The sequence below is a fragment of the Bidens hawaiensis genome, unplaced genomic scaffold (genome assembly GCF_021521415.1).
Source record: "Bidens hawaiensis isolate Kalapana, Puna unplaced genomic scaffold, B.hawaiensis_p1.1 tig00011438_1, whole genome shotgun sequence".
Classification (NCBI taxonomy): Eukaryota; Viridiplantae; Streptophyta; class Magnoliopsida; order Asterales; family Asteraceae; genus Bidens; species Bidens hawaiensis.
In genome coordinates this window covers 220,114-292,202 of record NW_027491891.1, presented here as the reverse complement: position 1 = coordinate 292,202, position 72,089 = coordinate 220,114, and the positions used below count along the sequence as shown (strand labels likewise).

The window sequence follows — 72,089 nt, the reverse complement described above, 5'->3', positions numbered from 1 at the left end:
CACTCACTTAACGAGTAACTAACCGATCTTAGTGGATGAATACCAACAATCCGTTTCCACAACATTGTCGATAATTCTCATTATAAAATGGTCGATCACTATTAATATTCCATTTGGTCCATGTCGATATTAAGATTCATGTTTTTCCCCCAACCAAGCCCTTACAAGAATGGCGATTTCTCGACTTATCATCAAGCTCAGAATCTTGGTGGCTCTTTAAAAGTTCCTTAAGTTATTCCCCAAACCATCATAAGAGTGGCAGTTCCCCGACTTATCATCAAGCTTGGTGTTTGGGGGTTGATCTTAAGGATTCTTAATTTATCAACCAAGTTCTCACAGAAATAGAGATTTTTTGACTCATCATCAAGTTCGGGGTCTTGGTTTCTATTTTAAGGTTCGCCAAAGCTTTGCAAGACAAACAATTTCTTGGCTTATTGTTTAGATTAGCACTTGGGGTATTTTTTAAGAATATTTTAACATACTCATCAAGTGATAACTGAAACACAACCATTTGTTATAAAAAACTGATCACATGTTTTACAAATATTATACTTTAATTAAGATTCATTATAAACCAAGATGATACTATGGAAGTTTAGCCACTAATAGATATAATGATGGTTATCAAAGTAATAGATACAAACATGATCAAATTGAAACAATCTAACCAATTTGGATGACTAATATTTGAAGCTAATGATTTGTGCCAAAAGTTTAATCTCCTTAATCTTAGTGTTGGACGAATAGGATTGATTCCCTTATTAATGATGGTGAAAGGAAGCGGTTGGAGAGCATTGAATGCTCCTCCAATGGGTGTTCAAGTCCATTAAACGAAGAAGAAGAACATTCAATTTATAGGCCTATCAGACTCTCAAGGCACAACAATGTTGCCATTTTTGTCATGCTGCGTTAATTACTCTTGTCAGATTTTACAGCTTAAGGGTAACATTGTAGGTCCCCCCGGGGACGTCACCGATCGATACGAGATCCGCACGAGGTCTAGGAGTGCGGAATCCTCCTAGACTCGTTTATTGGTGTAAAGACAAAGAACACAAACACGTACACGATCCAATACACAAACAAATACTAGAACGGGATAAACAAATCTGCAGATTCATATATAAAATAATCACGTTACATACCGTAACAAAAACAGAAAACACGACTGACCGGAGGTGAGCTCTACCTCGGGTCGTCTCACACGACACTAGTCTCTTACTCTCTCTCAATAAACAAGCTGCTCAAACACACACCGATTTCTTGATTCCTAAAACTAAACAAGACACAACTATATATAGACAAACATTCACGGGCCTGGGCTTCAGTAGGCGAAGTTGTGCTAACTTCGCCTATGGCGAAGTTGTGATAACTTCGCCTAAGGCAGAAGTTGTTACAACTTCGCCGTTGGCGAAGTTGCTCTAACTTCGCCTAAGGCGAAGTTGTGCTAACTTCGCCTGTGGCGTTCCGCTGGTCAGAATTGCATAGCGACGGTCACAAAATGCACCAACAGTCTCCCCTTTGACCGTTGCTCTCAATTCTAACAAACACGAAAGATCATCTGTTACAAAACATGCACCAACAGACTCCCTCTTAACTGATGATCTTCTGTTTGCAGTCAACCAGCCGTGTCAGAAACTGTCCTGTAGCTTCACAAATCTACCAATCACCCAGCGTCTTCCATATCAGATCTCCCCTTCAGTGTAAGCTTCTCCGACTATAACGATTGAGGTCTTTGTAATGCATGCATCCTCGTGCCAATAGATCATCTCAACCAATCACGTGAGTCCATCTGACTTCACCACCACATGAAGTTGGGCTTCCTCCACAACTTCACCAACTCGTCGGCATACGATAAGGTTTAATCTTCAACTACTCAACATCAAGTGATCAATTTCATCACAAAACCATCCTGACAGAATCTAACACACTACCATTAAAAAATCTGAAGCATCTTCAATCACCAGGGATAACGATCAGGAACATAAACACTTTAATTCCCGGTTAAATCCAACTTGTTCCAGAATCTTCACTCTAATAAATAAGCATCACGTTTCAGGATCCAATTCTCGAACGCCTTGAAAATAACATAAAAAATATGCTCTGACCGCAATCCAGTAATGACGAAAAACCTTCAGTTCAATTTGACTTTCTTCGGTTGGTCACCACGAACAACAACAATTTCCTTTCCCACAAACACCCGAATATGTGTCACTATCCAGTTTCAAACAATAACCCATTCACAACCTCAACTCCAAATCAGAGTTGACACGTATTTGTTCACACGTAAGATCAAGAGATAACAAGATCACTCGTTGACGGAACAACATCTTCGGTCTCACAATAATCGTGTACACCTGGCCATACAGACGAAAACTCCAAACAATTTTTTTTTTTTTTTTTTTTTTTTTTTTTTTTTTAACTTCACCTGGCTGCTAACTTCACCTGGCCATAACTTCGCCTGGCTGCTAACTTCGCCTGGCCATAACTTCGCCTGGCCTGTTCATAACTTCGCCTGTTCATAACTTCGCCTGGCCTGTTCATAACTTCGCCTGTTCATAACTTCGCCTGGCTATAACTTCGCCGAGAAGTCAACTTCGCCTAAAGTCAACTTCGCCTGTTCATAACTTCGCCAGACCTTATATCTTCGCTGAAACCCTACGAACAGTGACGGCAACTTCGCCTGATGAACAATAACTTCGCCTGAAGAACTGTTCGGCCAGAAACGCACAGAAACGTGCCAGAAACACCAAAACGCAGATCTCGAACCATAGCGTAAGAGCCTAAGGCTCTGATACCACATGTAGGTCCCCCCGGGGACGTCACCGATCGATACGAGATCCGCACGAGGTCTAGGAGTGCGGAATCCTCCTAGACTCGTTTATTGGTGTAAAGACAAAGAACACAAACACGTACACGATCCAATACACAAACAAATACTAGAACGGGATAAACAAATCTGCAGATTCATATATAAAATAATCACGTTACATACCGTAACAAAAACAGAAAACACGACTGACCCGAGGTGAGCTCTACCTCGGGTCGTCTCACACGACACTAGTCTCTTACTCTCTCTCAATAAACAAGCTGCTCAAACACACACCGATTTCTTGATTCCTAAAACTAAACAAGACACAACTATATATAGACAAACATTCACGGGCCTGGGCTTCAGTAGGCGAAGTTGTGCTAACTTCGCCTATGGCGAAGTTGTGATAACTTCGCCTAAGGCAGAAGTTGTTACAAAAAAAAAAAGTTGTGATAACTTCGCCTAAGGCAGAAGTTGCCAAGGCGAAGTTAAGCACAACTTCGCCGAATTCAACAACTTCGCCCGTAATTTTCAAAATCAGCCCTTTAAGTTTGAATAATCTTGAATTTAACCTTATAAGTTACCAAAAAGAGTTAAACAAATATGATCAAGACCCAGTAACCAACAATACAATAATATAACTACAAAAAAACAAAAAAACTTAGAAAAATTTTAATGAAATAAGGGATCAAATTTCAGTCTAGTCAGGGACCACTGCGTTTTAGAAAAGATCCTAACAGGAATCATACTAACGATGTGACTGTCACTTAGATCCGTGTTTAGCTGTATTATGACATAGAGACACAGGTTGTAAGCATGTAAATAACGTAAATGGTTTTCATCGTTTCTGTGATATGGATTAAGGTTCAGTTAAGCTCAAAAATTTAAGTTGGCAACATCTCAGAGATAATGATGTCTTCTATCTATTCTCAAAGCGTATTTGGCTATACCCAAGTCACCCCGAATTGACTTCGACCCATAATGTCTGATTATCTTGTAGATACACGATGTCTGCCTCCCGTTTTCTTCTAACTCCAGACGTGAGAAGTCTTGATTGTTACTATGTCTCATAAGTATTTAAAAATATACACATATATATATATATATATATATATATTTTAAATCAACCTTTTTATCGACTTCGGAGTACTAAACCACTGCAAGTCCCGAATTTGGATCACTGCAGTATCTTGAAATGCTTTCTTCACGGGAATCAGAACACTCACGGGCTCGTGTATGACTGGGTAGTCGCTTTTCTGCCTATCCTTCGAAAAGATATGTATGAAGACATACAAAAACTCTTAAGGAGTTTCCACGTAAATTCGAGTAAATTTAAGTTAGTATCACATACACTTTTACGCACCATAAAAATTACCATGACATACAATGACTGTCCTAAAGCCTTTTAAGCCTAATAACTTCACTAGTTAAGCACACACAATCAGTATATACATCATTTTCCAAGGTTGGATCAATTTACTGTTAAACACAGCATAGAACTTCTTACGACGTAACAGACTTGAAAAGTAATTTCATTTCCCTAAAAAAAACTTTAATTTCAATCGCCCCAGTCACATCAAAGTCGTCAGGTAAACGGCTATCCTGAAGATCCAATGGATCAACTGGACCGACCACATACAAGTATGTGTCCTTCTTACTAAGTATGACCGACTAATTTTCAGCAACTGAAAGAACACACGTCATAGCTGCCCCGGTTACTTTCAGTCTTCCGGTTAATGGCTATCCTTATTTTCTAAGTCGAAAAACGAGGACCAAAACATATCCGAGGATATGTCCATCAAACTGAGGTAACCGACTAATTTTAAGCAAAAATGACCCTTTTTTTTTTTTTTTTTTTTTTTTTTTTTTTTTTTTTTAAAACAAAGACATGGTTACTCGGGATTGATCATCCCGTTTAGCTCAATTAGGTTTTGAAATCTGGATTTATCAAACGCTTTTGTAAACAAGTCAGCAAAATTTTCAAGTGTATCAACTTTTTCGATCTTTATTAGTTTCTTCTCAGCACAATCCCGTATGAAGTGATGACGAATGTCAATATGCTTAGTTTTACTGTGCTTCACGGGATTGTTAATTACTGAGATGGCGGCAGTGTTATCAATTAAAATAGGAGTGAGTAAGAAATTCAGACCATAGTCGCGCAATTGTTGCTGAATCCACAAAACCTGAGAGCAGCAGTTGGATGCTGCCATGTATTCAGCTTCGCATGTTGAAATTGCAACTGATGTCTGTTTCTTGCACTGCCAGGAAACTAATCTTCCTCCAAGAAACTGACAGCCTCCTGTTGTTGACTTCCGACTCTGATTACATCCACCATAATCAGAATCTGTATACGCCACCAGTTCAACGTCTCCTCCCTTTGGGTACCACAACCCTAGTTTCGGCTTGCCCTTAAGATACCGCAAAATCCTCTTCACACCTTTCATGTGAGATTCCTTTGGGTTTGCCTGAAAACGAGCACAAAAACAAACAGAAAACATTATATCGGGCCTAGAAGCAGTTAAATACATTAATGAACCTATTATCGCCCGATACAGAGTAGGGTCCACATCTGCGTCACCATCTGATTCAGCGCCCAATTTGTGATTGACGCAGATTGGGGTGTCATATGGAGAACTGTCCTCCATCTTGAATCTCTTCAGCACATCATGAACATACTTTGTTTGATGAATGAACATCCCATCCTTCTTCTGATCAACCTGCAATCCTAGAAAGAAGGTTAGTTCACCCATAGCACTCATCTCGAATCGTTTCTTCATGACAGCTTCAAAATCCTGACACATGGATACTCTTGATGCAGCAAAAATGATATCATCCACGTAGACTTGAACCAGTAGGAAGTCACATCCTTCTCTCTTCACAAACAACGTACTGTCAATCAATCCTCTTTCAAAACCATTTTCCAGCAAGTAGTCTGATAACGTTGAATACCAGGCACGAGGTGCCTGATGTAACCCATATAACGCCTTGCTCAACCTGTATACATGATCCGGAAAGTCTGGGTCAGGAAAACCCGGAGGTTGCTCAACAAACACAACCTCATCAACTTTCCCGTTAAGAAACGCGCTCTTTACATCCAACTGAAACACCTTCATCTTTTTAGATGCAGCAAACGCCAAAAACAATCTAATCGCTTCTAACCGGGCAACAGGAGCGAAAACCTCATTGTAGTCAATACCCTCTTGCTGATTAAAACCTTTAACAACCAGCCTCGCCTTATTTCTCACGATAATCCCCTTTTCATCTCTCTTGCACTTGAACACCCATTTCGTGCCTATAGCATGCACATTCTTTGGTTTTTCAACCAAAGTCCAAACTTCCATTTTTTCGAACTGAGCCAACTCTTCTTGCATGGCTTCGACCCACGAGCTGTCCTTTAAAGCCATTTGATAATTCTTCGGTTCGACTTGGCTTATGAAGCAAGAGTACAAACATTCGTTCATGATACCTGTATCTTTAATGCTTGTATAAACACAGGTGTGCTCATTCAAGCTACTTCTGGTTTGTACACTAGAGGACACATCACCTATAACATTCTCCAATGGGTGATCTTTGTGAATTCTCGTGGTCGGAACAGCACCGACATGCAAATTGTCTTCCAAGTTTGAAGAGATCTCATCTATGGTAGTTTCAGGCTGAGAGTGAAAAGGATTAATAAACTCATCTTCAGTTGAGGCCGCAGGGGTATCGATAGGGTTTGATGTGGAAGGCTGAGATTTTTCTGTCATCTGATGTTGCACTACCTCCTCTTCCTCATCAAATATCATCTTCGTCACTGCTCTTTCGTCTTCTTCAGAAATTTCCAAAGTAGGTACGTTAAACGACTTAAAAAGTTTAACATAGTCAAACAGCTCAGCAGGTCCATTGCTTGGTTTTGGCGGTTGGTAACTAGTAATGTCGGTGTTACAAACCACCTCCACCTTGCAAGTTGTCGTATTGAAGACCCGTCTGTTGGGAGTCCCAACAACATAACCGACTAGGATTCCCTCATCAGCTACTTCACCAAATTTCGAATTAGTCTTCAAAATCGAACAAGGAGACCCAAAAGGTTCAAGACCGCACAGGTTGGGCTTCCTTCCGTGCATAAGCTCGTAACAAGTTTTTCCAAGTCTCTTAACGGTTAACACCCGATTCAGAACATAGCAGGCTGTAACAACTGCTTCAGCCCAGAACATCACAGGAAGCTTAGAGTCTGCCAGCATAGTTCTGGCTCCTTCAATCAACGTTCGGTTCTTCCTTTCAGCTACTCCGTTCTGTTGTGGAGTATACGGAGCGCTGTATTGGTGCTCAATACCCTTCTGAAGACAAAAGATTTCCATCTCAAAGTTCTTGAACTCTGTCCCATTGTCGCTTCTGATGAATTTAACTGATTTGCTCATGACGTTCTCGACTTTTGTAATTAGATTCTTCACCATCTGAGTCGTCTCGTCTTTCGTTTTCAGAAAATATACCCACGAGTATCGCGAGTAATCATCAGTTATCACCAAGCAGTAAGAAGTACCGCCTAGACTTTGTACATTCACCGGACCGAAGAGATCCATATGAAGTAGTTCTAGAGTACCAGCAATTGAGTTGATCGTCTTGGTGAGATGGCTTTTCTTGTGTTGTTTTCCCTTCTTGCACGCTATGCATTTATCTTCAAAGTTAAAACTCTTTAAGGGAACGCCCATCACAAGCCCATTCTTGACAATGAAGTTCATCTTACGAAGATGAATATGTCCCATTCTCCTGTGCCATAATTCTGATTCTGATTCGCTTGCCTTTGTCATTAAACAGGATTCTCCGGTGGCCATTTCAGTAGACCTCATATCTATCACGTATGTATTCGTTTCACGTGGAGCTTTCATTACTATCCATTCTTCTGGTATATGAAAACCAGGCTTCAATACAATCGCTTCATTCTTAGTGAAATGGACAGTGTATTCTTTATCACAAATCTGCGACACACTCAGCAGATTGTGCTTTAATTCCTCCACAAAGTTTACATTTTCAAGTGTCATTCTCCCGTTCGACACAGTTCCTCTACCAGTAATCCTTCCACCGCTTTCACCAGCAAAACTAACTCTAGCTCCCTGAACAGGTTTTAAGTCTTGCAACAAGTGTTTGTTGCCAGTCATGTGCCTGGAACAGCCGCTATCTACAATCCAAAGATTGTTTGCAGCCCTGTTCAACTGTTCCTGCACATAAAACAAAGAGTTAGAATCTTGGGACCCAAGACCAATTGGTCTTGGATCGATACGTCCCGTACCCTGGCTTTCTCAAGTTAGCGTCAGGATAATTTCTGTAAGTCCTGTTAGGGAATCTCCTTGCAGATTGAGTGTAATGCCTTCCAAACCTTTGAGAATTGAAAGTGTTATATCTTGTGGTTTGGTTGTAAAACTGAGGTTTGTTTTTATGAAAACTTGAATTCGATACATTTTGGCATTTTTTAAAGTTTTCATTTTTAGCAGGAACAAAATGACGCTTATTCTCATTTTTATTTGGCTTCACACCTCTGAATCTCGGCTCCAGAGGGCAATCTGCAACTAAATGCCCTAATTTGTTACATCTAAAGCAACACCGACTCTCCAATTTCTTGTCAAATGTTGGTTTGGATGTAGAGGCAGTGTTACCAGCCGTTCGTCTCACATAAGGTGGGACATACGGGTTGAGTGGAGTACACTTTTTAGAAGATTTATTTTTATCTCCACCGGTAGGTAACACTACATTCTCTTTCGTCTTCCCAGATTCGGACAACTTATCCGAATCCGATGAGACTGGACTCGTAACAGAAATATTTACACTAGAAACAGGCGAACTCGTTTCGCCACAGCTAACACTTGATTCTACCCTTGAAATCTTAATTGGAGTTGTCTGATTAACCTCGAAATCAACAGATTTCTGAACACTCGGATTATATGTATAATTGTGGTTAAAGGGTGGTGGAACTTCGTGATATCCGATTCCTCCCCTCTTTGCAGAGGTACCTGGATCACTCACGAGGTGATCAAGGATGGTTGAGGAATTCCTGAACTGCTCAAGTTTGCGGTTCAGTTCCACCACCTTTACCTGGTGGTCAGCAATCTGTTTATCCCGATCAGCAATCACTTTAGTTTTTTCCTCCAAAACTTCATAACTAAGATCAATTATTTCAATTTTCTCAGCAAGTTTAATTTTTAAGCTTTGAACATCTTTTTCACATGCTTTTATTTTAATTTTATAACTCGTTTCTCTTGCTTTCGTAAAATGGTGATCTTCTTTAATAGTTTTAAAGTCAGCATCTAAATGGATATACTGATCAGTTATCGTTTTAAGTTGCTCAGACAAATTCTCACAACTAGTACAAATAGTTTTAGGACTTACCTCGGAGCGATTATCTTTGTCATTTGCCATGAAAGCGGTTTCTTCTTCATTTGCTTTCTCAATTTCTTCAACCTTCTCACATTCTTCAGCTTCAGACTCAGCCATGTTTGCTTGCTCACCAGAACCACTTGAGCGTTGATTCCAGTTGTACTCTCCTGCCTCTCTGGTCAACATGGCATTTATCTCTCTGTTAACTCCTGAGTGTTGTGTAGGTCGACCTTGTCCTCGTTCAACCCTCTCATTTCTGCATTCCTTGGTAAAGTGCCCGTACTGTTGACAATTGTAGCACCTTACCTTGGACTTGTCGAACCCGGGCCTACCACCAACAAACTTTCTTCCAGTTTTGTGCATAAACCGTTTAACACGCCTCACAATCATTGCCATTTGCCATTGCAAATCCATCTCCTCCAGATCATCAGCATCGATCTGGTCGTAGTCCTCATCCAGAACAGCAGGGTCCACAATCTTCCCCTGGATGTAGTTTTCGTAGGAAGCAATAAATGATGCATAGACTGCAAACTGCTCTTCAGCAGATTTTACACTCATAGGCATCTTGGAATAACTATTGCTTGATGCATTTGCAGAAAAACTACTTGTGGATGCTTGAGGCTTTGAAGTACTAGATCCTCCAGCAACGAAACATACATCACCATTCGTGTTTACAGAAACGTTTCCTTCATGAGACGAGTCAGAACCTGACTCCCCTTTAGAGTAATAAGCAGCAGATTCAGGCCTCGAACTTGAGCCTGAGTTAACCTTTGCACCATACATACCAGGGTCTTGTATCTGATCTGTAGGTGTTTCTTTTCGAACCATATTAAGCTCATAAGTTCTGAGCTTGTTCACTGCCGTTTCAAGATCATAATTAGGAAAGTCTCTGTCTTCCCTCATAAGAACGGTGTACATTTCCCACTTCGGTGGGAGAGCATCGAGAAGTTTTTCAACGATCTCTTCTTCTCGGTAAGTAATCGAATAATTGCTAAGCTCTGTCATTAGATGATAGTATCTGGTGATAATATCATCCAGCGATTCGTTCTTCAAAAATTTGAAGACGGAGAACTGGGTCTTCAAAAGTTTTACCTTCGATGCACGGATACCCACATTCCCCTCGAATCTATTTTCAAGAGCATCCCAAAGCTCTCTTGCAGAAGTGTACTTTCGGAACGTATGGAGAACCTCTTGAGGAAGTGCCATTGTTATCGCAGCATGGGCCTTGCTTTCGGCCTCGTACATTTTCTTTTAATCGTCCTCCATTTTGCTGTACTTCTTAACTACGTCACGGCCTTCGTATTGCATAGTTGGAGGGATATATCCATCCTGGATGCACACCCACATTTTGGCATCCTGGTATTTGATGTATTGGATGAATCTATCCTTCCATGCCACGAAGTCAGTTCCTTTCATCAGCCTCGGGGCCTTAGTGGCAGACCCCGCTTCTACTTCCATCTTGACCAAATCGGAGATGTTGATCGACGACATCCTTGCAAAAACCTGAAAAACCTGGAAAAACAAAAAAATATTAAAACAGCTCAGTAGGCGAAGTTAAGAATAACTTCGCTTGAAGGTTAACTTCGCTGAAAGAGAACTTCGCTGAGATCTTAAATTCGCTTGAATTTGGCGAAGTTAAAAATAACTTCGCTTAGCTCTGGCGAACTTATGAGTTGAGCGAACTTGGGTATGAAGCGAAGTTGCGGATAACTTCGCTAAGGCGAACTTAAGAAGTGAGCGAAGTTGTAGTTAACTTCGCTAATCCTTATATCTTCGCCAAAAACCCTAATTCCAGCGACGGCAACTTCGCCTGAAGAATGGTAACTTCGCCCGATGAACGGTAACTTCGCCCGATGAACAGGGAAGTTTGTTCAGATCTGTTTTCGTCAATCCAGCAGCTCCCGATCAATGCAAACCCTAAAACGACCAACACTCAAACTGTTTCAGCGAAACAGTTTTATACACGACAACTTCGCCATTGGCGAAGTTGTCCATAACTTCGCTGATTCAACAAGTTCGCCATAGCGAACTTGTTGACAACTTCGCGTATTACAAAACAATCATAAACAAAACATAATTACATTACAGACTCGATTACAAATGCTAGACTATGAACTACTGACACACATGTACCAACAAACATGGATGTGCTAAGCAAGGCACGACCGTGTTGAGTTCCACAACAGTCCAAACTCTTTCTGTTTTGTCTATTTCTCTTGTTCTGAAGGCATAACCGTGTTTTGGGAAGGCATGACCGTGTTTTGCTTCAAAACCTTCTATTTTGTCTTTTCTTATTGCCTTTGATAACAAGGGGTGTGTCATGATTAACATGGCCATGTCTTGACTTCCTGATTTTTATCTATACTTCGTATGCTCAAGGCATGTCCATGTCTTGATTCACCATGGGATGTGTCTTGTTAGTTTTCACTGTTTATCTCCGTTTTTCTTTGTATTTCGGCTTGTTATATTCATTAGAACTATTTATTCTATAGATATGAATTATAAACATTAGTGGTTATTTATTCTAATATAGTTGCCGAAATTACGCTTGTTTGGAGATATTTTAGCACTGAAAGACTTATTTCTTATACATCAGAGGGTCTAAATAAACAGATCTTGAAACTAGTTAGAATTTTCTTTAAATTGATCTGTACAAGTTATAATCTGCAACTTGTGACCTGTAAGAACCCAGTTAAGAAACCGTAAGTCACGAGGGATTGGCAATTAAAGTTTCTTCTTGAAATCAGTTTGTTTATGTGTGTATATGGCATGACTTTCTAAGTTCGTGTGATTAACTTTAGCAGACTCTGATATATTAGCATGTGGCAGGCGTTTTATGAGGATACCTTTGGAGCAGTTTCTACATCCGAATTCTTATGAAATATTTCATTTTATTAAGAGTATTCGAATGTCTAATGGGTTAACTCCTAGTCACATGTTAACAAACTTTTCAAGTTTTGTCTTTTAAGTTTTCAATCACTTCTTTTATAAACAAAACAATTTTATATCGGTGAAATATTGATAGAGAGTCTAGTATTAAGAGTCATTGTGTTCATGGATGAGTATCTTACCACTACCCTACTATCTATATGTATGTACTATATATAATAGATGAGCCAGGAGCACCTTAAAATTCTAGATACGTCCATGTGGTTTTGGAGCGGTAACAACTTGTACCCCTTCAACAAAATTTGAATTGTTAGAGTCCCTATCGTTTTCAGGCGTTATCAGGTTGAGTCCCTTTGTCTGTTTTCCGTTTAAAAAATATAGTTGCTATTGATTTAATCTTGTTTGCATTTTGATGGGTAATTTTAAAGCCCCATATCTTAAATAGTTCGTTGAATTTGATTAATTATTTGACTTGCTTATTTTGAAAAATACATAATTTTACTTTGATCGTTTAATGTTTTAATATTCTTTCCAATACATTATAAGTGTACTATCTTTCCCTAGTTTTCACATTCTTATTAAACTGTAGTACAAATTGTTGTAAGTTAGTACATGATGGATTGATGGTGCACCAACCGACTCTACTGTAGTGACGTTTAAGTAATATGATACCAAACAAAAAACGAGCATAACATTTATTTAACATAATGCATATAGTTGATCCAAGAACTACTTGCAAATGGGCTTACTTAGGACTATATATATAAAAGATCCAATACAATAATCCCTAATCGTACATTACGTACGCGAGTCCTACACGTTGATTTCCAAAAACACGTGGTGACAATATTGTAAATTTCATCATCTCTGATCAGCTACTCCCATCGATTCCGTCCACTTTCACCATCACCGTTCAACAATTCATCACCGTCCAACGATTGCATTCACCGTAGTGACCATCGACGATACCATCGTGAACACCATCTTCCACCGTCACGAGTTGTTCACAGGTCAGTTGATCAAATTGACCAATTGAAATTGAAATTGTTGAACTAATTGATTAATTAAATTTGAAATTGATCCAATTAATTATCAATTTAAAGCTTATTTGATCAATTTTGAGTTTTGAATGATGGGTTTTAACTAAACGTTTAAAGTTTTAAGCCTGAAAGTTTAAAGGTTTAAGACTGAACGTTTAAAGATGGGAATTTGGCTTGAACGTTTAAAGTTTTTTCCTGAACTTTTAAGTTATTTTTTCTGAACGTTTAAAGGTTTAACCTTGAACGTTTAAAAGTGGGAATTTAGCTGAACTTCTAAATTTTTGGTGCTGAACTTCTAAAATTTCGGTTGTAACATCGTGAAAATATCGGATCAAAAATATCAAGTTTCTAAAGTAAAAGGACCTAAAATGTCAAATTCCAAACCTTAGGGTTTAAAATGAAAATTCTGTCTCTTTGTCCCATAGCGATACGCGACGGGACAAAGGACAAGCCCATCGCGTATCGCAAAGGGCTTGGTCAAACATCAAGAAATTACGGTCAACAACGATACGCGATCATCAAAGAACCTACGTTATCGCGTATCTCGATGACGTGGTCTGAAAGGAGTGACAAGTGTGGCCACGTGTCACACGGTGGCATGATGTGTCGCCACGTGGCACCGCGTCAGCCACGTGGCAGGCCTACATGGTGACTGCGCAAGGCTACGTCGCGATACGCGACGGGCTAGCCAAAAGCCATCGCGTATCGCGATGCCCTCTCTGGAATTGCCTATAAATAGCAACCACGGGTTCAACCTTTTCTCACACAAATTTTCACATACATCTCTCTCTCTAACATCTCTCTGGAACCTATAAAAGTATACCCTCGATTACCTTGAAGTACGTGCCCATTTACCTCAATTTCCGTGCCTGTTTCCTCGAAGTGCGTGCCATATACCATCAACATTTCAACAAAAAACGGTGTTACCATCCCGACATCCTGACGATCCATCTCGTAAAGCGTACTGACATGAGAAGAAGTGTTGGTGCCTTGTTTTACGTGACAAGGTGGAGTGTTGATCAAGAAAACATTGAAAAAGGTAAAAGACGTCGAAGTGCTTCTCGATCGTCTAAAGTTATTATAAGCCAACGAATGTAGGCGTAATGCCCGAATAAAATAATAATAAAATATTAAAAAGGCTTAAAACTTAAAGTCAAAGAAATACTCGATACCTCGATAAATAAAAGAAAATATAACAAAGGAAAGAAAAGAAAAGAGTATGAATATATATATATATATATATATATATATATATATATATATATATATATATATATGTATATATATCAATGTGATTATATATAATTCTTTGTTATAGATTATTATTTAAGTAATTATGAATATTCTTAAATAATAAAGAAAAGACAATAAAACGTTTCTTAGAGAAGAAGAAACGTAGGGTTTAAAGAAAATAAGATTAACTATAGGTTATCTTATTAAAGAAAGAAAGAAAGATATTTTAAACTAAAGGTTTAAAAAGAAAAGAGAATACTTTATAACTAAGATTTTAAAGTAAAGAAAAATATAATCGAGGTAAAGATTATAAAAGACTAAAGGTCTTAAGCCGGATTGTATATCCGACTAACAAAAGGTTATACTCGTACTATAGGTGCGAGATAGCAATGGGAAAGACTCTCGGACGGTGTATTGAAGCCGATCCAAATCAAAAAGGTGAATACGCCCCAAACTTTACAAAATTGTTTTAAAATGTGTCAATGTGCTAAATGAAAAGGTTTACATGAGACTACGTGTCTCTAAAACATTTATAAACAAAATTATAAGCGCTAGCCCTCAGGCTATCGTGTACGTTTGTCTGGATCCTTACATATGTGGTGGGCACACCACACCTGGTTATATTGATGCTTTCCTGCGGGGAGTTAATGACCATGTGTATACGAATAGGTACATCACTATGTCGAACGCTGCGGTGTTTGCTGGGGTATTTAGTGTAGAGACTTGAGTTTATAATTGTATTTGTTTTATAGCTTTATTATTCCTAAGCCACGGGCCAAGACCTATGTAGTCTCGAGGGGTAATAAAGTAAAAGAAAATATTTTTGCGTCAGCATATTCACCATCATTCGTTGTTGACGTATTTTCCAAACATTTTGCAGGTAATCAAGATTAGGACTTGGGAAGACGAAGTGTTCAAGATATCCGATGGCTCGGATCTTTTTGTTAAACTTAATATTAAAAGAATATGTGGTTTTGTAATTAAAACAAGTAACTTTAAAAACGGGAACTTTTAATCCCGTCTTTGTGTATGTAAATATTATATTTTAAATCCACATATTTTAAAGACTTACGGTTTTATTACGTAACTCTGATATATTTACAAATGTGGTACCAACTGTGTGACAGGTCTAAGATGGGGGTGTGACAGGTTGGTATCAGAGTCATCGATCTTAGCGAATTAGGTATTAAAAGATAATACCTAAGCTTCGATCCAAGTATAGGAAAATATTTTTATTACTTGATTTATTTGAAAAGGGATAATATAGGCTGGTAACCTTTTATTTCCCTCCTCACTCTAAACCACCCAACTTAGATGTCTTTCAAGAAGATGATGGATAGTTTTGTACGTGAAGCAAAGAAGGCAGGAATACCCGAACCCTTGCCGAAGGATAACATGAGCGAAGATTATTATGAGGCATTCTTTAACCAAGACGTAGAGATCGACCGAACCAGACCAATATACTTTCCCGGAACCGAGCAATGCCCAATCAACTTACCCGATGATACACCAAGGCAAGAATATCAAGCACCGAGACATTCAAGCTACCACTCATCGAGCATACCAATGTACCATCCATCTGATATACCAACGTACCAACCATCTGAAGTTCCAACATATCATCCATCCGAAGTCCCAACTTATTTACCGCCAAATCCTCATCCATCATATGCCTTCCTCGCCAATAAACAAATAAAGGAGGAACCAAGATCCCCCTCTTCAGATTGAATGCAATGCCATTCTGATCAACGAAGATGGCACACCGGAACCTCTGTTTTTGATTTTGTTGACTCTCGTCCCAACAACAATGAAGGACCATCCCACAAGCCCAAGATGAGAGTAATGATGCCGTATGAAAATTTTCGTATACCACCGATGGTGCATGAGACAGCGAAGTTGATGGAGGAAATGAACCCCTAGGAAGAAAGAGACCCAGAAGAAGAATCTGAAGAAGAAGAACCTGAAGAGGAATCTGAGGAAGAACACCCAGAAACCCTCAATGAAGTGACAACACCAATGGAGGAACCTTCCGACTGTGATTGCCCACCTGGACAAGGATGTGTGCAACCTTTCTTCCACAAGAACTTGAGTTATGCCTCTGTTGATCCTTATATGCAATATTTCGAAGAACTCAAGAACAAATCGTCATCAAGTTTTCCACCCTACCAAGGCACGATCCCGACGGAGGAAGAGCAGGCAAATGAAATCCGTGAACAAAATGAAGCGGCTGAAGCTTTCTTCCATTACTCATCTGATGTGACCGCATCTCCGTACCCAAACCCGGGGAACCTTTATGATGTAGTTATGATGGGATATCGCGATCCACCGCCAAAGTATGGGTACCCAAATGAGATCCCTCAATCACAAGAGGAGAATTTGGACCGAGCCTTGCATGAAATAGATGACCTAAAAAAGAAGATAGCAGTGGATGGAAAGAAAAAGAAGAAGATGGGAGAAAAACTTCTAAGCAAATGCAATAAGATGACAAAAATGGTAAAGAAGTTTATCAAGGATTGAAAAGATGAAGGGATGTGAGTATGGAGTTGTGAGAGTTGTTTGTGTTAAATGTAACTTTGGTGTTATGTGTACTATGTGTATAAATAAGGATAGGTGCATATATATATCGAGTAAACGATATATATATAGATATTGTAAGAAAATAAATATATATCATTTTATGATATATATATATATATATATATATATATATGTATTGTGAAATGAATAAATGTGTGTTTTAAGAAAAGAAATTTGTTAAATTTCAGTTAAAAATAAAGCGTTGAAAAAGAAAAGATAATTTCACATCAAAGTAATAACGTTAAAGCTTCTCGAAAAGAAATTGATAAAAGAAAAAGAAAACGGGAAAGAACATGAGAGAGAACAAGAAGAGAAAATTCCCGATAAATATATGAACCAAATTTAACAAATGATAAAAGAAACCATTAGGGCTGAAACTGAAGCTAGATCTCAGTCTAGACAATCTAAACATTCTCATTCCGTAGAACACTCCCGTAAATCTGTCAAATCCCGTCCTAAACCTTTTCAGGTAGAAGAGAGTGTACAAGAATCAAATGCCGATGATGAAGTTAAGCAAAAGTTTAAGAAAATGAAAATCAATAGCTGCTCGTTCAAAGACTTCAAGTATTTCGGACCCAAGGAATTTTATGGAGATAAATGCGCCATTGCTACTATCAGATGGATCGAGGAAATGGAATAGATAGTAATCATAAGCAAATGTTCGGATCAAGAGAAGATACAATATTCCGCCCAAATGTTCAAGGGCGAAGTCTTAGAATGGTGGAACACGCTGATATTGAGCAAGGGACGACAAGTGATTTACAATCTTTCATGAGAAGAGTTCAAGGAGTTGATAATGGCAAAATTTTGCCCTATGCATGAGACCGACCAGATCCAAACAAAATTTCTCAATCATAAGGTCATAGGAACTAACCTCCGTGAATATAATACTAAGTTCCACGAGTATTGTCACCTTGTTCCCAGCTGATTAACCCTGAGTCCAGCAGAGTCACTCGATACATTTGGGGACTACCGTGGGAAATCCGCGATATCGTACGATCTCATCTCCCTCAAACTGTCGACTCCGCGATGGAGTTGGTTATCTCATGGGCGGCCTTGTCCTCAACAAGGAGGAAGACAAGAAGGTTGTGTCAACCAACGACCAAAGGAAGACTGGAGGAAGTGCCCGATTCAAGGGCAAAAGTATAAACCAAAACCGAACTGGATTCAATACAAGTGCCCCGTTCTTCAAGACATGCAAAAAGCACCATAGGGGGCAATGTTGTTTTACTAAGTCTTCTACCACAATTGTCTGTGAACCATGTCATAGACCCGGCCACGCAACGGCCGATTGCTGGAAAAAGAAGATGACTTGCTACAACTGCAAGGAAATGGGGCATTTGAGCTTTGATTGCCCCAACAACAAACCCGCGATTAGTGGTGCGGGTGGAAGTGGTCAAGCCAAGAAAGGCAATGTAAGAGTCTTCGTCCTCGACATTAAAAAGGCAGCCGACATGCCGGAAACTATTACCGGTACGTTCCTAGTCAACGACACCTATGCTAGAGTTTTGTTTGATTCATGTGCCAATTTAAGTTTTATAGATTATAACTTTTGTAGTCTATTAAAAGAACCTTTGACAAAACTAAATAAAACTCTAAGCGTCGAGACCGCTAGTGGTGAAATAGTCAAAATCTCCGAAGCCTTTGAAAACGGAAAAATCTTTTTAGCCGATTATATTCTACCTATTCAATTGCTATCAATGACTCTTTTTGGTTTTGACATTGTACTTGGTATGGATTGGTTATCCGACAACCATGCTCGTATCATTTGCAATAGCAAAACTGTTGAACTCCGAGCCCCTGATAAACGAACTATTCGAATTGAAGGGGATAAAGACGTTGGCCAAGTTAGCATAATCTCAATGATTAGGGCTAACAAATGTTTAAATCAAGGATGCTTAGCATTCATGGCCTACGTCACCGAAGAATCCAAAACTAAAGAACTAAAACACGTACCAATTGTTTCTGATTATTCCGATGTCTTTCCTGACAAACTTCCTAGAATCCCTCCCAATCGTGAAGTAGAGTTTAGGATAGATCTTATTCACGGTACTGCTCCGATCGCCAAAGCCCCTTATCGTCTAGCTCCATCCGAAATGAAAGAATTGAAGATACAGCTCGACGAATTGCTTGATAAGGGTTTTATTTGACCGAGTTCATCACCGTGGGGAGCACCAATTCTATTCGTCAAGAAGAAAGATGAATCCATGAGGATGTGCATCGACTACCAAGCATTGAACAAAGTTACAATTAAGAATCGTTATCCACTTCCTCGAATAGATGATCTTTTTGACCAACTTCAAGGCGCAAGCTTTTTTTTCAAAATCGATCTTCGTTCTGCTTACCATCAACTCAAGGTTAAATATGAAGATATTCCGAAAACCGCATTCCGAACAAGATATGGACATTATGAGTTCACGGTCATGCCGTTTGGACTTACTAATGCGCCAGCTGAGTTTATGGATATGATGAATCGAATCTGCAAGCCTTACTTGGATAAATTTGTTATCGTATTTATTGACGACATACTTATTTATTCTAAGTAAAAGAAAATATTTTTGTGTCAGCATATGCATAATAACAAGCGTTTTTTTATCTTTAATATGAGTATGATTTTGTTATATAAGAATAAAACATAATTTACGTCATTGTGTCTTTTTTGCTTACCATTGTGTCTTTTTTCGTCAATGTGTCTTTCTGTTTGTTATTGTGTTTTTTCGCCATTGTGTCTTTCAACTGATCATTGTGTACTTTTTAAATACTAATAACACCGTTGTGTAATAATATGTAAATATAATGAAAAATATCAATAAGTTATCTAATACATAAAACACAATGATGAATACATATTCCACAATAACCTGACACGTAAAACACAATAATGAATACATATAACAATACAATGGCCTGAAACGTAAGACACAATGGTAAATACATATAACACAATGATTTGAAACGTAAAACACAATGGAATCTACATATTACACAATAACTTGAACGTATTACACAATAAACATAATACTATTTTTCTCAAATTAACTAGAATATTGAGCATAATGACTAAAATACAAAGATAAGTATAAATACCAATGTTGGGCACAAAAACACAATGACGAACGAAAGACACAATGATGTAATCTTTGTTTTAGTTTTTATCTTTAATATGAGTATCAACTGAAAAACACAATTACCAAAATCTATAACATAATGCATTATAACCCCAATTAAAAAACACAATGGACAACCAAATAACACAATATAGAAAAACCCACCATCTTTTTTTAAATTTTTATATAACAATATGATATTCATATTAAAGATAAAAACACTTGTTATTATGGTAAAAAAAATTATAAAAAAATATCTTGTGAAAAAGTTATAGACGTTTTAAAATGATAGGGGAATTGGCATGTGTCTTGCATGTGGAGAGAGAAAGTCATCATAAGTGGGTTATTAAATTCATGCCCTTTTCATCAATTTTTATTTTTAAATTAGCCTCCACCATCCAAATATAAGATCAATGAATTAGATTTCTTCTCACATTTCTCATATTTTTTGTACTTTGTATTTTAACTTTACCCATATATATAGGGTAAGTGTCACACCCCAACCTACGGCGGAAATGCCGGGGCGCGAACTGATTGTCACAGCTCTCAAGGTACTATCATTCAATATTTAAATGACAATATCTATTAATTTTATTTAATTTTCAAATAAATCAAATACAAAATACAACTAATTAAACAAACAATAAACACAAATTTAATTCTTGATTTTATCTTTTCTAACACAATTCTTCACTAAATCTTCACAAAGTCTTGCAACTAATTTAAGCGATAACCTACATATGCGTGTAAAATAGAATTTTGTCAACAACACATGTTGAGTGAGCAACACACCAGTTAACTTGTACATGCAGTATATATAACAAAATATGTAGCTGCAACAAGTCATATGAGAATAACAAAATAACCAAATGAGCAAGTATAACTGAGATGTCGAGAAGCACAAAGGCTAACGACTGGCGTATGATCATACTAGACTAAGATTATGTTGGACCTCTCCAAATGCGGAAGCATACAAAGCAAATAAGCACATAAACAAGTAAGTTATAAGTTGTTAACACATAAGACAAAGTTGCAGTTTTTGAGTATAAGTATATATAAGAAATATAATTTATGCATATGTCCCCAAAACGTGAAAAACGAGTAAAAATAGGGGAATGTGGTACTCACCTTAGCAGATGGACAAACGGAAATAAATACGGTACAGCGGTAAAGTAGCGTCAAGCTCGAGATGTATCAAAGAACGAACCCTAAGTAATAAAGATAACCGAAGAATACAATGAATCAATAGATGCATTAAAGAGATTAAGATTGATCGCTGTTCTTGACGAAAACATTTAAAGCTTTAATTTAACATTAAATTTATTATTTTAAATAACATTTTTATTTATTAATAAAGATAGATATTGTAATTATTATAATCTTCTTATTTATAATTAATATAATATTTTATTTTACATAAAGATATTATATGAAAAATTATTAGTTGTTAAACTACAAATAAAGTATATGATAACACTTTATTATATAACAATATCGTATAAGTAAAATACATCTCAAAAATATTTATTAATTTTATAAATTCGTTTAAAAGTATATAATATTTAATATAATAAAATATTGGGTATATGAATAAAATACATCTTCAAAAATTATTAGTTCGTTAAAGTATATAAGTATATAAAGTTTGCTTTAATATTTGATTTACGTGATAATAATTATACATATCTATACATATACATATACACATAACGATTCTTTAATGCGGGGAAAACATAAAAATCGTAATATTTGATTTAAGTATATAAATATTGCCTTAATATTTGGTTTACGTGATAATAATTATACATATATATACATATACATATACACATGAACGATTCTTTAATGCGGGGAAAGCATAAAAATCATAATCGGGTTTATAAGAGATTTGTTTAGTTACTAGTTATTATTATAATTATTGTTTTATAAAAAAAAAGTTTTAAGAATAAAAGATACCAAAAAGATTAACATAAACAGGGTGGTAGGGACTAGAACACGAGACCTGCCACTCCGTTACGCATGTATATACCAGCTGGACTAACCAGCAGACGCAACAAATCTTGGAACCAAATAACTATAACCAGCAGCGGCCAAACAAAAATCAAACACAAACCCTAACAACATCAATCTGTTAATCCGATTGATGTTGTAATTGATGATTATCAAAGGGGACACAAAGACGATCGTAATCATATAATTAATTACCTGATAAGTTGATTAAACCAGGGTCAGCGGCGTACGAACAGGGCCGGTTTTACGAGTTCCAGATGACAAACCAAATCAATACGATAATACAATTGAATATCGGGGTTAGGAAGACGATGAGTGGTAGGGTAAAACTGGATGTTTAATTGAATTAATAACAACGATTATATGTATAACTAATTCAAGTCAAAGTCGGCCTAGTTAATTTGGTAAAACGAATTAGAATTGGTCAACATACTTAATTGGAACGTCGGTGATAACGTATATGGTAAGAATTACACGTATATTGATTTGGTTTCCAAGTTTGCTACGAGATTTGAGGTTCAAGTAATGTAAACGGGTCAACGGTTGAAGAAATGCGTTGGGTTAAACGGTTTGGATCTGGGTAAACGAATCTGAGTAACAGGTTAGCTGGGCTAGTTATATTAAATTTGCACTTTAGCCCTTCTAATATGGGAATGGAATCACATTTGGATAAAATCTTAGTTTAGGGTAAACTTTGGATATATACCAAAGTTAATTATTATATATATTAAAAAATATTAATAAACTAATGAATACTCGAAAGACGTGATATTTTATCGTTTAAATTTCCCAAATGTGAAAACGGATCGGGTAACGGATAAGAATATTAATTAGAAGAACCGAGTTGTTACAGTCTCCCCTACTTTAGTAAATTTCTTCCCGAAATTAAAGAATATTATAATAAAACCATTAAAGTTTGAGGAAAAGAAAAATTTTAAATATAAATTTTAAAATTAATCATAATACAAAACTTTATATAGTTAAAACAACGCTCCAAATGAAAATCCGATAAGGGCACTTATATATAGGATGTACCAGCGGCGTATCCACCATGTCCTTATCATTTCTACATTTGTACCGTTATCCCAACTAATTTCATTCTATATTATGACACACAACTTTACGCTTCATGATTTCCATGCAAGGACTTCGATAATTATGTTCCGGACCATAATTATCGTTATCGTCGGATGGTCCACATGATTCGTCCCATCGTGTGGATTTTCAAAACGTTTGATTAAAACATGACTTTGAGGAAACAAAAGTTTTAAAGAGTTTTAATTTAGAACACTAGAATTAAAATAATTTTAAAAGTTGCAGTGAATTTTAATAGAGCAAGAAATTTTATTACAGGCTTTTAAACGTAAGGATTTTCAAAGTTTAAGAAGGGTAGCTTATAAATAGTTAAGGTTAATGATGATAAAAAAAAAGTAAGATAAAAGTAGGCTTCAATAAACAATATATTTAATCAAAGGAAACTTTATTTATTAGATATAAGGTAAATAATTTAAATTGGAAATAATCCAAGGCCACAAAGAGGCGTTACAATACGTAATTAAGAAAAGACAAAAGAAATTAAGAGTGATAAAGAAAACGGCAAAAGTCTTCGGGGTCCTTGGGTGGCTTAATTGACGTGATTTGAAGCACCATGAGGAGTTGCATTAGTAGGAGCAATTGAGGTAGATTGATTCGGCATTGCTAGAAAAACTGAAGCTTGAACAATTTGCAAGAGAGTTGCTTGGTAGAAATATGTTGGGTAAACTTGAGCTAGTGGTGGCGGGGTTTGGTAGTTTCGGGTTAAGTAAGGTTGACCTCGATTGATGGAAGGAGCTTGAGGGTCATGAGGTTGATAGGTTTGAGCTTGGTAAGCATGGGTCAAGTAGTAGGGTATAGTCGTGGATTGGGCTTGATGAGCTTGGGTAAGTTGAGGGCACGCATTTCGGAGGTGATTTGGGTTTCCACAATGGTAGCAAGCATGGGTATTAGGAACACCGGGTTGAGCAAGAGGGGTAGGTTGTTGCTGAACAGCTTGTGCATTAGGCGGGACACAACAGGTGTTAACAAGATGGCCATAACGATTACATTGGGTTCATCGACGACATAGGGATTCAACCGAGTGATGATAGTTACAAATGGGGCATGACGGAAAAGGACCAAGATAAGGTTTCTTGTTTGAGGAGGCTTGCGGGTGGGTAGGATTTGTTGCAGCAAGGTTCTTACGTTTCTTGTTGTGAGGATGAGTGGAGGTGGATGGTTTGTAGTCACTAGCAGAGGAATTTGTGGGAAAAGTTGAATCGGTTGCATTGATGTATTGAATTTGCGTCACTATCCTAGGGATCGCAGCAGCTATCTCTTTGGCTATACAAGCAGCTATACGGTGGTCGTGAGAATCAAACGATTGATGTCGAGGATAACGTTGGTTTCTTGGATGAGACATTCTATAGGGACCAAAAATGAGGATTTATAAGATGAAGGATAAATTGAGGAAATCATAAGAATAGTAAAATGTTTATCTATAGAGATAACTTATAATAATTTTGCGTTAAGAAATAAGGGGAATTGCGTCATGAGGATTAAAAGTAAAAGTTTATAAGATGAGGGGGGTACATTGCCTAAATAGTTGTTAAGTGATGTAGTCAATTAAATTAATGTGTGATGACTACATGAGGAGCTAAGTCAGTTTGAAATTTATTATTATGTTTACAATAAACTAACGAATATAAATTGTGGATGTTGGCCTCCCATGAGCTTTCCATGGCAATTTGAATGGCCCAACGAACTAACGAAAAACAACTGAGTTGGACAGCCCATGAGCGTTACATGGCAATTCGATTGTCCCAACTAATTAACGAATTAATAATGCAATGAAGTTTATCGGCCCAATGAGCGTTACACGTCGTTTTAACCGACCAAACTAAATAACAAACTATCGAAATAAATTTGGGTAGTCGGAGTATCTTGTGAACCACCACGTTTGATTACTCCAACAAAAATACAAACAAGTTGAGAAATGGATAGTACGAGTGCCCATGGGTTCCATGGATTTTTCACCCAACTAACCATTTAAATAACGGAACACAATAGTCGGGAAAACCGAGTTTAGCCACGAATCACCGTGAATTCAGTTAAAATCAACCTAAGGTGTCGGTCATATGGCATTTATGGGTCTCGATCGGGTCCATAGGGTTGAGTATTGTGGTCAGGTTATCACCCAGGTAAGGAATAGCGTCTTACATTTGGTTCTTGGAACCGTTTTGCCAGTGCCCAACTCTCAGTTTCTCTTCCATTTTCATTTATCGTAGGGACATGCCATATAACTTAGCCTTAGGGTGGACGAGTGAAAACAACCGGTGGGAAATCTTAAGGAATTTCCCTAAAATAAAAGCAATCTAATTTTCGAAAAAAGTTTTCTTTGAATGTTGAGGCATAGCCTCGGAGTTTGTGCGTGTGTGTATAACAATACAATAGATAATAAATAGATAATTATTTAAAAAAGCTGTAAACAATTTAATTTGAACACATGCATAAAGGTAAACAGATAGGCACGTATAGGGCTCCTAAACATGTGTCTAAGGCAATTTCTAATGACTTATCTAAAACCTTCGGCTCTGATACCAATTTGTCACACTCCAACCTACGGCGGAAATGCCGGGGCGCGAACTGATTGTCACAGCTCTCAAGGTCAATTATGCAATATTTAAATGACAATATCTATTAATTTTATTCAATTTTCAAATAAATCAAATATAAAATACAACTCATTAAACAAACAATAAACACAAATTTAATTATTGAATTTATCTTTTCTAACACAATTCTTCACTAAATCTTCACAAAGTCTTGCAACTAATTCAAGCGATAACCTACATATGCGTGTAAAATAGAATTTTGTCAACAACACATGTTGAGTGAGCAACACACCAGTTAACTTGTACATATAGTATATATAACAAAATATGTAGCTGCAACAAGTCATATGAGAATAATAAAATAACCAAATGAGCAAGTATAACTGAGATGTCGAGAAGCACAAAGGCTAACGACTGGCGTATGATCATACTAGACTGAGATTATGTTGGACCTCTCCAAATGCGGAAGCATACAAAGCAAATAAGCACATAAACAAGTAAGTTATAAGTTGTTAACACATAAGACAACGTTGCAGTTTTTGAGTATAAGTATATATAAGAAATATAATTTACGCATATGTCCCCGAAACGTGAAAAACGAGTAAAAATAGGGGAATGTGGTACTCACCTTAGCAGATGAACAAACGGAAATAAATATGGTACAGCGGTAAAGTAGCGTCAAGCTCGAGATGTATCAAAGAACGAACCCTAAGTAACAAAGATAACCGAAGAATACAATGAATCAATAGATGCATTAAAGAGATTAAGATTGATCGCTGTTCTTGTCGAAAACATTTAAAGCTTTAATTTAACATTAAATTTATTGTTTTAAATAACATTTTTATTTATTAATAAAGATAGATATTGTAATTATTATAATCTTCTTATTTATAATTAATATAATATTTTATTTTACATAAAGATATTATATGAAAAATTATTAGTTGTTAAACTACAAATAAAGTATATGATAACACTTTATTATATAACAATATTGTATAAGTAAAATACATCTCAGAAATATTTATTAATTTTATAAATTCGTTTAAAAGTATATAATATTTAATATAATAAAATATTGGGTATATGAATAAAATACATCTTCAAAAATTATTGTAAGTCCCCCCGGGGCGTCGCCGATCGATACGAGATCCGCACGAGGTCTAGGAGTGCGGAATCCTCCCAGACTCGTTTATTGGTGTAGAAGACGAAGAACACGATTACACAAACACATACACGAACAAACACACGAATGGGATAAACACATCTGCAGATCTTTTATATGATAATCATAACTCGTTACATACCAAACACGAAAACAAAAACACGGCCGACCCGAGGTGAGCTCTACCTCGGGCCGTCCCACACGACTCTCCCTCTCGGTTTCTCTCTAGACAATTGAACTACACAAAACACACTCTAACTTTTCTGGATACTCAAACCTAAACAAGACACACACACACACACACACACACACACATATATATATATATATATATATATATATATATATATATATAAACTTCACGGGCTTGGGCCTGTAGGCGAAGTTGTTATAACTTCGCCTAAGGCGAAGTTGTTACAACTTCGCCTATGGCAGAAGTTGTTACAACTTCGCCTATGGCGAAGTTGTTCTAACTTCGTACTTCGTTTCCGCTGATCAGAATTGCATAGCGACGGTCACAAAATGCACCAACAGACTCCCCTTTGACCGTTGCTCTCAATTCTAACAAACACAAAAGATCATCTGTTACAAAACATGCACCAACAGACTCCCTCTTAACTGATGATCTTCTGTTTGCTCTTCAACCAGCCGTGTCTGAAACTGTCTTGTAGCTTCACAAATCTACCAATCACCCAGCGTCTTCCAGATCAGATCTCCCCTTCAGTGTAAGCTTCTCCGACTATATAGATTGAGGTCTTTGAAATGCATGCATCCCCGTGCCTAATTGATCATCTCAACCAATCACGTTAGTCCTTCTGACTTCACCAACACGTGAAGTTGGGCTCCCTCCACAACTTCACCAACACGTCGGCATACGATAAGGTTTAATCTTCAACTACTCAACATCAAGTGATCAATTTCATCACAAAACCACCTTGACAGAATCTAACACACATGACCATTAATTAATCCGAAACATCTTCAATCACCATGGATAACGATCAAGAACATAAACACTTTAATTCCCGATTAAATCCAACTTGTTCCAGAATTTTCACTTTAATAAATAAGCATCACGTTTCAGGATCCAATTCTCGAACGCCTTGAAAATAACATAAATAATATGCTCTGACCGCAATCCAGTAATGACGAAAACCTTCAGTTCAATTTGACTTTCTTCAGTTGGTCAACCTCGAACAACAACTATTTCATTGCCCACAAACACCCAAATATGTGTCAATATCCAGTTTCAATCAATATCCCATTCACAACCTCAACTCCATATCCAGAGTTGACACGTATTTGTTCACACATAAGACCAAGAGATAACAAGTTTCACTCGTTGACGGAACAACGTCTTCGGTCTCACAATAATCGCGTACACCTGGCCATACAGACGAAAACCCTTTTTTTTTTAAACATGCCACATAGATGATTCATCATATTAAACTCTTGACATGAAAACTGCCACCAAACTACTGTCTTAATGAAAACATCCCAAAATTAAACCAAAAAAAAGAAAAAGTAAAAACGTTTCAAAATCAAGCACACCACCAACTCCATGACTAAAATTAAAAAACTTAGTCGACTTCCTCCATCTTGCTCTCAGCATCGTCTCCAGCTTCCTCAAGAGCAGGCACATCAGCATCCTCATCAGCGTCCTCATCAATGTTCAATCCAAGCTTCAACATTCTGTGAATCCTGTTGCCAAAGGTATTCGGCTCATCAAGGCTAAACCCAGATGTCAACGAAGCAGTCTCGAACAGCAACAACACCAAGTCCTTAACAGACTTGTCATTCTTGTCAGCATCCGCCCTCTTCCTCAACTCCTCCATGATCGCATTCTCAGGGTTGATCTCCATAGTCTTCTTGCTTGACATGTAACCAGCCATGCTTGAATCCCTCAAAGCCTGTGCCTTCATAATCCTTTCCATGTTAGCGGTCCACCCATACTCACCAGTAACCAAACAGCAAGGGAAATCCACCACACGGTCTGAAACAACCACCTTCTCAACCTTGTCACCCAACACATCCTTTATCACCTTGCATAGACCCTCAAACTTCTCCTTCAAAGCTTCCTGCTTTTGCTTCTCGTCTTCGGTTTCCTCAAGCTTCAAACCCTCCTTGGTTGCAGAAACCAACTTCTTACCCTCAAATTCCTTCAACTGACCAACTGCATACTCATCAATGGCATCAACCATGTACAACACCTCATAACCCTTCTTCTTTAACTTCTCCAAGAACGGAGAGTTCTCAACAGCCTTCTTGCTTTCACCAGTGATGTAGTAGATATCACTTTGACCCTCTTTCATTCTGGTCACATAGTCCTTCAAGCTGGTCTGCTCATCACCACTCTTGGTAGAATGGTATCTTAGCAATTCAGCTAGTTTGGTTTTGTTTTGAGAATCCTCATGGATACCCAACTTGAGATTCTTGGAGAAAGCTTCATAAAACTTAGCATAATCTTCCTTGTTCTCAGCAATCTCCTGGAACAGTTCAATGCACTTCTTCACCAAATTCTTGCGGATCACCTTCAAAATCTTGTGTTGCTGCAACATCTCACGAGAGATGTTAAGCGGAAGATCTTCAGAATCCACAATACCCTTCAACTGAGAAGTGCTTCACGTTCAAGTGCTCTTCCCAGTCATTGGTGAGACTCTTGTAGAAAGCAGCATATTCTTCTTTGGTGATTTCTTCAGGTTTCCTCATCCAAATGGGCTTTTGTTTGTTTACCAAGTCCCATTCGTGTGACACTTCCTTAATCTTCTTCTTTTTCTTCTCTTCCTTCTCCTTATCTTCATCAACTTCCTCAACTTCTCCATCCTCTTCTTTCTTCTTCTCTTCATCATCTTCATCATCAGAAATTTCTTTTTCTGTGGTTTTCTCAACCCAGAGAGAGATCGGGTAGCTGATGAACTCAGAGTGTTTCTTGATCAAATCTTTAAGCCTGCGCTCTTCAAGGTACTCAAGCTGATCCTCCTTGAGATGAAGAGTCATTTTGGTACCTCTGCCAAGGGATTCACTAGATGTATCTCTGGTAACTGTGAAAGACCCACCGGCTTGTGACTCCCAGACATACTGTTCATCATCATTGTGCTTGGTTGTCACCACAACCTTATCAGCAACCAAATAAGCAGAGTAGAAACCAACACCAAATTGCCCAATCATGCTGACATCAGCACCAGCAGTAATGGCTTCCATGAACTCTTTGGTGCCAGATCGGGCAATGGTACCCAAATTGTTCACCAAATCAGCTTTGGTCATTCCAACTCCGCTATCAATGATGGTCAAGGTGTTGCTAGCTTTATCAGGGATAATATGAATGAAAAGTTCAGGCTGTCCATCTAGCTTACTCTTGTCAGTCAAGCTCTCAAAACGGATCTTGTCCAAAGCATCAGACGAGTTACTGATGAGCTCACGGAGAAAGATCTCCTTGTTGCTGTAGAAGGTGTTGATGATGAGACTCAGCAGCTGGTTGATCTCCGCTTGGAAAGCAAACGTCTCACTGTCCGCCATTGTTAATGAAAGCTTGCTTGACGAAGAAGAATTAACGGAGAAGAATTAGTGTTTGGATTTGAAGAAGAATTACGAGACACGTGCTTGAAGATAAAGATATGAAGCTACTGCCAAGGGGGAGTCTGTTGGTACATGATGTCAGTAGTTCAGTGTCTAGTGTCTGTAATCGAGTCGTTTGGATTTGTGTTTGTATGTAAGCGAAGTTAGCTCACAAGTTCGCTGATACAGGCGAACTTGTGAACTAAGCGAAGTTAGTGACAACTTCGCCTGAACATGCCAGGCGAAGTTGTCGTGATATATATGTCCTAGGTTACGGCTTAGAGAAGAAGGGATTCAATCAGTGTATTCAGTTTACGTGTAACGAGTCCAGTATTAGTGATAGATATCACGTGTTTTCCGGTTGCAATATAACGTGTTTGTGTTTATTGTAACGTGTGTTTAATCGTATCGTCTTCCACGCTCGTAACGTCTTACGTAGGGATTCCGCACCTACGTAGAACGAGATATCTCGTGTAGATCCGGCTGGGAATCTACAATTATTAGTTCGTTAAAGTATATAAGTATATAAAGTTTGCCTTAATATTTGATTTACGTGATAATAATTATACATATCTATACATATACATATACATATGAACGATTCTTTAATGCGGGGAAAACATAAAAATCATAATATTTGATTTAAGTATATAAAATTTGCCTTAATATTTGGTTTACGTGATAATAATTATACATATCTATACATATACATATACACATGAACGATTCTTTAATGCGGGGAAACCATAAAAATCATAATCGGGTTTATAAGAGATTTGTTTAGTTACTAGTTATTATTATATAATTATTGTTTTATAAAAAAAAGTTTTAAGAATAAAAGATACCTAAAAGATTAACATAAACAGGGTGGCAGGGACTCGAACACGAGACCTGCCACTCCGTTACGCATATATACCAGCTGGACTAACCAGCAGACGTAACAAATCCTGGAACGAAATAACTATAACCAGCAGCGGCCAAACAAAAATCAAACACAAACCCTAAAAACATCAATCGGTTAATCCGATTGGTGTTGTTGTAATTGATGATAGGGCTTTCAAAGGGGAAACGAAAACGATCGTAATCATATAATTAATTACCTGATAAGTTGATTAAACCAGGGTCAGCGACGTACGAACAGGGCCGGTTTTACGAGTTCCAGATCACAAACCAAATCAATACGATAATGCAATTGATTATCGGGGTTAGGACTACGATGAGTGGTAGGGTAAAACTGGATGTGTAATTGAATTAATAACAACGATTATATGTATAACTAATTCAAGTCAAAGTCGGCCTAGTTAATTTGGTAAAACGAATTAGAATTGGTCAACATACTTAATTGGAACGTCAGTGATAACGTATATGGTAAGAATTACGCGTATATTGATTTGGTTTCCAAGTTTGCTACGAGATTTGAGGTTCAAGTAATGTAAACGGGTCAACGGTTGAAGAAATGGGTCGGGTTAAACGGTTTGGATCTGGGTAAACGAATCTGAGTAACAGGTTAGCTGGGCTAGTTATATAAAATTTGCACTTTAGCCCTTCTAATATGGGAATGGAATCACATTTGGATAAAATCTTAGTTTAGGGTAAACTTTGGATATATACCAAAGTTAATTATTATATATATTAAACAATATTAATAAACTAATGGAAACTCGAAAGACGTGATATTTTATCGTTTAAATTTCCCAAATGTGAAAACGGATCGTGTAACGGATAAGAATATTAATTAGAAGAACCGAGTTGTTACAGTACGATCCTAAGACCATCCGCAATGCTGGGGCACTTCGAAGCCCCTCCACCGTGCCATGTCAGCGCCACGTAAGCATCGAGGGCATCAAAGCCTCACCCCAAAAATGCCTTGCTATGGTTTAATGCCCCAAGGCTCCCCTATTATACATATATATATGCATATGTATGTATGAGTGTGAGAGAGAGATGGAGAGAGCTGCCAAGAGGGGCCCACCAAACTCTTTCATCCGCGTCGGCCAACACAACAATAGGATTGTTTGCGCCCATCCTCCAACAGCGCCCCACTACGGCGTTTGCCGCCCTCGGCGCCCAAAAGATCGCCCCCACCAAGCCCCATAGCGGATGGTTTAAGAGAACCTTTTGAAAATTGAGAACTTTGAAAACTATTTGAGGCACAAAAAAACCTCTAAAAATATTGAAAAAAATCATACAAAGAAAAAAAAAATTTAAAAAGTAAAAAAACCAAAATTCTTATATTTCATTCCAGATTCATAAAAAAAACTTCGTATTATACACATGTGTATAATTTCATTTAATTTATAGTTACGTAATGTATACATATGTACATTATCATTTACATATGTGTATAATTTTGTTAAACCGATATTTTTTTTAACTTTTTTTTATTTTTTTATAAAACTAGGATGACAAATTTTTTTTTTTTGGTTTTTTAATTTTTTTATATTCGAGTTTTTTTTATTATAATTTTTATATTTTTTTGTTAAGAAGAGTGTTTTTTGTGGTTTAAAATAGTTCTCAAAGTTCTAAATTTCAAAATAGTTCTCACATGATCTTAATCATATATATATATATATATCTTAATCATCTTAATCCAATACAATAATGCCTTAACGTACAATATGTACCCGAATCCCTTTTTTTCACGAATCGATCCATGAAATCTTATCCAATTAATCCTTGGTTCATCGAAAAAACAGTTTTGGATCGTTAATCGATCAATTTTATACTTTTTTTTTCACAAAAAACCATTTTTGAGCGTTTTACGTTTTTGGCTAAGCGTTTTAGTTTTTGGTTGAGCGTATTTGAGCGTTTTAGTATTTTTGCCTTTGAGAGTCTCGTGTACCTATCGTACGTTAAGGCATTATCGTACAGTATCCCGACCCTATATATATATAGGGGATCTAAAGAGAACTACTTTTAAAGAGAAAATTAGAGAACTAGTAAATAACTATTTTTAACTATTTTTAAATAAATATTTTGTGATTTTTTTCTTTCCTCATTCTAATAAGATGATATTGATACTAAAAAAAACTTGTCGGTGTAGTGCATATGTGCACTAATGTCTATTGCATATATACAATAGTGTTTTATTGCATTTAATACAGCACAATTGCATTATAAAAGACACACTATTGAATATATGCAAACACACCACTTATAATTGTATGCAATACACACTATCGCATATATGTAATACAACACTCATGCACATATGCACTATATCGATTTTTTTTTATTTTTTTTATAAAATATAACACTATTGCACATATACAATACGAACAATTGCATATATGCTAATCAACACTATTGCACATATAAAAATACACACTAGGGCACATATGCATTAAGAAAAAGTCAACGTATTGCATATATGCATTACAATGAGTTTTTTTTTAATTTTTTTGTGATGAAGAATAACAACATATAAGAAGAATGAAAGAAAAAAAATGTAAAAATATTTTTTTAATTAAATTAAAAATACTTTATTATTAGTTCTCTAGTTCTCTCTTTAAGGAGGAGTGTTCTCTTGATCCTTTCCCTATATATATACTAGGTGAGTGCCCGCGCGATGCTGCGGGTTACGTACGCAAACATAACATCGAACATGTAACAGGTGTCAACACGTGCATAATCTTGCAATGGAACGATGGTAACCCAATGATGGCATGCGCACAACGCAACATCGGACTTGTAACAAGTGTCGGTAAGTGCCTCACACAATGTCATCCGCGTAACAGTTGCCTGAACGCGTGTAACAAGTGGCGAAAATCATGAAGCAAAGCTTAAATATGTAGTAATTTTAAATAAATCATTTTTTAAACCAACCTGTTTTGACTCAAATCATGTTCCGACCCGTCACTGTTCTAAATCAAAACGTTCTTACCTAAACCCTTTCGATCTGAACCCTATCGACCTGACCCGGACCAAATTAACTGTTTTTGTATCAACCCGTTCCGACCCTAATACGGTCTTATACAGGACCATATCTGCCCTATTTGGAACCATTGCCGGCTCTAACGCATAATTAACATGCTAGTTTTTTAAAATGAAAAAGTATAGCAATACCATACTCAAATTAAATAGAATAAAATGTCTGTTTTTATGGTGTATTTTTTTGTTAAAAATATTAACGTGTGAAAAATTTATGGCCGTTACATAGTCGTGGGGGTAGTTAATATAGAATAAGGGGTAAATGTGTAACTATATTATAAATTAACAAAAAATAGTTAAAGTTGAATGATCAATATTGTTATTATTTTTTAAACCAAAAATGTAACCATTTAACCAACCGTACATCATATGACCAAATTCCATACTACCTCTTGATTTTCAAATTTTAATTCATTGTTAATTGTATATTAGACATTAAATATTGGACCTCTTAAAAATTATAAGGTCCTTACCATTCTCTTTATATTGATTTGTGTTGGTACATGATGTCGGTAGTTCAGTATATAGTGTCTGTAATCGTGTTATTTGGATTTGTATTGATGTTTAAGCGAACTTGTCTCACAAGTTCGCCTGATATAGGCGAACTTGTGGAACAAGCGAAGTTAGTGACAACTTCGCTTAAACATGTTAGGCGAAGTTGTCGTATGATATATAGGTTAGCCTACGGGTTATTTGAAAATCAAGTTTTCAGTACGTGTAATCGGTGATTGTATATCAGGTGTTATTAGTTGCAATACAACGTGTTTTTTGAGTATTGTAACGTGTGTTTGCTTGTGTTTAACGTATATCGATTCGACGCTCGTATCGTCTTACGTAGGGATTCCGCACCTACGTAGAACGAGATATTTCCGTGTAGATTCGGCTGGGAACCTACAATTGGTATCAGAGCTTTTGCTCGTGATTGTGTGGTTCGGGATTATCACACAGGTGTAGAAATCATTCCGTTCGACTATTCGCGGGACGAGTTTACGTTGGAATACCGAGTTTTTGTGTACTACTCACCTCACTCCACCAAAAACAACCCATTACACCTTCGCATACCTCGCAAAACGTCAAAATCGAACCTGCAAAAACGTTGTGTTAATCAGGCGAAGTTGTCGCCACTGTTTGTAGGGTTTAGGCGAAGATATAAGTTTAAGCGAAGTTATTAACAACTTCGCCTACCTCACAAGTTCGCTTAACTTAAGCGAAGTTATCTGCAACTTCGCCTAATCAGGCGAAGTTGAGAAGAAGCGAAGTTAAGAATTCAAGCGAAGTTAAGACTTAAGCGAAGTTAAGTTTAACTTCGCCTATTGGTACTGTTCTGAATAATTTAACATTTTTTGTTTGTTTCTTTGAGTTTTCGTTCGTATTTCCTCCAAAGATGACTTCTATAAATATTACGGAACTGGTGAAAATGGAGGTGGAAGCACGTTCAGCTACTAAGGCACCGAAAATGCTTAAGGGTACCGATTTCGTGGCTTGGAAAGATCGGTTTGAGCAGTATGTTAAATATCAAGATGCTAAGATGTGGGTGTGCATTCAAGATGGATACATTCCACCAACGGCTTTGTATGAGGGTCGTGAACAAATTAAGAAATACAATAAGATGGAAGAGGAAGAAAAGAAGATGTATGAGGCTGAAAGCAAAGCTCATGCTGCGATAACAATGGCTCTTCCACAAGAGATTCTTCACACCTTCAGGAAATATAAAACCGCCAGAGAGCTATGGGAAGCGCTTGAAAACCGATATGAAGATAATGTGGGGATACGTGCATCCAAAATTAAATTACTCAAAACCCAATTCTCGGTGTTCAAGCATTTGAAGAATGAGTCACTTGATGATATCATCACAAGGTATTACCACTTAATGACCAAACTCAGGAACTATTCAATTGACTATAAAGAAGAAGAGATCGTGGAAAAACTTCTTGATGCTCTCCCACCGAAATGGGAGATGTACACTGTCTTGATGAGAGAAGATAAAGGGTTTGCCAACATTGACTTGGAAACAGCAGTCAATAAACTACGAACTTTTGAACTTAACATGGTTCGAAAAGAGACATCAACTGATCAGGTTCAGGATCCGGGAATGTATGGTGCGAAAGTTAATTCAAGTTCAAGTTCGAAGTCAGATCATCTGCTTACTACTCAAAGGGAGACTCGAGCTCTAACTCAACTCATGATGGTCATGTAACTCTCAACATGGATGGTGATGTGTGTTTCGTAGCTGGTGGAACAAATGCTTCTAAACCTCAAGCAACAAAGGGTAGTTTTTCCTCAAGTGTTCCGAACAACAACTACTCTCAGATGCCCATGAGTGTTAAATCTGCTGAACAGCAGTTTGCTCTCTATGCATCTTTCATTGCTTCTTACGAAAATTACATTAAAGGTAAAATCGTTGACCCTGCAACTTTAGACGAAGACTATGATCAGATCGATGCTGATGATCTGGAGGAGATGGATCTGCAGTGGCAGATGGCGATGATAGTAAGAAGAGTCAAAAGGTTTATGAAGAAAACTGGTAGAAAGTTTGTTGGCGAAAGACCAGGGTTTGATAAGTCAAAGGTTCGGTGTTATAACTGTCAACAGAATGGACACTTTGCTAAAGAATGCACAAATGAACGAATAGAACGTAGTCAGAACAGGCCAACACAACCGAATGGGGGAAGTAACGAGAATAGGGCGATGATATCCAGACAGAACGGGGAATACAATTGGAATCTGCAAGTTGAGAAAGTGTTCGAACAGGCCAACTTGGTTAACATCGAAACTGAAGGAAAAAACAGAGAGACAAGAGAATTATATGGCAGAGGTGAATGATCAGCTCTCTGAGGTAAGTTCTAAACTCCCTTGTACGAACTGTGAAAATCTGTCTGAACAATTGAAAACAACAACTGATCAGTTTGTTAGTTTGGATGCTCAATTTAAAACAGTAAAAGAAGATCATTATTACACTAAAACTAGAGAAAACAGTTACACGGTAAAAATAAAAGCTAGTGAGAAAGATATCAGAAGTCTTAAAGCCAGTCTAGCTGAAAAAATACAAGTAATTGATCTTAGCTATGAAGTGTTAAAAGAGAAAACCAAACTAATTGCTGAAAGGGACAAACAGATAGCTGATTACCAGGTGAAAGTGGTGGAACTAAACAGAAAGCTTGAGCAATTTAGAAATTCCTCCGCAATACTTGATCACCTCGTAAGTGATCAACGTTCCCCAGTCAAAAGGGGAGGAATTGGATATTCTGAAGTTCCACCACCTTATAATCATAACTATACTTATGATCCTAGTAATCAGAAATCTGTTGATGTTGAAATTGGTCAGACAGTTCCTGTTAAAGTTACGATTAAAGATCCAGAAGTTAGTAAAAGCGAAACGAGTAAGCCTGTTTCGAATGTTAAGATTTCTGTTCCTAATTCTGTCTCATCAAATTCGGACAAGACATCCGAGTCTAGTGAGACAAAAGAAGAGGCAGTGTTACTAAAACATGGAGAGGAACATAAACCAACTGAAAAGAATTCTCCACTAAACCCGTATGTCCCACCATATGTTAGACAAACGGGCAGTAATGCAACCTCAACATCTAAAACAACTGTTGAGACGAAAGTTGAACACAGGAGTTGTTTCAGATGCAATCAAATAGGACACCTGATTGCTGATTGCCCTCTGAATCAGAGATTCAGAGGTATGAGGCCTTCGAAAACTGAGAATAGAGCTAACAGTAATTACTATAATGGTAAGAACGCAAACTCATCAAAGTTCAGATATTGGACTAATCCAGGTTTTCAAAGAAATCGATCTCAGTTTTTCCCTGTTAACAACCAAATCATTAGTTATAATTCATTTAATTCACGAAGGTTTGGATGGCCTCATAGTCAATCTACAAGAAGGTATCCTTTTAGGACTTACAGAAATCATTCTAATACTAACTTTGGACAGCCAAAGTACGGGATGCCTTTTAACAGATTTAATCGACCCAAGACCAATAGGTCTTGGGTCCCCAGATTTTAATCCTTTACTTTAATCATGCAGGAACAGTTGAACAGGGCTGCAAACAATCTATGGGTTGTGGATAGCGGCTGTTCCCGGCACATGACGGGTAACAAGAATTTGTTACACGAATGGGAACCTGTTTAGGGAGGTAGAGTAAGTTTTGCTGGAGAGAGTGGTGGTAGAATTACTGGAATGGGGACGGTGACAAATGGTAAAATGAAGCTAGAAAAGGTGAATTTCGTTGAAGAGCTGAAGCATAATTTGCTGAGTGTGTCTCAGATCTGTGACAAAGATTACACTGTGCACTTTACCAAAAATGAAGCGATTGTACTATATCCTGGTTTCAAGATACCAGAGGCATGGATACTAATGAAGGCTCCAAGGGAAACGAATACATATGTTATGGACATGAGGTCGACTGAGATGGAAACAGAAGAATCATGTCTTCTGTCAAAAGCAACTGAATCGGAGTCCGAGTTATGGCATCGAAGAATGGGGCATATACATCTTCGAAAAATGAACTACATTGTCAAGAATGGGCTGGTGCTGGGTGTTCCCTTGAAAAATTTCAACTTTGAAGACCAATGTCTATCGTGCAAGAAGGGAAAGCAACACAAGAAATCTCATCACACTAAGAAGGTTAATTCAATAGTCAGTACCCTAGACCTACTTCACATGGATCTCTTCGGTCCCGTGAATGTAAAAAGCCTAGGTGGAACATCATACTGCTTGGTGATAACTGATGATTTCTCTCGATATTCTTGGGTATATTTCCTGAAGACAAAGGATGAAACGGTTTAGTTGGTAATTAACTTGATTACCAAGGTTGAGAATATTATGGGGAGAAAGGTTAAAAACATCAGGAGTGACAATGTGACAGAGTTCAAAAACTATCAGATGGAGATATTCTGCTTACAGAAAGGGATAGACCACCAGTACAGCGCTCCGTATACTCCGCAACAAAATGGGGTGGCTGAGAGGAAGAACAGAACGCTAATTGAAGGAGCCAGAACCATGCTGGCTGATTCTAAACTTCTTGTGGTGTTCTGGGCTGAAGCTGTTGCAACAGCCTGTTATATCCTTAATCGAGTTTTAACTGTTAAAAGATTGAATAAAACATGTTATGAACTTATGCATGGTAGAAAGCCTAACTTGAATGGTCTCGAACCATTCGGGTCCCCGTGTTCGATATTAAAGAAGAACTCAAAATTTGGTGAGATAGCCGACGAAGGTATTTTAGTCGGATATGTTGTTGGGACACCCAACAGACGAGTCTTAAATCTATCGACCAGCAAGGTTGAGGTGGTGTGTAACACTGACATCACAAGTTACAAATCACCAAAACCAAGCACGGGACCCGCTGGGGCTTTCGACTATGATAAGCTTTTTAAATATTTTAATTTGCCTTACTTGGATTGTGCAGAAGTTGATGAGAGAATAGCTACGAAGATTCTTTATGATTAGGAAGAAAGTGTTGTGCAACGACCGCAGTACGATGAATGTCAACCTTCCTCGTCAAATGTTGTTGATACCCCTGCTGCCTCTACAGAAGAGGAATTCTTCAATCATTTTCACTCTCAACAACAATCACCCATTGATGAACTATCTTCGAACCTGGAAGACAATCTGCAAGTCAGTTCGGTTGCGACTACGAGTGTTCACAAAAATCACCCTTTGGAGAATAGGTGATCTGTCCGACGGTGTACAAACAAGACGAAGCTTGAATGAGCACACTTGTGTTTACATAAGCATTAAAGATACAAGCATCATTAACGAATGCTTGTACACCTGCTTCATCAGCCAGATTGAACCAAAGAACTATCAAATGGCTCTCAAGGACAGCTCGTGGGTCGAAGCCATGCAAGAAGAGTTAGCCCAGTTCAAGAAGATGGAGGTATGGAATTTGGTTGCAAAACCCAAGAATGTGCATGCGATTGGCACCAAATGGGTTTTCAAATGTAAGAGAGATGAGAAAGGAATAATCATAAGGAACAAGGCAAGGCTGGTTGTAAAAGGTTTTAATCAGCAAGAGGGGATCGACTACAATGAAGTGTTTGCGCCCGTGGCAAGATTGGAAGCGATTCGACTGTTTTTGGCATTTGCTGCACACAAGGAGATGAAGGTGTTCCAATTAGACGTGAATAGTGCATTTCTTAACGGTAAAGTCGATGAGGTTGTGTACGTTGAGCAGCCTCCGGGTTTTCCTGACCCAGACTTTCCTGATCACGTGTACAAGCTAAGTAAAGCGCTATATGGGCTACATCAGGCCCCTCGTGCCTGGTATGCAACTCTATCCGATTACTTGCTTGAGAATGAGTTTGAAAGGGGAAAGATCGATAGCACACTGTTCGTGAAGAGAAAAGGAAGAGACCTTCTTCTGGTTCAAGTCTACGTGGACGACATCATCTTTGCTGCGTCAAAAGTCGCCATGTGTCAGGAGTTTGAAGCCGTCATGAAAAAGAGGTTTGAAATGAGTGCTATGGGTGAACTAACTTTATTTTTAGGATTGCAGGTTGATCAGAAGAAAGATGGGATGTTCATTCATCAGACTAAATATGTCCAAGACGTTCTCAAACGCTTCAAGATGGAGGACAGCACTCCATTTGATACTCCAGTTTGCGTCAACCATAAATTGGGTGCTGATTCAGACAGTGATGCAGACGTGGACCCCACCCAATATCGGGCAATAATAGGTTCTTTAATGTATTTAACTGCATCTAGACCTGATATTATGTTTGCAGTTTGTCTTTGTGCTCGTTTTCAGGCAAACCCAAAGGAATCTCACATGAAAGGTGTGAAGAGGATATTGCGTTATCTCAAAGGCAAGCCTAAGCTAGGGTTGTGGTACACGAAAGGGGGAGACTTGGAGTTAGTCGCCTACACGGATTCTGATTATGGAGGATGCAATCAGAATCGGAAGTCAACAACAGGTGGATGTCAGTTTCTTGGAGGCAGATTAGTGTCATGGCAGTGCAAGAAGCAGACCTCAGTCGCCATTTCTACCTGTGAAGCAGAATACATGGCAGCATCGAACTGCTGCTCCCAGGTTCTTTGGATACAACAGCAATTGCACGATTACGGTCTGAATTTCACTCATACTCCTATTTGCATAGATAACACTGCTGCTATCTCAGTAACTAACAATCCCGTAAAGCATAGCAAAACTAAACACATTGACATCCGTCATCATTTTATACGGGATTGTGCTAAGAAGAAATTGATAGTGCTCGAAAAGGTTGATTCGTTAGCTAATTTCGCTGATTTGTTTACTAAAGCGTTTGACAAAACTCGTTTTCAAAACCTTGTTGAGCTAAATGGGATGATCAATCCCGAGTAACCGTGTTTTTCGTTTTTACTTACAAAAAAAAAAAAAAACGTCACTATCGCTTAGAATTATGTCGGTTGCTTCAGTTTGAATGACATATCTTCGGATATGTTTGGTCCTCATTTCTACCTGTAGAGTATGAGGATAGTCATTAACCAGATGACTGAAAGTGACCGGGGCGGTTTATGATGTGTTTTTATTCTTTCGCTGAAAATTAGTCGTTCATACTTAGTTAGATTGACACATACTCGTATGTGGTCGGTCCAGCTGATCCATTGGATCTTCAGGATAGCCGTTTACCTGAAGACTTCGACTTGATCGGGGCGATAGAAGTTAAATTTTTTTTTAATTGAGAGATGAAATAATTTTTCAAGTCTACTACTTCGTAAGAAGTGAATATACAATGTTTAAAAGAAAATTGATCCAACCTTGGAAAGTGATGGACAAACTTATTCTGTGTGCTTAACTAGTGAAGTTATTAGGCCTAAAAGACTTTAGAACAGTCATTGTATGTCATGGTAGCTTTTTATGGTGCGTAAAAGTAGAAGTGATACTAACTAAATCTCCTCGATCTTACGTGGAAACTCCTTAAGAGTTGTGCATGTCTCCATATATATCTTTCCGAATGATAGGCAGAAAAGCGATTACCCAGTCATACACGAGCCCGTGAGTGTTCTGATTCCCGAGAAGATGGTGTGTCAAGAAACTGCAGTGATCCAGATTCGGGACTTGCAGTAGTTTACTTGAAGCTGTGTAAATCTTATTATTTAAAAAAAAAATTATTTAAGCCTTCTAAAGCTTATAATGTAATACTTATCAATCATGAGGCAAGAAAGAGAACGGGAAGAAGAGTCTAAAGATCGAAGAGTACTTACTATTTAATCAAACACTACGGGTCGAGGTCAACTCGGGGTGACTTGGGGAAAGCCAAATAAGCTTTGAGAATAGATAGGAGGCATCACAATCTCTGATGTGTTGCCCATTTAAGTTTTGAGCTTAATTGAACCTAACCCGTATCACAGAAGCGATGAAAACCATACTAAGTTATTTACCTACTTACAACCTGTCTCTTTATGTCATAATACAGCTGAACATGGATCTATGTGACAGTCACTTAATTAGTATGATTCCTGTTCGGATTTTTTCTAAAACATGTTGGTCCCCCGTCAAGACTGAAATTTGATCACGTGTACTTTATTTCTAAAATTTATTCTACTTATGTCGTTTTATGATTTTATACCTGGTTACTTGGTAGTTGATCGTAACATTTTACTCTTTAAAGGAAGTTTTAAAAGTTAATTGCAAAATGTTCAAAGTATGAGGGTTTGTTTTGTAAAGTTTAATATAGGCGAAGTTGTTTAAACAGACGAACTTATAGGATAGGCGAAGTTGTTTAAACAGGCGAAGTTATGGGATAGGCGAAGTTAACCCTAACTTCGCCTGCATAACTTTGACCCTATATAAAGATATTTTTGGTCAAACTCTTCATTATTTTCATAAACCAGCGAAGTTAGCTTTTTAACCATCAAGCGAAGTTAACTGTGAATCAATCTTTGTTATTTTCTCTCAATTTCAATCCACGTTAAAGGTGTGTAGAGTCGGGGTAACGTATAATTCGCGTTGATCATTTATTTAGAGGTCGTTTTGGTCCGTCTTAGGACCCCGTTCATTCAAACCCGCAACACCCGATTTTCAAACTAGTTTTTACGTGGTCGTAATCATCTTGATCGTTTTGATATCCATAAAATCATGTGTTTATGAGTCCACAATCATCAAATTCTCCAAATCTCACCTTGATTTTTCTCTAAATTGTTGCCGCTTCAGATAGCGAAGTTGCAGTTTAGGCGAAGTTATCCTTAACTTCGCCTAACGCTTAACTTCGCCTCTTGATTTAATTGTTTAACAGAATAAGAGGCGAAGTTGTGGTTAGGCGAAGTTATCATCAACTTCGCCTAGACCTTAACTTATTTCTAATTAACTGTTATCAGGCAAAGTTAAAGTTAAGGCGAAGTTGTTTCCAACTTCGCCCCACCCCTAACTTCGCCTATACAGTATAAATCATAACTTCGCTCATGGTAATAGGCGAAGTTGTGATTTGCTTCGACGTTTTTCTAACTTAGACCGTTTATGTTGCAGATATGGCAGCTGTAGCGGGAGCCGGTGGTGCTGGTGGTGACGAAGGAGGAGATAACAATCGGCAGTTTTTCCCGGGGCATAACATGTACATAACTTTGGACCCGGATGCAAGCGGTGTTGATGATTTCCGCGAAATCATCATGTTTCTTATCCGCTCGCGTATCTTCCACGCTATTACTACAACACTGCCTATCTCTTTGCCAAACATCGAAGATTTCTGGCAGACAGTTGAATATGATTGTCGAGTCGAGCCCCCAGTTATGCGTGCAACGGTTAACAATCAGGTAGTGCAGTTCTCGTCTGAGCAGATCAGGGTGGCTTTGCAGTTTGGGGATGAAACGAGAAATGACTCTACCGACTTCGTGGCTCCATTCAGAGATGATGATTTTCTGAGAATGGGCTATTCTGGTCCTTTGGGGGATACTCAGAGACGCAAGGGGTTCTTGCTGGACCAATGGCGCTTTCTCATGCACGTGATGATCGTGTGTATGTCGGGGAGAAAGGCTGGTACAGATGGAATGGGTGCAACGATGCAGTCGGCGATGACAGCACTGACTTACAATAAGCGTTATAGCTTTAGTCAGATGGTGTTCTACGAGATAGACCGTCAAAGACGAGCGGTGGCGCGTGAGAGGTTCTTGATGTATCCAAGATTCCTTCAAATGATCTTGAATCACGTTGCTCCCACGTTACCTCAGCGCCGCCCGATTAGATATGTGGAGAGTGTAAGCAAGAGAATCTTCGCTTAGTGTAGATCATCAAGTGCAAGAAGTAAGCCTGAGCTACGTCCTCGACATACTCCATTGTTTGGGTACTTGATCAATCCTGCGTATGTTGCAGCTCGTGGGGACGAGTTTCGGGATCCGGCACCACAACAGGCTGGAGCACCTCAACCACCACCTGAGGTACAACAAACTTTACCTGCTGCTCCTGTTGTGGCACCGGAGGAAAATGTAGACCTTGAAGCTGCGTTTGGCGGTCAAGGATTTTTTGATATGGAGCGTGTTGATCCTGAGGAAGATGTACAAGTCTCGGTTGCACGGGTTACTAGTGTGGATGTGGCTATGGCAGCTACGACGGAGGCTGATTCTGATTCTTCGAATGATGATGTGGCTGAAGCTAGACAGATTTTGATCTCTCAAGAAAGAATTTATTGAAGAGAAAGAGAGACACCAATGAAAGTGATTCGGATTTTGAAGAAGATTTACATCGGTTGGTTCGAAGATCGAGAAGGGAAAGGGCAGGTGCAGGTTCGGGAGCTGGTGAGAGCTCAAGGGTGGTTCGTTTTACTCCACCCGCACTGTCTGGTATGACTATGGTCCCTTCATCACTGCCAGTTACAGGGTTAAGCGCCGCGGATGTTCCCGTGGTGACTACCTCATCTTCCTTCGGCATCCCACCCACTACATTCCAGCTCTCGGCTCCGGAGATTGTGCCCTTGCCACCTCCATCTCTTACTCCATCGGAGGTCGTAACAAGGTTTGTTGAGTCGACAGTTGTTGCCACTGCAGGGTTGTCGGTTACGATACCACCTGCGGTTACGTTTCCACCTGTTTCTGAGGTGCCGGTTACATTGGGAATCCCTCCTCCGTACGCTCAATACATATCACATATGAGGTTTGATTTCGATGCAACCTTATCCGACTTGGAAAGAATAGCAGCGCTTGAAAGGGTCGTGGCAGAACAATCAAGAGTAAATCTTATCCAGACTCATGCTATTCAGCGCCTCGTTGCGGAGAATCAAATTCAGTCGTCCCTCCTGATCGAGCATGGTAAAATATTTGATGCCTTGAAACAGTTCTTGGCATCTCAGGGGGAGACGAGCTGTAAGGGTGACGAGCTGAGGACAAAAAGAGCAACGATCGAGACGATGATCCCAATGCATCGAAAGGTGCAGGTGGTGAGTTGCCAAGAGTAAATCAAGAGTAAATCTTGAAAGGGTCGTGGCAGAACAATCAAGAGTAAATCTTATCCAGACTCATGCTATTCAGCGCCTCGTTGCGGAGAATCAAATTCAGTCGTCCCTCCTGATCGAGCATGGTAAAATATTTGATGCCTTGAAACAGTTCTTGGCATCTCAGGGGGAGACGAGCTGTAAGGGTGACGAGCTGAGGACAAAAAGAGCAACGATCGAGACGATGATCCCAATGCATCGAAAGGTGCAGGTGGTGAGTTGCCAAGAACTGAACAAGCTCTTGGGACTTCCACATCTCAGGGGGAGTCAACGAGTGCAGCTGGAGGTTCAGGGGGTGATGATGTGGTGGTTGTGGATGCTGAGGAGGTGTTAGATGATGACGTTATGTGTGATGATGATGTGTTACCAATGGAAGAGATTGAGAAGATAGGGGCTGAGATCGTGATTGACGATGAAGCTGAAGAAGGAGAGATTGTGGAGGAGAATGTTGAACATGAAATTCCAGCAGTTGAAAAGTCAGATCTGGGTCAAGATACGGGATGTGATGAGACAGAATGGGAGGAGCAGCCAAGATGGAAAGAAGGCTACGCTCAGTGGTTCGTAAAGACTAAGAAACCGGCGGTCCCTACTATGTTCAAGAAAAGTTACAACATCAAGGGTTATGCTGAATCGAAAAAGGGGATTATATGCTGGTTATATGATGAGCAGTTGAGGCTTTTTGTGATTAAACGGTATGATGGGGTTCAGTATTTCAAGAGGTTGTTGAGATCGTTGAATACGTTGCCTGAATGTGAAGTGAAGGACTTAGCCAGGTTGGGGTTGATAAACAGGAGTGACGATAATATGGCTAGGATTATTGGGAAGATAGTTTGGAAAGAAAGCTTATAATGAAGTATAAGCCGATCCGGTGTCTAAAAGAAGTGCCGATGAAACAAATGCCCAAGGATGTGCTCAAAGATCTGAAATGGTGGTACGTTGATAGTGAAACAGCTGAAGCAGTGATGGAGGATGAAGATGAACAAGAGCTGATGAGAGTGTATGATCCAATGCACTTAGTGAATTTGTCTCAAGCTGATCTGCAGGTGCTGAACGAGAAAAGGATATTTTACATTCCTGCTTGGAAAGAAGAAGCAAAGAAATATCAAAGAGTAGTTTCAGTTTGTGTACGAGAAGGCGTTCATGCTTGAAGATGGAAGATACAAGATTTTTGAGATTACAAGACACGTGATTGAAGATAGAGATATGAAGCTACTGCCAATGGGGAGTCTGTTGGTACATGATGTCAGTAGTTCAGTATCTAGTGTCTGTAATCGTGTTATTTGGATTTGTATTGATGTTTAAGCGAACTTGTCTCACAAGTTCGCCTGATATAGGCGAACTTGTGGAACAAGCGAAGTTAGTGACAACTTCGCTAAACATGTTAGGCGAAGTTGTCGTATGATATATAGGTTAGCCTACGGGTTATTTGAAAATCAAGTTTTCAGTACGTGTAATCGGTGATTGTATATCACGTGTTATTAGTTGCAATAAAACGTGTTTTTTGAGTATTGTAACGTGTGTTTGCTTGTGTTTAACGTATATCGATTCGACGCTCGTATCGTCTTACGTAGGGATTCCGCACCTACGTAGAACGAGATATTTCCGTGTAGATTCGGCTGGGAACCTACAATTTGATTGATTTAATGTTTGAAATTGAATATTACACGGAAAATTATGCACGCATTTAAATCATGATATATTTAACATTTTTTATGAAATACAATGATTTAGTGTTTGAAATTGTAATTAAACGGAAAAACATGTACTCCTTTAAATCAGGAATATGTGTTTCATATACCAATTGAAGGAAAATACAATAAATATGCATTGAAAAGTGTAGTTTACATATTATACACCTTTAAATCAAGATACATTTAACTTATCATTTTTATTAAAGGATCCAATGAGAAAGACTCGTATAGATTTATCGAAATGTAACTAACCCGAACATGTTATGTTTCGATAGTTTGTTTATACTTTTGATGCTAACCGGTGGCTCAATCCATGTTCAAGTTGATCACATCATGATTACTCTCTAATCCATGTTCTTTTTGTTTTCTTAGTTTCCTATCCCACCTAATTATTAATCACTTTAAAAACATTTAGTTCATTAAGTCAACAAAAGAACGCCTTTTAAGTCATACTAAACTACCTTGGGTAGTACTCATATATAAACTACCTTTTAATACACCACAATTAAAAAATAAAATTAATTTCATAAGTACTTTTTATTAAATATTGAAAAAAGAATATTTAAACTATTATAGGAGGGAAACCAAAATCAGTTTTTAACATAAATAAGTATATATATATAATGAGTATTATTACAGAACTGTTAAATTATTTTAGAACTTAAAGAAACCATTGAAAACAAACTTTTTTTATAAAATTTTTTGTATGTTAATGTTATTTGAATGTAGTATTATCATTTTTATATCTATATTTACGATTACAATTTTAAAAATTAGTTTTTTTTACATATCTATGTTTTGTTTTACACTTATGTATATTTGTGGTATGTAAATTTTACACATATGTAAACTTGTGATTAATATATATAATCAAATTTTTTTATATAAAATATGATAAAATTACTATAAAATAATGTTAATGTATAAAAAATTTAAAAATGTTTGGTTGTGTAGAGTTTTTAAGAGTTCTTAACTTTTTTAGAATTCTTAAATGATACCAACCCTATATATATATATATATATATTTTATATAAAATATTTAAATGATAAAAGATTTTCATACAATCATACATATTAATCCTTTCCATCTATATATATCCAATCTTTCCATCACCACCACCACCACCACCACCACCACCCTATATGTTCATCATCCTACAACTCTAAACCCCCACCACCACCACCACCACCACCACCACCCTATATGTTCATCATCCTACAACTCTAAACCCCCACCCTTTTAATCCTTTCTCTCTCTCTCTATATGTATATCTATATAGAGTGAAAAACATACTAAAACATTGAATACTACCATCATCCATGGATCTTGGAACCTCTTGTAATATTTCAACAAACACTCTCATTTCTTTTCACTTCAACTTCTACAATCACTCATCTTTGATATCTTGTAATCTGATGTCTGCATCATCTTCTTCTTCATCTAACCCTTCTTGCTGTACCCATTTTTCTGCTGAAGAATACAACTGAACTGATAGTTTTTTGTCATCTTTTCTTTGTGTTTCATCAGCTGCTTCTTGTGAAATTTAATCTTTTTGTCACTCTCTTGAAGAAATTATGGTGCTTGCATCATTATCTGGGGCTTGTTGTCATCAACAGATGACATGTACTCTGTTTCATTGGCCTGTTTTGAGGTACTTTTGTTCACTTCTTTTAATTGGGTGTTGTTATTTCAAGATTTTGGCAAATGGGTTCCAATCTTTTTGGTTAAATTTGCAAAATTTAGATGTGGGTTTTGGTTATTTCAAGATTTTAGCAAATGGGTTCCAATCTTTTTGGTTAAATTTGCAAAATTTAGATGTGGGTTTTGGTTATTTCAAGATTTTAGCAAATGGGTTCCAATCTTTTTGGTTAAATTTGCAAACTTTAGATGTGGGTTTGTGTTATTTCAAGGTTTTTGCAAATGGGGTTTAATCTTTTTGGTTAAATATGCAAAATTCTCTGTGGGGTTTTGTTATTTTAGTTAATTTTGGGGTAATTTGTGATTATCAGGTATGGGTTTAGCCGGAATTTGACAGATGTCACCACTTCTACCGCCGTGATGAAGCACAAGAAGAGGCGGTTGAACTTAATATCACCCATGGCTGCAGCTGCTCCGGTTAAAACTGGTGGTTTTTCATCTCCCAAATTCTACCAAGAGGTCTGAAAATCATGTCTTTTTTTTGGTCTTATTTTAAAACCATTTTTATGAATTTCAGCAATCTTTAATTTTCTTGTTTTTTTCTGTAAATTCTTTAAATGAAATTGGGAATTTATTATTGAAATTCAACATTTTTTTTACCCTTTTATGAATTTCTGCAATTTTTAACTATTTTGTTTTTTTCTGTAATTTGTTTAAATGAAATTGGGAACTTATTATTTGAATTCAACATTTTTAATACCCTTTTATGAATAATCTTTAACTTTCTTTTTTTTTTTCTGTAAATTATTTCAATGAATTCGGGATTAACATTCTGATCTTGAAAATTACAGGTTCTAACAGCTGCAAGAGCAAATTTTACACAAGAAATATCTTTCCAATCTAAAGACAAAGATATATCCCTTGCTAAGGTAGCTTTTTTCATAAAGAACATTACTTTATCTCAAATTATTGGCTTGTACAAAAAGACACTATCATGAATAATATTATCCTTTCAGGGCCCCATAAATTTGTTTTTATGTACTAAGTATTTGAAGACATCATCATTGAATTAGGATCAAATTTCTTGACCATATGCACAAATGTGTAGATAGATACATGAGACTCTTTTCGGTCCGATAATGATGAGATTTACGTAAATCTTGAATCTCTTTTCGGTCCGATAATGATGAGGTTTACGTAAATCTTGAATTTAAATGAGTGTATGAGTGAAATCTTGATTTTTGATGTGGCTTTTTAAACTTAAATATTACCTAAATTATTCAACTTTTTGATGATTGTTATCTTTTCTGGTACCTGAATACTCTATATAACTAATTGTACCTAAATTGGCCAACTTTTTAGTGATTAGTGATGTCATCATCGTCATCGTACTCAGTATATCCCACCAATAGCAATGCTATGGTAGGGTCTGAGGAGATTAAGATGTAGACAGCCTTACCTCTATCCCATAGGGATATAGAGACTGCTTCCGGTGAGACCCCCGGCTCGATAGTAGTTTTGCATCAAGCCTTGGACATAAGGCACATAGCACTCAATCATCGGGACACCGGCTGATTGGTGCATGTGCCCTTGTCTTTCGGCTATCAACGCCACCACATGATGCCAGATTAACCTTCCGCCACTTTTAACGTTATTTTCATGAGATTAGTAAAATAATGTCAAAATTAGTGCAATTTTACTTTTGCCCACCTGAGGGTTCACGCATATATACGTTATATGCGCGCACCGCAAGCAGGGCGTCTTAGTGATTAGTGATGTAATTGTAGTATTCTATTTGTATAATGTTAGATTTTTGTCGTTTTTTCGGTTTACCATTTTCATGTAATCTTTGCCTAATTAAGAATACATCTCTTAAAGAAATCAAAGGCATTATCTTTCTTGTTACACTAAATAAAAATGATACTGATCTGCAATCTATTCTTTCTTGTTCTTTATGGAGTCTTTTTGACTTTCAAGTTTCTTAGTATTTTTGTTGCAAACAATTCATTGTTTTTGCCACAAAAAGTCAAGTATGATGTTTTAAAAAGTCAACTGTTTAGTTTAATGTTTGATACTGGATAATGGATGTATATTTTAATTGTTGCTCATCTATCTTTAGGAATGGTCGGTTCGGGTTATGTTTCACAATTTTGTTTAAATCAAAATTATCTATTAATATACAAAACATGTCAAACGGGTCAAAAGTGGACCAAAAGTGAAATTTTGAGGCATATAATTTCTAACTTGTTTTATTCAATAAATCATATTATAATTGTTATACTATAGTTCTTATAATCACATTCAACACAAGCTGTTTTAGTTTCTCGAGAACATATTGAGACAAAAAATCTGTCAATCATTCGTTTTGACCCGTTACTCAAGGCTCCAATTTGTCAAAAAAGTTATTGATTGTCAATGTATTCTGCAGGCTTTGTTGCATATTTCTGCTGAAGACGAGGCGTTTATTGCTTATAACCGTGAGATGGATGCTTACTCATTCCAAAGCGAGCGCGAGGGTACCAATTTGCCATCCGATGGCCAAGATTTAAGTCAAACAGAGTCAATATTTTTGGCGGGAAAGAAAATTGAAGACTGGTTGTCAGAACTTGATGCCATTGCAAAAGAAGTTGAGGTTGAACTGATATCTAGAGACATTGGTTGCCATTTGACCGAAGTTTTAGAGGCGGTCAACAAAGTCCTGTTTGACTCAATGGGCTTCAAAAGGTCAAACATTGTGGATTCCAAATGTTCCTATTTGCATTCTGTTTTAAGTTCTAAATGTGGCAGTGGTAAACAATCTTTCCTTTTTTAAAAAGTTTTTAACTTTTGCTTGATTTAAGATATATACATGACAGTTATGTAATGTTTTTGACAGCGATTTTGCTTAGCATTATTTACATTGAAGTTTGTAGAAGACTTAGTTTGGCTATTGTTGGATCGCGTGTCGGGGAAGATTTTTTGATCTGGCCGGAGACAAGAAATCCTGAGGTTAGATAATTTGACAGAATTTAAAAGTTTGGATAAATTTGATTATCAGTTTATTGCGGGTCAAATAGTCAGTTTTAAAATTGATAATTTTTTAAACAGGAGCTTTTTAAGGTAAATTCGGGTCAAAGCTTATTCGGGATAGTCAACGGACGGTGTGTTGAAAACCCAAAGTCAAAGGCATCAGATTTAAACAGCAGTTCACTTCTGGGACTTGATATTGCTACAAACCGGGATATTATTGGGATTTATCTTGCTAATTTGATTGTAAGAAATTCAACTTAATTATATACAATTACTATAAAAAGCTTTGACTTCTTGACTATTTGACCTTTACTGTCTTGATTCCTTTTTTCTTTCTTTAGAGGCTTCATTGGAAACGTGCGTCAAGAATGAATCGCGGGTTAATGTTGACTTCTCCACTTCGACCCGTTGATGATGATAATACTGATGCTTCAAGCATACCGTTGTTGCGTCCTCAATATCTAAGGTAAACATGTCAAATTACTGATATGCCCCTGGTATCGCGCTACCATTTCACTAATTCTTTAGGCACCTCTTTTTTTCATACAGGTTTCAAGACTGACATGAGAATTGACAGGAGATTTTGTTAAACTGTGGCCAATGCCCAATAATCCCACTTTCTAATATTAAAAAAGAAACAAAAAGATCATAACTTTTAATTTAAAATCCACTATAAACATGCAAAGTGTCCATTCTTGAACTCATTTTGAGCTTAAATGTGCAAAATTAGTCCATTAATGGAATCTTTATAAGTAAATTTGAAATCTTTATATGATCAAGTATATTTCTTGGACCCTTATCAGTTGGTTTCTTGTGTTTGGCATGTTGCATCTGTTGTTATGCACTAGGCTGGCTATCATGGCGTCCGAGAAGCTGCTGATATTACAGCCTCATAATTGGGCATTAAGAAGAGATCATGGCATGATGTTGTATTTCAACAGGTATGAGACCCCCCCCCCCCCAAATCCCACGCCCACGTACCCTTTTGGTTTTTGATCTTTTGTTGCAAATGGCAGGGAATATGGAGAGGCGGTCCAAGAACTAAGTATTTGTATGGCTTTTGCACCTGAAGAAGAGGCGGAAATCTTGGAATCTTTTGTGGAAAAGTTGCATTTGTTGAGGCTTGAATCGTCTTGGAAGTCATTGGGACATAAAGGGCGAATGGCGGTTCCTTAAAATAAATAACACATATGTTGTATTGTTCGATTTGAGTTTTTAGTATTCAAGATTAACAAGGCGATCTTGTAGCTGGTGGCTTGTTTTTGACTCCTGCAATTTGTAGGTTTGCTATTTGGCTTCAGCCATGGTTATTTAATCATCTGATTTTTATTAATCAACATTTGAGATTAGTAAAAGTCTTTTATTGCAGTCTAATTCAATAGTGTTAGTTTGTTACATTTGTTTTTATAAAAATGATGTTTTTCCCTACTTCAGCCATGGTTGTTGGATCAGTAAAAGATGTAGATAATGCAATATGTTTGGTACAAGAATTATTATTATAATTACTATCAATCATATTAGTTATTTTAAATAAAAAAGTAGAAAAAAAATATAAAGCACTCAAAACGAGTATATTTTCAAGCACGAGCATGTATAAGCTTGGTTTGATTTGAGCTTTTAACAAGCCAATCTAACTTTGCTCATTTACACCCATAGACCGTAGCCATCATCCAATGATACTGACGACGGAAACCCCCATCGGCCTCTCCTGATCCTATTCTATTCTTCATAAAATGTATGAACATAAATGATACTTTGAAAATGTCACACACACAAAGTTAAAAGAATAATAATATTACTATTTTGTTTAAAAATTAACTAGATCTATAAGGCTATGTGTAGTGGAGGGGATATAAAATGGGGCGTTTTGCGCCATGTGGCGCCCAGTTAGCAAATTGTGAGTTTGTTTTTGGGGTGTAATGGTGTTTTAACCCAATATATATATATATATATATATATATATATATATATATATATATATATATATATATATATATATATATAAGGGATTGTTCAAGAGAGAAGTGGTTTTATTGCAAGAAGTGTAAGAAGTAAATTATAACCCTTGATTATTTTTAAAACTATGGTCTACAATTAACATGGCAATATTGGAATTTTTAGGTTTCTCATTTTAATGAATTAAAAGATAAAAGGGTATTTTCGTATTTTGTTTTATAGAAACTAGGTTTGAAATGTTATTATCATAATTGAATCCCAAATAATTAGCCACCATTAATTGTCAAACGTGCCAAAAATAATCTTCTTCACTCAAATAATCATCCCTGACAATATTCATTCATTGGTTTTGGCAATTAAAATATCAATATGGTTTTCGTTGCTAGATGGGTCATTTCCTCTTTCTTTTTTTATATTTGTTTCCTTTTTTTTGTTTATGTAAATAACCAACGTTGATTTTTAACACTTTGAATTTAGTCTTGAGCTGAAGTAATTTACCCAATTCAAAATATACCTACACAAAGTTGTTTTAGTAAGAATTATTATATGCATCTAGATATCTAGTTTTTTAGATACACAGATTATACATTTACTATGTGTAGGTATTTGTTAATTTGGTTATTTAAATATTTATAAACTATTAAAAGTTTGGGTAGATATATATAAATTTGGTTCGGTTTTAAGTGTGTCTGCTTGTTTTAATAATTTTTGTGTAGGTTGTTAAAATTTACTTTTGTGTAGGTTATTTCGAACATATATGGATTTGGTTCTCAAAATACGTATAGCTGTGTAGGTTGTTAAAAATTTGTGTAGGTATCTGAATTAATTATGTAGGTTGTTATAAGTTTGTGTAGGTATATATTAATATCATTCAAAAAATACGTATAAGTTGTTAAAATTTTGTGTAGGTGTATGTTGGTTGTGTAGAGATATCTTGTTTAATGGTTGTGTATGAGTATAATAGCTTTGTATGAGTTTATATAGGTTGTGTAGGGATGCATTTGTTGTGTATGGACATGTTAATATGAGTATGTGTTGTACATGTTACAATCTTTTAGCTACATATACAGGTGATGATAAAAAACAATTATTGTGTAGGTTGATTCAAATTAAATGCGTGTGTTTTTTTTATTAACTGAAATGTGATTTTTTTTATGTTCATGTATTATCTTGTGTGTAAATGTGTGTATTTAGTTTTTATTACCATTTAATCAAAATAACAAAATTGAATATGATCTTTTGTTTTAACTGTATTTAAATATATTTTAGACATAGTTCAACGAAAAACAAAAAAAACCAACTGAAAGTTGGGAAAAATGATTTAGGTTGCTAAAAAACCATGTCACATATCAACGATAAAAAAAATAAATTAAATTAAGATCAATAAAATATAAATAATTTAAAGAAAGTTAGGATTTCAAGCTTCCTAAGATATTCATTAGTTACCAAAAAAATACAAAGCATGGTCATTTACTAATATGCCCACTTAATTATTTAAACAAAAAATAAAAAGAAAATTATATGATTGGTTGAAAGGACTTCTCGCATTTCTTGCATTAAGATCATTTATTTCCTGAACTTAAACATATATATATATATATAGAGAGAGAGAGAGAGAGAGAGAGGAAAGATGGAATACGCGACAACAGCAAGCGTCGATCTACACTTATCATTCAGTTGAAAGCGGTTGAGAAGATCCCGTGTATTTTTAAGCGAGAAGGGTACGATTGTCTTTTTGATTCGTCATTTAAATTTGGTAATTTGTGTATAAATGGTTAAGATCCTGATATTTGGCTTAATCAAAATCAATTTCTTATTTTGCGAAACAATTTTTGTACTAAAAACTATCAATTGAGCTCTACTGAGTACACGAACCAGTTTTTCAAGCGATTTTTGTGATTTTTAGGGTTTTGAAATGGAAGACGATCGTGAATGTAAGTTTTTTGCTGTGTTTGAATTAATCAACTGTAGATGTATACTACGTTTATAATCGGGGCAATAATATGTATGTTAGTTCCCATGAGAATCACATGATAGTTGATTATTTTGGTTTGCGAGCGTGTTACGAGCGTGTTCATATTAGGACTGTCTTCTCTTGATTTTTGATGTTTCATAATACGAACGTATCATGAGCGTGTTACTATGACTGATTATGAGCTGTATATAATATTGTATAATATGAGCGTGTTACTATGACTGATTATGAGCTGTTGATAATGTTGTATAATATGAGCGTGTTATGAGCGTGTTACTATTAGGATTGTTTAAATGGTTTGATTATAATTTTTGAGCGTGTTTTGAGCGTGTTTGGATTATAATTTTTTTTATGCTTTTTGTAGATGATTCAAGTGTTTTGGTTGAAGGTCAAGGGGTTGATATCATTCCCGAAGTTGCTTCTTCATACAGACCTGTTAAAGGAATGATGTAATCGTCAATTGATCAAGCATTTGATTTTTATAGTGAATATGCTAAAAAAGTTGGATTTGGGACTCGTAAAGGTGGATCTTACGTGCATGCTGGTGTACTAAAGACCAAGTACTTTACATGTTGTACAGAAGGTCACAAGCCAGCTAAAACGTATGATTCAAAAGGTGATCGTAATGAATCAAGCAATCCGTATTACAAAAGGAGGAAGAGGCCGACAATTAGATGTGGTTGTAGAGCACATCTACAGTTGAAATCTGTTGATGGTGAATTTTTTGAAGTAGATGATTTTGTTGAAGGCCATAATCATATAATGGTTGCAGATTCTGATATGCAGTTTGTCCGTTCTGCGAGGAAGTTAACACATGTCCAAGAGGAAGCTATTTATGAGCTTTCTAATATGAACTTGGGACCTGTTAAAGCATTTAACCTTACGAGAACACAGTACGGTGGGTTTGAAAAGGTAGGTGCAACTAACGATGATTGTAAGAATTTTAAACAAGGTTTGAATTGTTATATTGGAGAGTATGATGCTGAGATGATTGTTCAGAGATTGTGTGCGAAGAAAACATTTCATCCGATTATTCTTTTGAATATGATGTCAATGATGATCGTGAGTTAATTCGTATGTTTTGGGCTGATGAGACTTCAAAGAGCAATTATCTTGCATTTGGGGATATTATATCTTTTGATACTACATTTAAGACTAACAAGTAAGTTTGTGTGTATGTATAGGATTGTCTGTATGTATATGTTTTGTGTGTATTTTTATATGATTTTATATGTACATGTACAAGATGGTTTTTGTCCCGTTCATGACAATTGATAACCATTGTCATAGTGTTACTGTCGGTGCTAGATTATTAGCTTCTGAAACTATTGAATCGTACACATGGTTATTGCAAATGTTACTTAAGTCGTTTGGTCATGCACCGAAGGTTGTTGTTATTGATCAAGACCCTGCTATGAAGCAAGCTATTGCAGCTGTGTTTCCAAATACAAGGCATAGGTTATGTATGTGGCATATCATGAAGAAAGTTGCTGACAAGGTAACTTTCTTAATTTTGTTTTAAGCGGTTTAAAAAATGAGCGTTTGACAAGCATTTAACGGCAATAGTCTTTTCTTTGATGTTTAATATGTGAGTGTTTTATGAGCGTAACATGATTATGTATTGTGACAATGAGCGTTTCCACAAGCGTTTGTCAAGCGTTTAAATGCAATAGTTTTTTTCTTTGATGTTTAATATGTGAGCGTTTTATGAGCGTAACATGATTATGTATTGTGATAACGAGCGTTTCCGTAAGCGTTTAACATGGTTTTTTGTGTATCAGGTAGGGGCTGATGTAACATCCTACTTTTGGTTATTATAATAAAATAAATTTCGTTATTTTATAGTAGGTCGTTATCGGTTCAGATAAATAGAATACGAGTTGGGCTAGTGTTGGGTAAATGAATATGGGTTATAGACTTGGGTTAGGAAAGAAAGAAGGAAAGACCATGGGCTTAAGCCCATGATCCATAAATATATAAACCCTTAATATCCATTTAATCCTCATTCACACATATTCCATACACCACCCAAAACACACACTTAAGATCTCTCTCTAGTTCTCTCTTTTCTCTCTAGCCGAAACAAAGAAGGAAACCGAGCACCGACCCGAGGTAATACTAGTATGATGTTTTATTAGCTTAAACCCGTTAGATATAATCGTGTAACGATGAGCCGAAACCGTTAAACGGTTTAAGTCTCGAGGTCCGGATGGAATCGGGTATAAACCGAACCTAAGATGAGCTTAGGGATAGCCCTAGCCCAGATCTGGATCAAACGAGACGAAAAACGGTGGAAAACGAGCTAGATGTCGTTTTTCCGGTGAAACAACGATTTTTCGGCACGGCGGCGCCGGAAAGGCGGCTGAACATTTAATGATGTCAAAGAATGTTTCTGACATTCTCTGACCTAACCCTAATTCGTTAACGGAGAGTTAACGAACTAGGGGTAATTCGTTAAGTTGATTCGCTGAGGAAAGATAACGAACTAGCCTTAGTTCGTGTCCAGATTCGTTAAGGAAAGGATAACGAATTAACCTCCTGATTCGTTATGACCGGTTCGTTAGAAGAGAGAACGAATTAGATGGACTAATTCGTTATATGGACTGGTTCACTATGGACTGATTCGTTAAGGAGTCCAGTTCATTAAAGGGTTCAATTCGTTATAAGAACCAGCTCGCTAAGATGAGCCAATTCGCTATGAACCAGTAACGAATTAGAAGTTTAACGGAATGACAAGAACAGTCCCTGGACTTATAAAAGAATGGTTTAATTACAAAGAAGCCCTTGAAATTTTAAGTTAGCAATTTTAATAATGATTCAAAATTCTAATGGAAAATGTGTTAAGACAGTTAATAGGGGCTGCCGCCCCTAGACCCCGCTGCCAGGGGCGCTGCCCCCGGACCCCCGTTCGTTGAGGGTTATAATTAGAATAGAAACGTGATATGGCTAGTGACAGACAATTGATACGAGTAATTGTTATACAGTTAGTCGCGCACAGTTAAAGAAGGGAATAACTATTAACGGCGAACGTAACCGACTTCAGGTGAGTTTCTATCCCCATTCCTTGTTATGTTTTCGGGGCTGTGTGCATACTCGATGTGATTAGTTAATACACTTATCCTAAGTGATAAGTGTATGCCATATATGTATTATGTGAAATGTATGAATGGTTTCTTGTCGATACATGAACGATCTTCGGAATTGCATGTATTGCCAGGAAATGGTTGATGTTATATGTATGTTGTAAGATGAAGAATGAATGATGTATGTATGAAACTTACGATTATGTATATAGAAGAGTATGTTAAAAAGGTATGGAAGAAAGGGTACTGGACCCTAATAATAACCGAGGATGAAGGGTACCGGACCCTAATAATATCCGAGGATGAAGGGTACCGGACCCTAATAATATCCGAGGATGAAGGGTACCGGACCCTAATAATATCCGAGGATGAAGGGTACCGGACCCTAATAATATCCGAGGATGAAGGGTACCGGACCCTAATAATATCCGAGGAAGAAAGGTTACCGGACCCTAATAATATCCAAGGATGGAGGACACCGGACCCTGATAATATCCGAGGATGGAGGGTACCGGACCCTAATAATATCCGAGGTATGTAGGTCGAATGCTCTTTATAACGTAAGGTTAGATATGAATATGTATGAAAGATTGATGGACAGGTTAAGTATGTTATGCGTACCTACGGGCACGTGTATGTGTATGTAAAGTAAGTTATGTGATTAACTAGAACTCACTCAGCGTAGCTGACTTTTAGTATGCACGCAGGCAAATAGGTTGAAGCCGCTCGCCTGACTAAAGACACATGGCATAGAATCGAAGATACTGGCATCTCAAGAAAATGTTACGGTGTTTACAAAGACTATGTTTTATGTTTAAATAAATAGAATGTTTTATAAGACAAGATGTGAAGGTTATGTAACATTTTATGGTTGAAGTTTTAATGTTCTGCGAATGTTTTAATTAACTCTGATATTTAGAACTGCATTTATGAGTAAATCCAACACCAAAGTAGGGCTACCGGTAACGAGGCCTTACAGCTGATTTATGTAACAACGAAGATTTTAAGAGTAGGCTATGTAACATTGTGTGGACCGATTCAATTATTCCTTTAGAATTTGAGGAAAAATGGCAGGTTATAATGGTTGAGTTTGAGCTTGACAAGAATAAATGGCTTACTGATATGTATGAAATCAGATTTGATTGGATACCTGCTTTTTATAGAGATGAACCTTTGTCTGGATTAATGCGTACAACATCAAGATCAGAGAGCGAAAACCATTTTTTTGGAAAAGCTACAAATTCTCAATTAACATTAGTTGAGTTTTTCAACCATTTTGATTTTTGTATGGAGATACAGAGATACAATGGCAGACGGTGTGATCATGATAGTAGGTACACGTATCCGCAGTTAGAAACCAGAAGTTATCTTAAAAGGGAAGCGGTTAGGATATATACAAGAGCTATATTTAATGATCTTCAAGATGAAATGAATGAAATTGTTGGTGGTATTTCACAATTCAGCTCTTGTGAAGAAGAAGAAGAAGAAGAAGAAGAAGAAGGGTTTTTGAGGTGTAAAATAATGGATTTTAATGCGTATGTTCCAGGTTTTTTGGAGGTAATTATGAGCGTTTACTAAGCGTATAGTTTAAAGTTGTTCAAGTTTATGTTATTTAACAAGTGTTTTACTTTTGTTATGCTGTGTTTAAGAAGGATGGTGAGTTTGGTGAAGAGACTATTGCAACATGTTCCTGCAAAAGATTCGAACAATATGGTTTGTTGTGTCGGCATATTTTCTACGTCATGAATATGTATCAAGTCAAGAAATTCCCTAAAAGATATATAAATGATCGATGGAGGAAAGAGGCTGCGGTGAATATCAGAACAGTTCCAATGTCAGAGTTTGGTAATGATCAGAACAGGAGGATAAAAGAAATTTCAAGAGAAATAAAGTATGCCGGTGAATACCTTATCAATAGTTATGTTGCAGATATTGATGAATTAATTAGTTAGAGATGAGATGAATTTGATGATTGAAAAAGCAGACTTAACTCGGTATGAAAGTCCATTTACAAGGGATAGATTTGCTGCTATTCTAGGTTTTGAACAGCGATCATGTAACACCCCAAAAATTAAAATGTAATATTTCGGTTTTGGGATATTAAACCCGAAATAAGTATCTAGGCTAAGGTTTAACCTGGTTAGTTAACCCTTATTATCTACAAACACATACTTGTGTATAGAAGTTTGGAGCCAAGTGTCAAGTAAAAACCCAAAGTTAAAATAATAAAAAGAAAATAAATAAAACACACACACATAGTGTATGTGTCTGTATGTCGATGGCAGAGAAAAGGGAAAGGGGAAACCCTCCCCAAACCCTAAATCCTTCAAATTGGGCGAATCCAGGAAGAATCAAGGTGTCTCGGCTACGAGATTGACGATCCCTAGCTCCTAACACCATCTAAACACAAGGTTAGTGTCAAATCCTAATGTTTAAAGTTGGATGATTGGTGATGGGTTAAGAATGTAACATGAAATTGAACATGGTTATGTGTTATAATCACTACATAGAACATGAGTAGTGAACAAATTAAAGTGAAATTGAAGTTTAGAGATAAAACCCATATGAGAGGTGTGGGTGGATACTTGGGTGAAGAACTCATGTTCAATCCTCATATGAATCGTGGTTAGTTTAGCTTTAAATGTTAAGATTGTTGCTAGACTAATTAAATGGTGTGTTACGAAACTCGACCGAACCAAAACGGTTGGTAACGACAAGTTCAAAAAGTAACGATAAGATATGAAAGAAATGGCCACTGATAACTAAAAGGATTGTTCAAGCAAATACGGGTTCGTTAAACAACGAAAATCCTACTAAAAAGGGATATACTAATGATTGATAGATTAGTATGAAAAATAAGCCTTGAATGCTTGCATATGCTAATAATAATGTGAATTGTGTTTAGACAGATCACATGAATCGTCGAGAAGCAGAACTGGTAAAGAGTCACGCAAAGGTCGGCTATTAAGGTACGTGGCTATATGCTTCGTTATTTATTTCAATTATCTAATCTTGTTAATTCAAAGAATTTGTCGTAAAAATGTTTATAAGTGAGAATGGTTGCTCATAAGTGATAGTATTCACAAAAGCAAACCAAACGGGTCAAAGTGATGTACACGCAAACCGGGTAACAAAGCGTGGTTAATAAGGACGATGAACGCGGATAATGGGTTGTAAATAATATAAACGCGAACCGGGTGACGGGAGCGTTGGTCATAAAATAATAAACCCGGATTATGGGTTATAGTTGAAAAAGAATAGTTTCTTGAAAAAAAAATGATGAATGAATCAAGTTTAAGTACTTGAACATAAACCGAGTCAAATTAGTGTAAACGCAAACCGGGTAACGAAAGCGTGGAACATGAGATTAATAAACCCGGATAATGGGTTGTAAATAATATAAACGTGAACCGGGTAACGGGAGCGTGGGTCATAAAATAATAAACCCGGATTATGGGTTATAGTTGAAAATGAATAGTTTCTTGAAAAAAATTATGAATGAATCAAGTTTAGTACTTGAACATAAACCGAGTCAAATTAGTGTAAATGCAAACCGGGTAACGGAAGCGTGGAACATGAGATTAATAAGCCCGGGTAATGGGTTGTAAATGTAGAGAAATAAACCTATAAAAAGATTGCGGACGAATTAAGTTATAATGCTTAAATGTCAAAACGAGTTAAATAAACGCAAACGCAAACCGGGTAACGGGAGCGTAAAACCTAAGAAATTTGAATCCGGTTAATGGATTATGGTTTAGATATGTTAGACACGATTATCTTGCGATTAAATTGAGTTTGGATGAGTTTTGGATAGATTTGGATGCAAATTGGGTGAAAAGAAAGTATGCACAGGTGACCCGGCCGGGTTGAAAACTGACCCGGCCGGGTTGAAAACTGACACGGCTGGGTAAAGGTTCTGAGATAAAGCATGCCTAGGTGACCCCCGGCCCGGTTGAAAACTGACACGACCGGGTAAAGGTTCTGAAATAAAACATACCCTGGTGACCCGGGCGGGTTGAATTCTGACACTGCTGGGTCAGGAAGAAAAAGAAAAGTATATTAATAAATAAAATAACAAAATTTATATATATATATATATATATATATATATATGTTCAAATGCTTTGATTTCTAATCGTTTGAATGAAAATTTATGATAGGTAATTATGCACTTTGGACCCCGGATGAAGATCAAGCCATGCCGAAGAGCCGAACACAAGCGAACCGAGCAAGCTTCCGCAAAATAAATTGATATCTGAATTTAGTATTAGTGTGTAATGTTCGTTAATTGTAAAGTTTTAATTACCTTTGGTTTTTGGGTCCTATTAAGTGTATGTTATGCTTAAATACCTTGTTTAACGAGTTAAGGTCTTACAAGTGGTAATCAGAGCTAAAGGTTAACGGTTGGATGTTCGGTTCGAGGCTTGATCATGGAATCCGGTAAGTAGTATTTGTATTGAACAATTTTAATAGAGGCATGATTGTTCTAAGGATGATTAGGGCTATTGAGGAAAACACATTGCCCCCAACTATTTGGTAAAAGATGGTTATGGTAGCCTAAAGGCTTAACCAAAGATATGTTTAGAAAAGAAGTAACTTGTGTTAACTAGTGTTATAGAGTGGCCTGTTTTATAAGACAAACTAGCATTATATTGAAATGTTACTAATTACATAAGATATGTTTCAATAATATTATTACCATATCTAAGATGAAGGGGAATAGATGACCCACCTAATGAGATGGTCGACGATTCGGGCGCATGACAAAGAGCATGCTCACGAAAATCTAAACCAAGTGACGGTTTAAGGCACTGATAAAGCAAAGATAAGGTTAACCGGAACGAGTATTGACCAAGTATGCGTTCTAATTTATGTGATAGTTAGTTGTATGTGATATTCACATGGCAATTGATAATTGCATGTGAATAAATAAGGCTTGGAAAGCCTAAATGAGATAAGCATTCAGGTTGATATTTCCAAAAGAAAATAAGTTAATAATGTACATTATTCACAATAGTGAATAGAAAATGTACAAAGAAAGAATGGAACTCAGAAACGGGGGCATGGGTAATTATCCAAGTAATGTCCTAAAAGAAAAGAATGTAAGGGTATAAAATGATCACATCAGTGAATGTGACTACATAAGAGTTCTATGAAACGAAAACAGATAGTTCGTCTTAAACGATGAAAGATCTAATAATGTTAAATATAACAAGATAAGGTATTTACTAAATAAAATAAAAAGGAATGGATACGAACTGAACATCTGTTTACGTAGGAGGTAATGTATTGCTTATAATAAGTCCGTGTGTACCATTTGCGTATTACTTACCCTGGCCAGGTAAGTGTTAAGCATATGATACGATGGGTTGATTATAACTGGTACATATACATCCTATGTAACGAGTAGTAAGTGAGTGGGGGTAAAAAAAGATATTTGGAGTCATAAACCTTACGGGCACACTCGTACAATGGTTTTTGCGGGAATCATAGGAACGATGTGTGACGCGCGTAAGGATAAATGATCCAAGAAAGTAAAAGGTTAGTCATAATGGTCTAGAGGGCCATGATTGACGAGAAGGCATGTAAAACAAAAGTATAAATGACCCGTGGGGTCATAGAAGCGGAGGTATTTCCGAATAAATGGAAAAGATGAATGTCATTCATGATCTAATAGGGTCATGTTTGGTGGTTGAAAGAACAACGGATATGGGCCGTTGGAAATTGATGGGTCGTTATGATCTGCGGGTTAGTAACGTAAATGTGGACATGAGGGAGGATAGTACTAAGTTTTTGAACTTAGACCCTCCCATATAATAAATGAATTAACGTGTGAACGACGTGCGGGAAGGATAGTACTAGGTTAATGGACCTGGACCCTTTCATCCATAACACCAACCAGAACTGCGGTTGTGGTTGGTATAACATGGAAAAAAGTTGACATAAGAAAATAGGGAATTGGGTAATAATACTCAATTCATTAATAACGGGTCAAGTTGGGTAATTACCCTAAATGACACTGAGAAAAAGTAAAAGAAAAGAAAGAAATGAAAATGTCCAACCTTAACTTAAGTTGAGGTTGGAGGAAAATGGGAGATAACCCCTAAGGTGAAAATAACCAATAAAGGAATTGGGTGGTATGGGTCGAGTAATACTCGATGTTATGAGACGGGTCGGTTTGGTTGTAATGACAAACGACACTATTTTGAAATAAAAAGGGGGAAATAAAACCAAAAACACAATTATGTGAGGTTATTAAAAAAAGGGTTGAACCCTAAGGTTCACGCCTTAAGATAAAAACACGTGAAAGAAGTAGCTAACCAACGAATTGGCTAGTGTGCGGGAATCGGTTATGATTCCCGTAATAATCAAAATGGATAAAACGAACGGATGTATAAACAACGGGAGAATTTACATGAGCACGGGTCATGCATAATAAAGAAAGAAGGAGATGGATAAATATACCTAACTTGAGCCATTTGATTTTCAGAAGTCAAACTAACTTAAGACAAGTGTGTTGGTTAATTGAAATGAACCTAAAAACAAATTGTTTATTGTCAATTACTTAGTGAAAGGAATTGAGGTAGGTTAAAGAGAAAATGTTTAATTAAAACATGGTTTTAATTAATTCTAACATTTTGATAAACGAAAGGAGTAAAACGATATAGCAGAGAGTGTTTTATAAAAGAAACACGTTTATGCACTAATAGGCGGAATAGAAAGGAAGGGGTCACGAAATCGTAAAAGACACCCTTGAAAATAAAAAGGAAATGATTTGATTTAAAGTATGTCATTGGTGCGATGACACCATACATGCTAAAACGAGACAGATGGAAAACAAGATGACAATAGAGGTCATCAAAAACCTCCGAATTTTATATCGGGGTAAGGGTCTATATGACTAGTGGGGGCCCACGTGGCACAGATAAGAGAGGATGAACCTATGGGTTCACACCACATATAGATAAAATTCCAAAGTTTTGCCTAATGATTCATCAGGCAACATAAAATGGAAATAATGAAATGAATCGAAAAGGAGCGAGAGTCGAGTATGAGTCTTCGCTTAAAAGAAAATGGTAAAAGAAACCATTTCATTTGTCAATTTAACACAATAGAGTTAATAAAACCTAGAAAGAGAAATAGGAATGTAAGGAAGAGTTTGTTAATAACATTTTAACAAACATAAAATAAATAAGAATGGGATTCGGGAATGGGATCCAAGGGACGGGAATACAACCGAGTTAACAAGCCTGGTTAATCTCGAGAATCAAGATCAACCACTTGTTAATAAAGATGGTCAAATGTGTATTATGATATGTAAAGAAAAATAAAAACGAATAAGTAAACGTGTTTGTTAGTGCATAGAAATTTGATACTGTGGATATGTTATCCTGGCATATGCTTTGGATCAGTTATCCTTAGCGTGTGTTCTAGATCCCGTCAGGATCAAGGATCCACAGTACTTATTATTTACTAACGGTTGTTCTCATGTGTGGTCTTATATTTAGCAGGTATAACGGTTAGAAGACTCAGTCTATCCACTAAATTGCAGTCAAGAAGATATTAACGTGTTTGGATTAATTATCCTTCTGAAGAGTTCCAGAGCTATGTCAGGATCATGGATCCTCGGTATTTGCTGCTATTAACGGTTGTATCTTATATGAAGGCTGGTATTTAATAAGTGTAACGGCTAGAAGACCTGGTCTACCACCTATTTCACAGCCTGAGTGATGGAGCACGTGGTCAAAGTGGCTGTTACGATTATATTGAAGACATGGTGGATTTTTAGGGATTATTAGTTAATAGTCTTTATTAATCATAACTCCCTTGAGTTATTGTCTTTTATATATAATGGAGATTGTGATCAGTTAGGGGACACATGTACTATCACACACACTAGAGCAGAACACATAATTCTCTCTACGCACTAGCTTACTTTGTAATCTCGATCATCAACTCCACAACACTTGTAACCACCTTTTATTATCAATATACTTGACGGTGATAGTTTTCAACGTCCGAGGGTTTTTTATGCCGGAGATTACTATAATCACGTACTATCCGACCAAAGGTTACCTCGTTGATCCTTGACCGAAGTGATTCGACCAAAGATTACCTTATTAATCCTTGACCGTAGTCATTTGATCAAAGATTGCCTTGTTAAGTTTTGACCGAAGTAAGATTATCGTGATTAAGGGCTTTTTCCCTCGTGATCAAATCATTGTGTTCACCAAGATTACGATTATATATTTATCATTATCGTGTTAGCACTAGACCTCACAATTACAAATTTGGATACATTATCCTTGAGTGATTTTTATCCAAAACAATTTGGCGCCCACCGTGGGGCAATTGGTGCTATAATCCAGATTATTTCCTATCAATTTTCAACCTTTCATACCCATATCACCATCAATGGTCTCTCAATCAACCTCTGCTTCATCAATCATGCCATCCTCGGTTTCTCTCTCATCAAGAACTTTTCCGCCAATGCCTCCGCCAATCACGGGAGCACAACGAACTGCTACTGCTGGAAACAAGACGCAACTACCAGTATTCCAGAGCTTGAAAATTTCTACTGCTGCCCCGGTGGTTAATACTAACAGTGATGTTTCATCTATGTTTTCGCAGGTTAAAGCATATATGGAGCAGTAGAACAAGACCAACCAGAGGATCCTAAATGAAATTGAAGATCTCAAGAAAAGAAAGAGGCCAGTGGAGGATCAGACTCCCTTAATGCCTAGTGTGCTGGATTTCACTACTCCAGGATCCGTGGCTCAACATACTCAAGGATCCTCGATCCTTCAGCAAGGATCATCTATCCTTCAACAGGGGTCCATGGGTCAACAAACTCAAGGATCCTCGTTCGTTCAGCCAGGATCATCTATCCTTCAACAGGGGTCCATGAGTCAACAAACTCAAGGATCCTCATTCGTTCAGCCAGGATCATCTATCCTTCAACAAGGGTCCATGGGTCAGCAAACTCAAGGATCCTCGTTCCTTCAACAAGGATCATCCATCCTTCAACCAGGATCCTTTGGGTTGTATCCTCAAGGATCCTTCGGCTCCCAACCTCAAGGATCCTTCTGGCAGAATCAAGGATCCTCAGGAATTCACCGTCAAAGGTCTTCTGAGGTCCATGAAGGGGATATCATCCCCATTCAGACCATTGCCTCTGGTGGACCTGCTACTGTAGCAAATGCCTCTTATCTTAACTAAACTGCTGGGATGCCAACGTTCAACCAACCAAGAGGTAACGCCTATAATCACATATCCTCAGATACTAACCTTGGCTCTATATAGTATACATGTATCAATCAGGCTATGGCTAGGGAACTTCAGAAGCTTAAGGATATGATATCCAGCGTGCCAGGAGTGGTCCGTCCAATTCCTGAAATACCAGAAGGGAGCCACAAGCTGTCCAGATTTGCTTCACCGATATGAAATGCGGAGATCCCGAAACGCTTTCAAACCCCCAACATGAAGGTGTATGATGGGACCACTGATCCAGAAGAGCACGTGGCTCAGTATAGGGAAAGGATGGAGATCTATCCAATTCCTGAAAGACTCAAGGAAGCTTGTCTATGCAAGGGTTTCGGATCCACACTAACAGGATCTGCACTTAAATGGCTGCTAAGTCTTCCTCCTTATTCTGTTACATCTTTTTAACATTTAGTTAACTTGTTCAACAGCCAGTTTTCTTGTAGTAGGAAATTTGAGAAGGTAACTAGTGATTTATATAGAGTTGTCTAACCTTATGATGAATCCTTAAGGGATTTTGTTACAAGGTTTGGCAGGGAAGCCCTAGAAATACCTAATCTTGATATGGCTACGGCTGTTGAAGCATTCAAGATAGGACTTCAAAGGGGATCCCCATTTTATGACGATCTTGTGATGACTCCGTGCAGGACCTTAGATGAAGTCAGGAACAGGGCGTTAAGATTCATCCGATTAGAAGACGATAAAAGGATCCAGGATCGTCTTGGGGGAAAAATGAAATAAGAATCCCCCGACAAGAATAAAGGATCCTCATACAGGAACAAAAATTCGAAGCCGTACACCAAGTTCAACAATCAAAACGTACGAGCAGTCGAAGAAGGAGATGACGATGAAGACTATCCTTGCATCTCTGACTATTGTTTTTCTGTGGACACTCATGGCTTGATTTGTGCCATGAAGGACCTAGGGGAAAAAGAAAGGTGGCCCCGAAAGAACGAGAAGACAACCGCGTTCAAGGACAAGTCTAAGTGGTGTGCTTTTCACGAAGATTTTGGCCACATGACAGACGAGTGCATCGGCTTAAGAAGGGAAATTGGATACCTCCTGAGAAAGGGTCACTTTAAAGAACTCTTGGGAAGGAAGAAATCCAAAATCCAGGATCCTGAAGGCCTTCCACAGAAAGCGACACCACCACCACAATATGCTCATGTAATCAACTTCGTTGCCCGAGATTATGACATATTTCAAACCTGTTGTTCTGCAGAAGTAGAACCTGTAGAACACTTCAAGTTGGACGATGAAAGAAGGCCACTCATCCACACCACTCGAATAACTGATCAGAGAGTCTTCTTCGATTCAAGTATCCAGGATCCTCACCAGGATGAAATAGATGTGCGAATGGTCAATTTCATCTCTGGAGGATCAGACATATGTGGAACTTCCTTCTCCGCAGCAAAGAGGCTCGCTAAAGAGATCAAGTTGGATAACGGAGACCGACCGATAGTATCTACTACTTTGACAACAAATAAAAGGATCTTCTTCGATGAGGAAGATAAACTAAACATCCAGGATCCTCACCATGACGGTTTGATTATTACTTTATTTATCGCTAACTATTATGTACGCAGGATCCTAGTTGACGGTGGGAGCTCGGTCAACATTATCCAGCATGATGTCCTCAAAAAGATGAATATACCAGATTCGGAGATCATTCCTAGAACATCAGTGCTAGTCAGTTTCAGTGGAGAAACCAAGAAGACATTGGGGGATATCAACTTCCCAATTTATATCGAAGGGTTAAACTCTTACCAAAAAATTTTTGTTATAGATAACCTTTCCTGTTGCAATGTTATTTTAGGTAGGCCCTGGATCCATGGAATGAAGGCAGTAGCCTTAACTTATCACCAATGCATCAAGCTACCTACTCCTTGGGGAGTTGTAAAGATAGTGGGTGACCAAGCGGAGGCCAAGAACTATTATTCATCATCAATGAAGCCAACAGCCAAGCAAACTATAGCATAGCAACTACAGCAACATCCTAGGGACGTGCTGGAAGCTCGGGAGAAAGACCTTAAAGAAGTATCATTGGACCCCGAGGATCCAGAGATAAAGGTGTTCCTAGGATCCAGTATCCCCAGCAAGATTGAGGAGGATTTAATATCCTTCTTAGGGCGAAGAAGATCTACCTTTGCCTTCAAGCATTCTGACATGACAGGTATTTCAAAAGAGGTAATCACTCATAAACTCGGCCTTGATTTATCTGTTAAACCCGTCCATCAGAAGCGAAGAAAACTCGCTCCTGAGAGGAACAAGATCATACAAGAAGAAGTTGAAAAACTTCTTAAGATCGGTATGATCAGAGAGGTTAAGTATCCTCGATGGCTAACCAATGTGGTCGTTGTTTCAAAAAAGAATGGAAAGTGGAGGGTGTGTGTTGATTTTACCGATTTAAACAAGGCATGCCCCAAGGATCCTTTCCCATTACCACATATAGATTCCATGGTAGATGCAACGGCAGGTTATGAATTGCTTACCTCTATGGATGCTTCCTCTGGATTTCAACAAATTTAGATGGAACCATCTGATCAAGAGGATACAGTATTCATGACTCCTACCGGCATATACTGTTATACTGCTATGCCGTTTGGACTAAGAAATGCAGTGGCAACATACCAAAGACTAGTCAACATGATGTTCAAGGATCAGTTGGGCAAGACTATGGAAGTATACATAGACGATATGATGGTAAAGTCGAAGAAAGCTGAGGATCACCTTAGAGCCCTTGAAGAAGCATTCAATATCCTTGACCAATATAACATGAAATTGAATCAGTCAAAATGCCACTTTGGTGTTAAGGCTGGAAAGTTTCTGGGATATATGGTGACTAAAAGAGGAATTGAAGCAAGCCCGAACAGATTGAAGCCATCCTCAATTTGAAATCTCCTGCAAACGCAAAGGATGTCCAAAGGCTCACAGGAAGAATAGCCGCTCTCAATAGGTTTATCTCAAGATCCTCCGAGAAGTGAAAGGACTCCTATGACATCCTTAGGAAGAATAAGAAGTTTGAGTGGACGGAAAAGCATGAGGCTGCGCTTACAGCCTTGAAGGATTACTTATCCTCAGCACCGGCTCTGATGAAGCCTGTGGATGGAGAATCCTTATATCTGTACCTAGCTGTGTCAGGAAATGCTGTAAGTGCCGTCCTTGTGAAGGATCATGAAGGTGAACAACATCCCATTTATTATGTAAGTAAAAGTCTTCTAGATGCAGAAGCCAGGTATCCTCATTTAGAAAAGTTAATTCTTGCACTTATTATGGCTTCTACTAAATTGAGACATTACTTTGAGACTCATACTATTATTTTAAGAACTAATTATCATGTTAAGAATTTCCTTAGAAAGCCAGAGTTGTCAGGTAGAATGGCCAAGTGGGCTGTGAAACTGAGTGCATATGATATTCAGTACGAGCCAAGAACAGCCATCAAGTCACAAGCACTCGCAGACTTTGTGGCTGATTTCAGTAGTGACATGCAGAAAGAATCTGACTTGGAGGTCCAACAACTAGAAGAGACTAAGGATCCTTGGATACTCTTCACATATGGTGCTTCCAACGTAAGAGGAACAAGATTAGGGATCCTACTGAAATCGCCACAGGGGGACATATTACCCCAGTCTATAGCATGTGAGTTCCAAGCAACGAACAACGAGGCAGAGTATGAAGCTTTGATCTTAGATTTGCAATTAGCTAAGTGCATGAGGATCAGGTATCTTCAAGTATATATAGATTCATTATTGATTGCTAACCACTTTAATGGCT

General features: G+C 37.4%; 1 protein-coding gene and 2 pseudogenes across 3 annotated transcripts; 2 read left to right on the top strand and 1 right to left on the bottom strand.

The window, feature by feature from the left end:
• Nucleotides 1-28,365: 28,365 nt before the first annotated feature.
• Nucleotides 28,366-30,360, bottom strand: LOC143537967 (heat shock cognate protein 80 pseudogene; annotated as a pseudogene).
• Nucleotides 30,361-48,571: 18,211 nt separating this feature from the next.
• On the top strand, nucleotides 48,572-53,394 carry LOC143537966 (uncharacterized). Of its 3 annotated transcripts, XM_077031620.1 has the most exons (10): nucleotides 48,572-48,810; nucleotides 48,921-49,044; nucleotides 49,403-49,550; nucleotides 49,883-49,960; nucleotides 51,460-51,820; nucleotides 51,907-52,019; nucleotides 52,119-52,283; nucleotides 52,382-52,506; nucleotides 52,889-52,981; nucleotides 53,057-53,394. In XM_077031620.1, exons 2-10 carry the CDS (start codon nucleotides 48,968-48,970, stop codon nucleotides 53,214-53,216), a joined length of 1,320 nt encoding a protein of 439 aa, XP_076887735.1. In that variant the 5' UTR covers nucleotides 48,572-48,810; nucleotides 48,921-48,967; the 3' UTR covers nucleotides 53,217-53,394. The 3 variants fall into 3 exon arrangements, with proteins under 3 accessions (XP_076887735.1, XP_076887734.1, XP_076887736.1); XM_077031619.1 differs by having other exon boundaries at nucleotides 48,572-49,044; XM_077031621.1 differs by lacking the exon at nucleotides 53,057-53,394 and having other exon boundaries at nucleotides 48,572-49,044; nucleotides 52,590-52,950.
• Nucleotides 53,395-56,415: 3,021 nt separating this feature from the next.
• LOC143537959 (protein FAR1-RELATED SEQUENCE 5-like) lies at nucleotides 56,416-61,006 on the top strand (annotated as a pseudogene).
• The last annotated feature ends 11,083 nt before the right edge of the window (nucleotides 61,007-72,089 follow it).

What these genes read in the sequence shown, in the direction of transcription:
- LOC143537966 (XM_077031620.1), top strand. Translation starts at nt 48,968, where the DNA reads ATGGTGCTTGCATCATTATCTGGGGCTTGTTGTCATCAACAGATGACA. An exon ending in CTCCCAAATTCTACCAAGAG is followed by an intron (nt 49,551 to 49,882) that starts GTCTGAAAATCA and finishes TGAAAATTACAG; the next exon opens with GTTCTAACAGCTGCAAGAGC. An exon ending in TTTATCTTGCTAATTTGATT is followed by an intron (nt 52,284 to 52,381) that starts GTAAGAAATTCA and finishes TTCTTTCTTTAG; the next exon opens with AGGCTTCATTGGAAACGTGC.